Consider the following 67,832-nt stretch of genomic DNA (forward strand, 5'->3'; position numbering starts at 1 on the left):
AGGGACCCATAACTATATGGTCAGGTAATCTTTGACAAAGCAGGAAAGAATATCCAATGGAAAAAAGAGAGTTTCTTCAACAAGTGGTGTTGGAAAAACCGGACAGCAACACGTATAAGAAAGAAAATAGGCCATTTTCTTACACCATACACAAAATTAATTCAAAGTGGTTGAAAGACCTAAATGTGCGGCAGGAAACCATCAAAATCCTAGAGGAAAACATAGGCAGCAACCTCTTTGACCTTGGCTGAAGCAACATCTTACTAGACATGTCTCCTGAAGCAAGGGAAACAAAAGTGAAAATGAACTATTGGGACTTCATCAAGATAAAAAGCTTCTGCACAATGAAGAAACAATCAACATAACTAAAAGGCAGCCTATGGAATGGGAAAAGGTATTTACAAATGATATATGTGATATAGGATTAGTATTCAAAATCTATAAAAAACTTATCAAACTCAACATCCATAAAACAAATAACCCAGTTAAGAAATGGGTAGAAGACATGAACAGACACTTTCCAAAGGAGACATGCAGATGGCTAACAGACACATGAAAGGTGCTGAACATCACTCATTATCAGGAAAATACAAATCAAAACGATGAGCTACCACCTTACACCTATCAGAATGCCTAAAATTTACAACACAGCAAACCACAGGTGTTGGTGATGATGTGGAAAAGTGGGAACCCTCTTGCACTGTTGGTGGGGATACAAACTGGTGCAGCCACTCTGGAGAACCATATAGAGGTTCCTCAAAAAACGAAAAATAGAACTACCTTATGATCCAGCAATTTCATAGGTATTTACCCAAAGGATACAAAAGTACAGATTTGAAGGGGTGCACACACACCAGTGTTTATATCAGCATTATCCACAATAGCCAAATTATGGAAATAGCCAAAATGCTCATTGACTGATTAATGGATAAAGGTATGGCATATATATACAATGGAATATTACTAAACCATCAAAAAGAATGAAATCTTTACTTTTGTAATGGATAGAGCTAAAATGTATTATGCTAAGCGACATTGTCCATCAGAGAAAGATGAATACCATATGATTTCACCCATATGTGGAATTTAAGGAACAAAACAGATGAACATATGGGAAGGTGGGGGGAAGGAGAGAGGGAAACAAACCACAGGAGACTCTTAATGATAGAGAACAAACAGGGTTGATGGAGGGAGGTGGGTGGGAGATGGGCTGAATGGGTGATGGGTATTTAGGAGAGCTCTTCTGATGAGCAGTTGGTGTTGTATGTAAGTGATGAGTCACTGGATTCTACTCCTGAAACCAATGTTGCACTCTTTGTTAACTAACTAAAATTTAAATAAAAATTTAAAAAAATGTTTCTGCAGAGAAAAGGAAACAGTAAATTGAAAAGGCCACCTATAGGGGCACCTGGGTTGCTCAGTAGGTTAAGCGTCCATCTTGTGATTTCAGCTGAGGTCACGAAATTGAGCCCTGCATTGGGCTCTGTGCTGGGTGTGGATTCTCTCTCTCCCTCTTCCTTTGTCCCTCCCTACATGCTCCCCACTCACTCTCTCTCTCCAAAAAAGACAACCTACAGAATGAGAGAAAATAGTTGCCAACCATATGTCTGATCATTGATTAATATCCAAAATACATAAGGAACTCATACAGCTCAATAGCAATCATCATCATCATCATCATCCAATTAAAAATGGGCAAAGGACCTACCTTTTCCAAAGTAGACATAGAATGGCCAGTGGGTGGGTACATGAGAAGGTTCTCCATATCACTAATTATCAAGGAAATGCAAATCAAAATCATAATGTATGTAATTGTTGAATTGATATGTGTACAATTGGAACTAAGATAACATTGTATGTTAATTATATTTTAGATTACAAATAAACAAACACAAGGAGATATCACCACCATGGAAAACAGTATGGCGGTTCCTCAAAAAATTAAAAATAGACTTCCATATGATCCAGCAATCTCACTATATCAGATTAAGTAAAATCAGTATCTCAAAAAGATGTCTGCCTCTCATGTTCTTTGTAGCATTATTTACGACAGACAAGATATGGAAACAACCTAAGTGTCCATTGTCCAATGATGGATAAATTGATTTAAAAAACATATACATTCAATAGAATATTATTCAGCCATAAAACAGAAGGAAATCCTGCCATTTGTGGCAGCATGGATAAATGTGGTGGACTGCATGGATAAATGAAATTAACCAGTCTGCCAGATAAATACTATATGATATCACTTACATATGTAATCTAAAAAAAAAAGCCAATTTTATAGATATAGAATAGAATCATGGTTACCAGGAGCTGGTGAGGGGAGTCAAGGGCATATATGTAAAAGAGTACAAGTTTTGAGTTATAAGATGAATAAATTCTGAGGTTCTAATATACAGAATGGGGACTATATTTAATAATACAATATTGTATACTTAAAATTTGCTGAGAGATTTTAGGCATTATCACCACCCACACCCACACATAGCCACATGCCCACATGAGTTAACTATGTGAGGTGATGGATGTGTTAATTATCTGGATCCTAATAGTGGTTTCATAATGTATAATATATGAAATCATCGTGTTCTACACCTTAGTTATATACAATTATAGTTGTCAATTATTCCTCAATAAAGTTGGAAAAAAGAAAAAAGCTCTCACTGATTCAAGATATCAAACTATGTACACATACAGCCATAAAACTTTCACAAGATATGGTGACTTTGAACCCTGGTGTCAAAGTTAACTGGAGACTGGGGCATTAATTACTGGGATCTTGAGAAATCACTTTTAAATTATTATTAATTTTTTTCTATTTTATTTTTTTATTAAGTTAAATTAGCCAACATATAGTACATCATTAGTTTTTGATGTAGTGTTCAATGATTCATTAGTTGTGTATAACACCAAGCGCTCATTTTTACAGTATTAGTCATCAAGAGTGAGAACTACATTTCTCGTATATGTATTGCTCATTTGAACTATTCCATAATTTCTACACAAGGAGCTCTATTCTTACTCTAAAAATGCCACCATACTTAGATTGAAGACTCAAACATGGATATAACAAATCAGACAGAATTTGACAATTCTCTGGATATATCTTCAAGGATGAAATATCAAGAACAATAATGATTAATCAAAATGTGTACTATCCTTCATAAAGAAAGAAGTGAACTAATGTAAATATCAGATTTAAATTGAAACAGATATCAGACTGTATGTAATTTATTCAAGATCACATATCATAGGCAAAGCATATATCAGAATCTCAAACTTGAGGAACAAATGCCTGGGTCTTTTAGTTGTAAGTAGTTTATTAATGATCAAAACATATCACAACACTATAACCATCCTGAGATATAACAGAAATGAATTTGCCTACACATGATTTTAAGCTATAATAATATGTCACAAGACAATCACAAAACTTCTCAAGTTTCAATTTTAAGCAAATTCAGAAAAAAAGTGAAAATTTTCTCATAAGGATTTTGTGATGTAGACCACATTAAAGAGAAGAAAACCCATTATGATATTCATGTTTCTTGATGGAATAAAACTATCTTCAAGCCCTGTTTTCATTAGTCCAGTGGTCTATTTAGAAATTTATAGCCACCACAAGCAGTCACCCACATAAAATCATAGACTAGGATATCTCCTACAAACCAGGCACCCAGAAATGCATAATGAAAAAAAATAATAAAGCCACCAAAACATTAGTTCCAATAATGGCAGAGAATTCAGAAATCAGGCCTAAATATTTGGAAAATGTCTGCCACTTAAGATCAGATGTTAAGAATCTACTGAAGACAAGATTAGGTTTTATCATTACCCAAGATATGGATTCCCACAAATATACATCTCCTTGTTCCTGAAAACTCTTACCAGGAATGGAAATCTTCAATCGTAGTGCAGAAGTGGACCATAGGCAGGCACATTGAGTTCAGGATGCCCGAATTGAAAAAGTGAGCCAAGGACAACAGGCCAAAAGGTCCTCTTCTTTAGTACTCTTTACCTAAGGTGATAGGAGTAGGACAGTACTTAAAGATTAGAAAAATACCTCTCATGTGTATGTAGTGTATGCATGACATTCTTTTATTTCTACAAGAGAGATATAGCTAATACAAGAAGCACCATTAATTAGGCTGTAGATAACTTACTCAACAAACACAATAAGGGTAAAATATACCAGTTTCTTCTCCTTGAAGAACCTGTTGAGTTGTTTTATACAGAAATGAAAACCTCATTGATAATCCCTTGGTTATATATTCAGCAAGCCATATCAGAAAGCACTGGCTTCTTCCAGGGCATACCCATTACTTTGCAATGAGCATAATTTAAATACATAAATTCTTGAACTGGGAATCAGATATAAGACTGCACATTCACTTATTTAAATTTCGTGTATCATGGGTAAAACATATACATAAATCTCAAACCCGTGGCCACAATTGTTTCTGTCATTTGGTTATGAGTAGGTCTTCAATAATACATAATATCATAACTTTGCAATAACATAATAAGCATGAATTTTTTCACTACTGCATTTAGACTTCAATAAATATCATACCATCAGGGTGATACCAATGAATCACAAAACATAATATCAAATCAAAGAAAGTTCTGGTAGAGTGAAGAGACTGCTATAAGGATCCCATTAGGTAGGCCAATCAGTAATTGAGGAGAACACTAATGATATTTATGTGCCAGAATGAATGAAAACAATTATCTTTTAAAAATATTTATTTGAGAGAGAGAGAGTGAGTGAGCAGGAGTGGGGGGAGGGGAAGAGGGAGAGGGAGAGCAACAGACTACCTGCTTACCCTGAGCCTGATGCTGGGGCTCAATCTCACAACCCTGAGATCATGACCTGAGCTGAAGTCAAGAGTCAAATGCTCAACCAAATGAGACATCTTTTTTCTTCTTTTTTTTTTCATTTTTCCCCCAAAACCAGTTATTTTAAAGGCCAAGTTCACTGGTCATGTACTTGGCATACTTGGAATTTCTCAGTCACCAAAGGCAGATACTCACATCTATTTCATGGGGTGATGCATCTCATGATATTCAGCATTCCAAAATGCAACTTGAAGAATAATAACTAAAGTATCAGCCTCAAAATAACAGGAGAATTAAGATTTATAGAACTCTAAAATCAGATCAACTGTTCTAAAAGTAAATTATCTTAAATGAGAATAAATATAGATTACCAAAATAAACTTCTCACCGGGATTTGACAATCTCAAACCCAAAATAAAATTGTCTCAGAACAAACCTAAAGAAAGCACAATCTTAGCAAAAACCGTTGTTACCTATCATGGTCCATGGCTTTTAATAAACATGGTTTATAGTCTATTATGTCTTCTCAAAGTAATATGAAATCATATAATTGACCAAACTCATAGCATTCCCCATGCATATACTCCTTGGAATTGAAAAGGCTCATCAAGGATCACAACCTTAAACTTTCATATTAGAGCAGATTAAAGTTTAGGCATATTCATTGTGAGAAACTTGGGTGATGTCAAGTTTCTCTAGAGGCAGTAGGCTAGAAGAGTATTTATTCAGTAGTTCTTATCTAAGAGAACAGAGATAGGACTGTAGTTCAAATTAGAATTAAATTTCTCATTTTATATGATCCATGCATATTGTAACTTAATGGAGAGACACGAGTTGTCAAAAAATGACCCATTACATGAGCTCTAGACCATTGATTCATCAAACACCACAAAGGCAAACATGTAGGTTTTATATTTTGGAGAACCTCTCAGGTGGTTCCATGCAGAAACAAGGTCTTACCATTAGTTACCTCTTCTCTACATATCCAGGAAGCCATATCAATAACAACTGGTATCAACCTTAAGTGTGTACACTTGATGAACCATATGAAATTCAGGATATGGATATCGGATATCAGACAATTCATAATAAATTAAAGGCAGTGCATATACCTGAATTTCAAGGTGGTGACTACAATCCTATTTTCTTTATGTTATAAATGTCCTAAGTAACCCCAAATATCACAAAATCATAGCAACTCGAACATAATATAATAAGGATAAATATGCTTATTCCTGTATTTGGACAAAGAGAATATCACACTGTAAAGATGATATGAATGAATCACAAAACTTCTCAACATTTTATCAATCTAGTTTTGTAAAAAGAAATTTAAGCTTTTATCGTAAGAATCTCATCAAATAGGTCTATCAGGCACACCATTACAAAGAACCTATAATGCAATTCATGTTGATTTTGTTCATAAACCAAGTCTACTTGAAGGCCTTATTAGTAATAACTGGCATTATTCACAGCCTTTTCTTTCATTATTTTGATAAAAATGGAAAAACATGCACTCAGTAAATGAAAAGCAAGTATCAGGTTGCTCATCACTTTATTCCATTTCAAGTTTCATGGGATAGGCATATTACTGAATCTTACATTCTCACCCTAATTGTTGGCCTCTTTCTGTTATAACAAGTTCATCAATGGCTAAACATATCCTTACACCATTACAATTTCTTAATGAGATTATAGGGGAAAATGGTCTTCTTACGTATTCAGAACCAAATGGATTTGCACACTGATTAGGGAACCAATGAATCACAAAATTTATCAGGTTTCAATCAAATCAAATTCAGATTAAAAATATAAATTTTCTTGTGAGGATCACAGCAAGCAGGTAAACCACTTACTGAGAAAAAAAACATAATGATGCTCACCTTGTTTAAATGAGTAAACCTATTTGTCTTAAAAGTGATTTTTCAATCTTCCAATTATTTATTTGGAATTTGTCTTTCAGCAAAGGCAGCCAGTTATCTATAAATAATGGGTTGGTGTATCTCTTGCCAGCAGGACTTACAAAAAGGCCCAATGTGAAAATCAAGTACAAGGTTATTCATTATTTTATCCAATTTCAACCTGGGCACATATATTACTGAAAGTTACATTCTTACCCTAATTATGAGGATCCTTAAGTTATGAGAAGTTAATCAGAGATAAAAGGATAATCCAGTGCTCTTAAATACTGTACTAATATTATAGAAAAAAATTGTTGGTCTATTTGTGTATTTAAACCCTACTGAATATAGTGGATTGAACATAATTCCAATGTATCGTAACATTTTCAGCATTCAATTAACAATTTCAGATAAAAAGTAAAGATTTTTTAAATGAGGATAGCATCAGATATGTTAATTTATCATTGAGAAAAATGATCTATAATGCTGTTCATGTTTCCGGAATGAGTAAGTCTAATTGTTATAGAAGTGAGTCTTCACTAGTCTAATAGTCTCTTTGGATTTTTCAGTTAGCAAAGGCAGCCACTGACTTGTAATAAATAGGATAGAGCTAGTAAGATTTACTGAAAAACTCAATGAAAGAAGAACCAAGGTCTCAATACCAAATGTCAAAAAAGAGGAATTATAGATATTTAACACCTAAAGAATCAGAATTTATGGTTCACTTAGTAATGCAGAGATAGAAATGTGCAAAGAAGCTTCACACAGAGATTTCAATGAGGCCCCAAATTACAATCCTAACAAAGGGAACTAAGGAATCCAAACTTCTTGTCACATGATTGTCAGTTATGCTGGGCTTCAGCATAATCTAACTGAGCTTGATTTTTGTGTTTTCACTTCTGTTAAAGACATTAACTCATTATTGACCCAAGCCATCACATTTGTATGCATACATACAGTTAGACTTAATATGATTACCAGAGATAGCTTCCTTAAACACTAGTGCTAAAGTGGATTAAATGCAGGACACTTGGGTGGTATAAACTGCCCCATGGACAACAGGGCAAAGAGTGTTCCTTGTTGATAGTATTTCTCTAAGAGGACAAGAGTGGAACTATAGTTAAAAAGAAGAATTACATCTTTTATGTGTGTATGGCTTCTGCTTGGTCTTTCTTTTTTTTTAAAGATTTTATTTATTTATTTGAGAGAGTGAATGCATGAGAGAGAGAGTGAGAGAAAGCATGTGCAGGGGGCGGGGTGGGGGGAGGCTCAGTGGGAGAGGGAGAAGCAGGCTCCCTGCTGAGTGAGGAACCTGATATGGGGCTTGATCCTAGGACCCTGAGATCCTGACCTGAACTGAAAGCAGATGCTTAACTGACTGAGCCACCCAGGCACTCCCTGCTTGGTCTTTAATTTTTATATGATTGATATGTTTGCCACACAAAATATGACCCATAACTTAAGCTGTGGACCAATAATTAGCCACATATGTTAAGAACCAAGAATATAGGTTTATGTTGAAAATCTGAGAAGAAATTATTACATTATTAAATTATTATTATTAAATTAAATAATTATTACATTATTACATTATTACTGGCAGAAACAAAAGCTTCTCATTACCATCTCTTCACTAAATATACAGGGATCCATATCAGTAACAACTGGCATCATACATAGCATATACATTCTTTTATAATAAATGTAATAAAACCACATGAAACTCAGAATATGGAAATAAGATTTTAGACCACCTGTAATTGTGTTCAATTTCACAAATCAAAGGCAAACTGCACATGAATCTCAAGCTATTTCCCATAATTGCCAAAAATCTTTCAGCTGTGATTAGTATCTGAATGATCCACAAACATCATAATACCATAGCAACCAAAAAATAGAATAGTATAAATACATCATTTATTTTTGCATTTATAGCAAATGAATATTTTACTAAAGAGATGACTGTAATAAATTACAAAACTATTCATCTCTAAAACACAGTTAGGATTTAAAAGTAAGTCTTTAATGAGGATCCCATTAAGCAAGTCAGTCACTCATTGGGAAGAATAGGTATTATTTACTCATTTTGCATGAATGAGTGGATTTAATTATTTTAAAGGACAGACCACTAGTCAAATGACCTATCTGCAATTTTTTAATCACCAAGGGTAGAACTTACATCTTTTCCATGGAATGGCCCATCTCTTGCTGGTTGGATATTCTGAAGCCCATGTTGAGGAAAAAATAAGCCAAGATATCAACTCTAACAATGTATAAATATTAAGAATAAAGACACTAAAATCAAAAATTGTTTTAAAAACTTCTCTTAGAAACAGATAAAGATGGATAAAACAAGATTCCCCAAAAGGGTTTCTTTCTACAAATTCCTGAATAGAATACCCCAGAAAAATTTAATGACTGCTTACACCTTGTTGCAAGGATTGTCACTTCTTTTGGGCCTTAGCATAATACTACTGAGCATAATTTTTACAACATTACATCTCCTCAAGACACTCTTCACATATACATCCACTTTGCCTTGTAAATACCATAATGGCATCCTTAAACTGTAATTTAAAAGGGACAGGAGACCACTTAGATTCACTATACTATACTTGGATGGTAGCACTTGTCTCAGTGTAACACGCCAAAGAGTGCTCTTCCTCAATAGTTCCTATCTAGGAAGAGAGAAGTAAGATAGTAGTTCAAAATCAGAAATATGTGTGTGTATGGCTTATAGATACAATTTATTAGTGGAGAGATGGTTTATACCACCACAAAGACACATTACTAAGGCTCTAAATAATTGATTCATCAACATTAAGACAAAGCATACAGTTTTCTTGACATTGGATACCCTGTAATATCACGTCATGCCATAGAGTAAACATGAGTAAAAATGTTCCATTATTTAAATGAAATTTCAGCAAACAATAAACATTTCTGAAGAAGATGTCATCAAGTAGGTCATTCAGTCACTGAGAAGAACCCATTATAGAGCTCATGATGACTGAATTGGTGAACTTAGTCATTTCAAAGTCCATATCAGGAACAACTGTCATCATTTATAGCATATATTTTTATTTTTCTGAAAAAAAATGGGGTCACATGATACCCATAAGATAAAGTTTAGTCATCAAATTATCCAATTTAAGTTTTATAGGTATCAATTTGGTCATCAAATTATTCAATTTAAGTTTAATAGGCAAAGCACATTACTGAATCTCACAATCTCCTCTATTAGCACAGTACTGCAGTTATGGGAAAATTTATGAGCAACCAAAAGCAACATTAGAATCCCATAATAATAGAGCAAATTTTTTTCTAGACATTTATTTACACCTAAATGAATATTGCATTTTGGACTAGGTAACAGAAAATCAAACAATTGTTCAACATTCAATTATCTGAAGTTCATACAAAAATTACATATTTTGTCAAGAGGATCATATCAAGAAGAAAAAAGAACATATTGATATTCAGTTTTCCTGAGGGAGTAAAACTGCCTTAGGTGTAAATCTTCACTAGTTCAATGTTTATATGAAATATGTATGTCAAAAGAAGCCACTGATCTCTTATAATGGAATGTTATATTTCTTGGAATCAAGTCTTACTGAAACAAAAAATGAGATAAAAAGAGCTAAAAAATGAGATCTGAATATGCCATAGTTTTAGAAAATGCAAATATCTGAAACAAAGCTTAAGGAATAAGAGATGTTTGTTTATTTATAGGTACATAGATACTGTTGGGCAAACAAGTTATTCATGAAATTTTATTATCTCAAGTTTAAGATAAAAATTCTCCTGGAAGGGAAATAAAGAGTTATTATTATCTGTCCCAGAATTGTCATTTAATTCTAGCCTGTTTAATTCTATTGAGCATAACTTTTAAGTTATTTCTCTTCAAGACAATTTAAGGTCCCATCATTGTCAAAAGCCATGACACTTCCCATGCATACACAAACTTGGACCTGATTACCTTACCAGCAAGTCTTTAGCGTGTACTTATTACATGATCCTTGGGTGATTTCAATTGCTCCAGTCACAGCATGCCACAGAATGTTTTTCCATATCATTATCTAAGAGGAAAAAACCAGAACTGTTTTTAAAGGGAGAACTACCTCTCTCTGGTGCCTATGGGTCATGCATGTTTTTCATTAAATGAGAAAAAATGTTAGTACTCAAAAAAACCCCTCCTCATTTCAGAGTTTAGTTCATTGATTAACAAAAATTAATGAGGATGAAACTTACAGGTCACTTGACTTTGGAGAAGCAATCCAGTGTCTTCATGTAGAGTCAAGAGAATTTCATTGATCATCCTTTGTCTATATAGTCAAGAAAGTCATAACACTAACATCTGACATGGTTTATTGTATATGAATACTCATAAAGCACTGACACTCTTAAAACCACATAAATCTCAGGATTTGGATATCAGGTATTAGGGCACATGGAATTGAATGTATTGTATTCATTAGCTCGGGAAACCCATATACAGGTTTCTTTATCAATGGATTCCATCTTAACATATATGGGCAAAGCAAATTACCACATCTTACATTATCTTTTCCATTGTCAGAGACCTTTAGTGATGATATTTATATCAGAAACCCCAAAGCAGCCTAACATCATTAGAAACTTATAGCATCAATACATGAAAATCAGCCTATTTGTTTATATATTCAAATATATATCTCATACTGGACTGAATACCAAAGAATGAAAAAATCCCTCATTGTTAAAAACACTAAGTTCAGGTAAAAATTAAAAATATTTTCTTGGGATCAAATCAAGTAGTTCAGTCATACATTGAGTAGGAAAACATATGGATATTCAAGTTACTCAAATGAGTAAATCTAATTGCCTTAGAGTGAAACTTTATAAGCTTGAAAGTCTACTTGGAAGGTATTTATGACCAAGACTAACACATCTCATCAATTTAATGATGGTTATCTTGTGAAACATCTTACTAAAAGAAACAATAACAGAAAAAGAGTTAAGGCGAGCTCCAAATGTGTCAAATTATTAGAACTTATCGACCATTGAAAGAAATGAAATAATAGGGTTGCCTAGGTGGCTCAGCTGGTTAAGGGTCTGCCTTCAGCTCAGTTCATGATCCCAGTGTCCTGGGATTGAGTCCCTCATTGGGCTCCTTGCTCAGTCAGGAGCCTGCTTCTCCCTCTGCCTGCTGCTCCCCCCTCCCCAGCTTGTTCTCTCTCTCTCTCTCTGACAAATAAATAAATAAAATCTTTAAAAAAATGAAAAAATAAATCCATATGAAACTTATTTTTAGAAAACAAGATAACAATAACCACAATTGTTTTTTTCTTCAATCTTTCAACCGATTTATGGGAATTTTCAGGCTGTGGCTGATAAACCATTGTTTTTATGTTAACAGTCCTCATCCATGTCCCACCATCAGCAGAAAAACATAATAATTGGGATGAATATGTCTACTTCTATACTCGTGTATAAGATTATAAATGTTGGAGATAAAACCAACACTCAGAAAATTTATTAAACCCATGACTAGCAAAGAAATTAAATCAGTAGTAAAAAATCTCCCAAGAAACAAGAGTACAGGCCTGGATGGCTTCCCAGAGGAATTCTACCAAACTTTAAAGAATTAATATCTATTCTTCTGACATAGAAATGGAAGGAAAACTTACAAACTTATTCGATGAGGCCAGAATTACCTTGATTCCAAAATTAAGACCCCACTAAAAAAGAGAATTATAGAACAATATCTCTGATGAACATGTATGCAAAAAATCTCAACATGATATTAGCAAATCAAACCCAACAGTACATTAAACAAATTATTCACCATCGCACCTGGGGGGCTTAGTTGGTTAAGCATCTGATTCTTGGTTTTGGTTCAGGTCATGATCTCAGAGTCATGAGATCAAGCCCCACGCTGGGCTCTGCACTCACCATGGAGTCTGCTTGGGATTCTTTCCCCTTTCCTTTTCCTCTCCCTCCCCTCTCCTCGTCCCCCTGCTCTCTCTCTCTCTCTCAAAATAAATAAATGAATAAAATCTTTAAAAAAATTATTCACCACGATTAAAAGGGATTTATTCCCGGGTTCCAGGGTGGTTCAATATTTGCAAATCAATCAATGTGAAACACATTAAAAAAGAAAGGAAAAGAGCCCTATGATCCTCTCAATAAATGCAGAAAGTGCCAACCTTAATACCCATTTAACCCATCCCCCACTCACCTCCCTCCATCAACCCTCAGTTTGTTCTCTATCATTAAGATTCTTTTATAGCATGCTTCCTTCTCTCTTTTTTTCTCCTTTGCAAATGGTTATCTGTTTTGTTTCTTAAATACCACATATGAGTGAAATCATATGATATTTGTCTTTCTCTAAGACAGTGCAATTGCTGTGTCATATGGTACTTCTATTTTGAACATTTTGAGGAACCTCCATACTGTTTTCCAGAGTGTCTGCACCAGTTTGCACTCCCACCAACAGTGTAAGAGGGTTCCCCTTTCCCTGCATCCTTGTTGACATCTACTATTTCCTGTGTTATTAATTTTAGCCATTCTGACAGATGTGAGGTGCTATCTCATTGTGGTTTTGATTTGTATTTCCCTGATGATGAGTGATGATGAACATCTTTCATTTGTCTGTTAGTCACCTGCATGTCTTTTTTTGAAAAATGGCTATTCATGATTTCTGCCTGTTTCTTAACTGGATTATTTTTTGTGTGTGTTGAGTTTGATAAGTTCCTTGTAGATTTTGAATATAAACCCCTTATCAGATAGGTCATTTGCAAATATCTTCTCCCATTCTGTAGGTTGCCTTTAGTTTTGTTGATTGTTTCCTATGCTGTGTAGAAGCCTTTTATCTTGATGACGTCCCAATAGTTTATTTTTGCTTTTGTTTCCCCTTCTCCAGAGGCATATCTAGTCAGAAGTTGCTACGGCCAATGTCAAAGAGGTTTCTGCCTGTGTTCTTCTCTAGGAATTTGGATTCCTGTCTCACATTGAGGTCTTTCATCTATTTTGAATCTATTTTTGTGGGTGTAAAGAAATGGTCAAGTTTAATTCTTCTGCATGTGGCTATCCAATTTTCCCAACACCATTTGTGGAAGAGACTCTCTTTTTTCCATTGCACATTCTTTCCTGCTTTGTTGAAGATTAGTTGACCATAGAGTTGAGGGTCCATTTCTGGGCTCTTGATTCTGTTCCATTGATCTATGTGTCTGTTTTTGTGCCAGAACCATACTGTCTTGATCACTACAGCTTTGTCATATAACTTGAAGTCCAGAATTGTGATGCCACCAGCTTTGCTTTTCCTTTTCAAGTTTGCTTTGGCTAGTCAAGGTCTTTTGTAGTTCCATACAAATTTTAGGATTCTTTTTCTTTTTTTAAATTTAAAAAATCAATTTAATTAACATATAGTATATTATTAGTTTCTGACATAGAATTTGGTGATTCATCAATTGCATATAACACCCAGTGCTCATTATAATCAGTGTGGATTGCTGGAGGGGAGGTGTGGGGGAGGGGGTAACTGGGTGTTAGGATTCTTTTTCTAACACTGTGAAAACTACCATTCATATTTTGATGGCAATTGCATTAAATGTGCAAACTCCTTTGGGTAATATAGACAATTTAACAATATTTATTCTTCTAATCCATGAGCATGGAATGTTTTTCCATTTCTTCGTGTCGTTGTCAATTTCTTTCATCAGTGGTTTATAGTTTTCAGAGTACAGATATTTTACCTTTTTGGTTGGGTTTATTTTTATGACTTTTGGTACAGTTGTAGGTGGGATGGATTCATTGATTTCTCTTTCTGCTGTTTATTATTCATGTATAGTAAGGCAACAGATTTCTGTACATTGATTTTGTATCCTGTGACTTTATTGAATTTGTGTATCAATAATAGCAATTTTTTTGGTGGAGTTTTGGAATTTCTATATAGAGGATCATGTCATCTGCAAATATTGAAAGTTTTACTTCTGCCTTGGTGACTTGGATGCCTTTTATTTCTTTTTGTTTTCTGATTGCTTCCGGGATTATGTTTTATAACAGTGGTGAGACTGGACATCCCTGCCTTGTTCCTGATCATAGATAAAAGCTCTCAATTTTTCCCCATTGAGGATCTTACCTGCGGGTTTTTCATTTATGGCCTTTATTATGTTGAGGTATGTTCCCTCTAACTCTACTTTGTTGAGGTTGTTTTTTTTTTTTTTTATCCAGAATGGATGTTGTACTTTGCCAAAAGCTTTTTCTGCATCTACTGAGATTATATGGTTGTTATCCTTTCTTTTATTAATGTGGTGTATCATGTTGATTGATTTGTGAATAGTGATCCACTTTTGCAGCCCAGGCATAAATCATACTTGTTCATCTCAAACGATTCTTTTAATGTATTGTTGGATTCAATTTGCTAATATTTTACTTAGAATTCTTGCTTCCAGGTTTACCAATGATATTGGCCTGTAGTTCTGGTTTTTAGTGTAGTCTTTACCTGGTTTTGTTATCAGTGTAATGTTGGCCTCATTGAATGAATTTTGAAGTTTTCCTTCCATTTCTATTTTTTTAATAGTTTGAGAAGAATACATATTAAATCTTCCTTAAATGTTTCATAGAATTCAACTGTGAAGCCACATGGCTGTGAACTTTGTTTATTGGGAGAGTATTGATTACTGATCCAATTTTTTTGCTGGTTATCCATCTGTTAAAGTTTTCTATTTCTTCTTGTTTCAGTTTTGGTAGTTTATATGTTTCTAGGAATTTATCCATTTCTTCCAGTTTGTCCAATTTATTGCCATGTAGTTTTATATGCTATCCTTTTATAATTGTTTGTATATCTGTGGTGTTGGTTATTTCTCCTCTCTCATTTGTGATTTTACTTTTTGTGTCCATTTGCTTTTGTCTTTGATAAGTCTAAGAGTTTATCAATTTTATTATTTTTTTTTCAAAGAACCTTCTCTGAGTTTCACTGATCTTTTGTTTCTGAGTTTCTATATCATTTATTTCTGCTCTGGTCTTTATTATTTCCCTTCTTCTGCTGGTTTTAGGCTTTTAAAAAAATTCTTTTTGAGCTCCTAACCTCATGGTTAGGTTGTTTATTTGATATTTTTCTTGCTTCTTAATGTAGGCCTGAATTGCTATATATGTCTTTTTAAGACCACTTTTGCTGCATCACAAAGATTTTGGACCATTGTCATTTCATTTTCATTTGTTTCCATGTATTTTTTCTTCTCCGATTTCCTTGTTGACCAATTCATTTTTTAGTACCATGTTGCTTAACCTTCATGTATTTGTGGTCTTCTACAATTTTTTTCTTGTGGTTCAGTTCATGTTTCATAGCATCATATGAAACATATGAAAATATTCATGGTATGATCTCAGTCATTTTATTCTTGTTGAGACCTGATTTGTGAACTAGCATGTAACCTATCCTGGAGAATGTCCCATGTGTGTCTGAAAAGAATATGTATTCTGCCGCTTTGGGGTGGAATGTTCTGAATATATATGGTAAGTCTATTTGGTCCACATTCAAAACCATTGTTTCCTTGATGATTTTCTACTTAGATATCTGTTCATTGATGTAAGTGGGGTGTTTAAATCCCTTACTATTATTGTATTATTATCAATGAGTCCCTTATGTTTGTTATTAATTGTTTTATATATTTGGGTCCTCCCATTTGGGAGCATAAATATTTACAAATGTTAGATCTTCTTGTTGGATAGACCCCTTTATTATGATATAGTACCTTTCTTCATTTCTTGTTACAGTTTTTGGATTAAAATCTAGTCTGTTGAATATAAGTATTGCTACTCTTTTTTTTTTTTTGATGCGCTATTGCATGGTAAATATTTCTCAATCCCCTCACTTTCAACCTTTAGGTCTAAAATGAGTCTCGTGCATAGAATATAGATGGGTCTTGGATTTTTATCCGTTCTTACATTCCAGATCTTTCGATTGTGGTGTTTAGTCCGTTTACATTCAGTAATTATTGGCAGATATGTATTTAATGCCATTTTATTACTTGTTTTGTCATTGTTTCTGGAGATTCTCTCTTTGCCTTTCTAGTCTTTGTCACTTTTGAGCTTTCCTTTCTATTCAAAGAGTCTCCTTTAATATGTTTTTTGCAGGGCTGAGTTAGTGGTCGAAAACTTCTTTAGTTTCGTCTGGGAAACTCTTTTTCTCTCCTTCTACTCTGACGGATAGCTTTTGTGGATAGGGTATTCTTTGCAGCAGATATTTCCCATTCAGCATGTTGAATATATCACGTCACATTCTTCTGGCTTGCCATGTTTCTGTGGACAGATATACAGCTAGCTTTATGGGTCTTTCCTTATAAGTTAGGTACTTCTTTTGTCATGCTGCTTTAACATCTTTTCTTTGTCACAATAATTTGCAAGTTTAAATATGATAGATCATGGTGTTGGCCTGCTTTTGTTGATTTTAACAGGAGGTCTCTGTTCCTCTTGGATTTGGATGTCTGTTTCCTTCCCCAGATTGCAGAAGTTTCCAGCTAATATTTCCTCAATTAAATTTTCTGTCAGCTTTTGCCTCTGTTCTTAATCTGGACACCTATAATACAAATGTTATTACATTTACAGAGTCACTAAATAGCCTATATCTACTTTTGTGTTCCATTATTCTTCTTTCTATCTTTTTTTTTCAGCTTTATGTTTTCCCATTATTTTGTCTTCCATATCACTTATTTGTTCCTATGGTTCTTCCATCCTCATGGTCATTACATATAGTCAGTTTGGAATCTCAGTTATTGAATTTTTAATTTCTGACCTTTTTTTTTTAAATTTTTTTATTGTTATGTTAATCACCATATATTACATCATTAGTTTTTGATGCAGTGTTCCATGATTCATTGTTCGTTCATAACACCCAGTTCTCCATGCAGAAGGTGCCCTCCTCAATACCCATCACCAGGCTAACCCATCCCCCCACCCCCCTACCCTCTAGAACCCTCAGTTTGTTTTTCAGAGTCCATCATCTCTCATGGTTCGTCTCCCCCTCTGACATACTCCCCTTTTCTTCCTCTCCTGTTATCTTCTTCTTTTCCTTTTTTCTTAAAATATGTTGCGTTATTTGTTTCAGAAGTACAGATCTGTGATTCAACAGTCTTGCACAATTCACAGCGCTCACCGTAGCACATACCCTCCCCAATGTCTATCACCCAGCCACCCCATCCCTCCCACCCCCAACCACTCCAGTAACACTCAGTTTGTTTCCTGAGATTAAGAATTCCTCATATCAGTGAGGTCATGTGATACATGTCTTTCTCTGATTGACTTATTTCACTCAGCATAACACCCTCCAGTTCCATCCACGTCGTTGCAAATGGCAAGATCTCATTCCTTTTGATGGCTGCATAATATTCCATTGTGTATATATACCACATCTTCTTTATCCATTCATCTGTCGATGGGCATCTTGGCTCTTTCCACAGTTTGGCTATTGTGGACATTGCTGCTATAAACATTGGGGTACACGTACCCCTTTGGGTCCCTACATTTGTATCTTTGTGGTAAATACCCAGTAGTGCAATTGCTGGATCGAATGGTAGCTCTAATTTCAACTGTTTGAGGGACCTCCATACTGTTTTCCAGAGGGGTTGCACCAGCTTGCATTCCCACCAACAGTGTAGGAGGGTTCCCCTTTCTCCACATCCCCGCCAACATCTGTCGTTCCCTGACTTGTTAATTTTAGCCATTCTGACTGGTGTGAGGTGGTATCTCATTGAGGTTTTGATTTGGATTTCCCTGATGCCGAGTGATGTTGAGCACTTTTTCATGTGCCTGTTGGCCATTTGGATGTCTTCTTTGGAGAAATGTCTGTTCATGTCTTCTGCCCATTTCTTGATTGGATTATTTGTTCTTTGGGTGTTGAGTTTGATAAGTTCTTTATAGATTTTGGATACTAGCCCTTTATCTGATATGTCGTTTGCAAATATTTTCTCCCATTCTGTCGGTTGTCTTTTGGTTTTGTGGACTGTTTCTTTTGCTGTGCAAAAGCTTTTTATCTTGATGAAATCCCAATAGTTCATTTTTGCCCTGGCTTCCCGTGCCTTTGGCGATGTTTCTAGGAAGAAGTTGCTGCGGCTAAGGTCGAAAAGGTTGCTACCTGTGTTCTCCTTTAGGATTTGGATGGACTCCTGTCTCACATTTAGGTCTTTCAACCATTTGGAGTCTATTTTTGTGTGAGGTGTAAGGAAATGGTCCAGTTTCATTCTTCTGCATGTGGCTGTCCAATTTTCCCAACACCATTTGTTGAAGAGACTGTCTGACCTTTTTTTTTAAACTCTTTTATCTCTGTGGTAAGGGCCTCTCTGTTGTCTTCTATGCTTTTCTCAAGCTCAGTGAGTATCTTGGTGATTATTGCTTTAAATTCTCTGTAAGGTGTATTACTTATATCTGTTTTGATTAGATCTCTGGCCATGACCTTATCTTGTTCTTTTTCGGGGATGAATTACACTGTCTTGGGATTTTGTCTAAGCCTCTGTCTTCTTCTCTGAGTTAGAAAAGCCTCTTATATTCCCTGCTCCTGAGAGTAATGGCTTTGTTAAGAAGAAATTCATATAATATCCAGGGCCTGGTGCTTCAGAGAGTGTCTCTGTTGTGTGCTGCATGCACTCTGCTGCTGTGTTTTGGCTACTCTATCTTGCAGGCCAGTCATCTGCAGAGGCTCTTCAGTGAGTAGTGTTTGGAACTTGGTCAGAGTGGGTGAGTTTTAACTAGGTGTGCTCTGGTTTCCATGTTAAATGAGATCTGATGCTACTTCTGATAACACTGAGGCTTTGCAGAACTCTATGGTCAGAAGATGTGGTGTGATTAGGGATGTCAGGGATGAGCGGCACTTGGCAGGTGACTCTGCATTTATGCTGAAAGGTGTAGAAGGGAAATGGAAATCACTGGATCCTTTGTATCCTACTAGGCCACTCTGTGAAAGTGACCTACCACAAATATGGTCCAAGAGGAGCAAATAATCACCCATAACTGTGCCCAGGTGATACTCAGGGCCCATTTGGCCAGGGTAGATTGCTTGCCTTCTCTCCAGGAGAAGGACAGTGCCCTCAAATATCAATCACTAAAAAAGCCCACCAAATATAAAACTACAGTCCTCAAAAGCTTCTGGTTACAAAAAGAACAAAAATGAACCTCTAAGCTTTTACCAGGCGATGTAGGGGATGTATTTCTCTAAGTGTTGCCACGTGAGCTCCACTCTCTCTTGCCTTTTCCATGATGAGAGGCCCAAAGTGGCCAAGATCTCAGGGATCCAATTCTACCAAAAATCATTTCTCAATGCATCCTAATTTTGGCCACATGGCCTTCTCTGTTTAAGCTGCTCTGGAGAAGGATAAGAATTCCTGCTATTTCAGTTTGATTTGATGATTATCTAGCTGTGTTTCAGTCAGAGATTACAATTGGATTGTAATCTGCCAGAAATCTGCAAGAAATTTTCCAGAAAAAAACAGTGTTGTTCATAAGAAAACAGGAAGCACACCTCAGGGGATGGCTTCCCCTCTTCTGAAGGCTGGCTAGGGGGATCCAGCTGGGAACCTCCAGCTGGAAGTCTCAGTATAGGCAATTTCCTGAAACACCCAAAGTGGACAGAAAGGGCAAAGGCCTGATTCACCACAACTCACTAGACAAATTCTCTTCAAAATAAAATGGCATTTCCTGAAAGAGACCGGCATCAAACAGGCTGCTCAAGCTGAGAACTCAATGAAAGGGGATGAGAAATGTAGCAGGAGATTGGTGGCAGAGTGGAGATCTCCCTGGATATTCAAGACCATGTCAGGAGGATGGCCAAATGTACTCATCAAGTGGATTTGCCAAAGGACAAGGGAGGATATTCAAGGAGAAGTCAACCCTCACTGGCCATGAAGGTGTCCCACCAAGAGAGAAGTGCCAGAGCTGCATCATGTGGAATTTCCCACCGACTGTTTACATTTGAGACGTTCAAATAGCTCCAGAGGCATCGAATCAAATCTCATTGTTGAGGCCGTGCCAAGACGATGGCCACCAAGGTACACTGAAAGACAAAAGGAGATGAGGGTTGCTAAGCAATGGCTCATGAGAAGGTGTCCCAAGAGGGGGAATGGGTCGGGAGGCAACGCTGAAGACTGGAGTAGCTCTTGGGCACCTGGAGGCCCACAGACAGGCCAGAGCAACAGCAGGGAGACCCGAAGGATCTGTTGCCTCAAACCCCAAATTGCAGCGCTCCTCCAGGGCCCCAAGCATCCTCAGGATGCTGACTCCAGGATGGTCCCCTCCATTGGGCCTCAGCGTAATCCTATTGAGCATGATTTTTAGGTCATCATCTCTCTTCGAGACAATAAGAGTTCTCATCATTGACCCAAGCAAGGAAGTGGTGACACAGGCAGGTGCTCTTCTGTCCCCTGAACCTGCTTACCGGGGTGCTTATTGTAGAGTGGGATGCCCGGCGGGGAGCACGAACTTTGGGCTTCTTGCAGGGGCTGGGCCTAGCAAGACATGGCCCTCAGGGCAGGATCCTTGGACATGGGATCTGGGGAGAGAGGGGTAAGCCAGCTGTCAAAACTCCCTACTCCGGGGCACCTGCCCCTGTGGCCAAGAGCTGCCAGGTCTGAAAGCCTGGCAGCAAGTGGCAAGGCCTGAGGCTGACTCTCCCATTCCCTGAACCAGCTTACCCAGGATGCTTACTGTAGAGCGGGATGCCCTGGGAGGGAGGCAATGGCACGAGATGTTGGGCCTCTTGCCGGAGATTGGCCTAACAAGACTTGGACCTCAGGGTAGGATCTTCATCTGGGGACAGCCTCTGGGAAAAAATGGGCAGGCCAGCTGTCAAAACGTCCTGTACCGGGCCAAGAGTTTCAGTCCCAAAAGCCTGGTGCCATGTGGCAAGGCATAAAGCTGGCTGTCTCATGGCGAGGGACCGCAAGGAAGTGGCAGGCTACAAGAGCAGAGATACCCATACCTGGACCCTGAAACAATAGAGAGCATGGCCCCTGAGGGAGCTGAGCCTTGCTGATACTGTCCCCCAGAAGGCCCAGCACAAAGGTTTCCCTAGCGGTAGCATGCTGTGGGTAGGGGGCATGGCGTGAAGGGTGCATTCCCTGGTAGGTAGGACCAGGCTCTCACCCTCCCATGGATTGGCTATCTGTGACACACCGAGCTGGTAAAATGTCCTCGAGGACATGGGGAGCCACAGCCCCCAGGGCCCCAAGGGCAGAGGAATGGGTGCCGGGGTAACCGTGTCCATGCAACCAAGGCATGCTGCCCACTGCCCGTCATGCAGGGGTCCCTCTGCCTGCACCTGTTGGGCCTCTTACTGGGATCAGCCCCTCAGGTCTAGAGTGCTGCGACCATAGGCCCAGGGCCATCACCCATTGCACCTAGGGATTTGAGATTCCCCTCCTAGGCCTGGTGTGCCCTTCCTGTCTCCGCAGCTCAAGGGATCAGGAGGGGAGCTCCGCAGCTGCCCTGAGTGGGCCCAAGCTCCTTGGGAGTTGAGTGCATGCGACAGAAGCTCTGAGCTCTCCCTCCCAGGGCAACTTGCCAAGGACCAGCACTTCAGGAACAGCTCAGGGCTGAGGTGGACAGACGCCAGTGGCCCAAGGGGCCCACATCCACCATCTGGATGAGCCAATGGGGTACAGCATGAAGCAGCAAGAGCCCTCAGCTGAACGTGGGCTGATGGTGATGTCCCTGCACTTTCCGGTCTTTGTCAGGGACCCACACGCACTTCTGCTTCCCCAGCACATGAGATGGTCCAGGGGCGGACTTTCAAGGATGAAGTCCACCCTCTACAGACATCCAGGGCTCCCAGTCTGATGTCCATGCAGCCAGAACCCAGACACAGGCCTTCCGAATCTACCACAATAGCATCTGTGGCTTCCCTCCAAGCCCAGTTGCTTCTACTCACCTGCCATGGTTGAGGCCCTGTCAAGACGCTGGCCACCATGGCCCACTGAAAGACAAAAGGAGACTAGTGTTGTTAAGCAATGGCTCCGTGGGAAGAGTCCTGGGAGGATGAATCCTCTTTCTTTGAGAAACTATAAGTTATCATTGACCCAAGCAAAGCAGTGGTGATGTGGTTTGGCGCTCTCCTGTCCCCCAAACCTGCTTACTGGGGTGCTTACTGTATAGCAAGATGCCTGGGGGCTGGGGTGGGGTGGGGGCATGAGATTTTGGGCCTGTTGCAGGGGCTGGACATAGCAAGACATGGTCCTCAGGGCTGGATCTGTGTCTAGGGACGGGATCTGGGGAGGAAATGGTAAACCTGGTGTCAAAATGCCTTGGTCTGGGGCAACTGCACCTGTGGCCAAGAGCTGCAAGTCCTAAAAGCCTGGCACCACTCTCAAGGCGTTAGGTTTGCTGGCACACAGCAGGGGACCACAAGGAAGTGGTAAGCTACAGTAGCAGAGATGCCCATACCTGGATCCTGAAACAACAAAGAGCGTGGACCCTGAGGGTGCCAAGCCTTGCTGAAGCTGCCCCCCAGGAGAGGGCCCAGCACATAAGCTTCCCAAGAGGTAGCATGGTGTGGGAATGGGGCCCGGCTTGCAGGGTGTGTGTCCTGGTATGTAGGGCCAATGCCACGCCCTCCCACTTATTGGCCATCTGTGGCAATAAGAGCTGGTCAGATGCCCTCGAGGACATGGGGAACCATGGCCCCCAGGGTCCCCAGGGCAAAGGAATGGATGCTGGGCCAAACATGTGTATCCAACCAAGGCATGCTGCACACAGCCTGCTCGGGGAGGGGGACCTCTCCCTGCACCCGCTAAGCCTCTTCCCCTGAATCACTCCCTCAGGTCTAGAGTGTCAGGGCGAGAGGCCCAGGACCATCACCCATTGTGCCCAGGGACTTGAGATAACCCTCCTAAACCCAGTGGGCCCTTCCTGTCTCGGCAGCCCAAGGGATTGGGGAGGGGAGCTCCCAGCTGCCCCGAGAGGGCCCAAGCTCCTTGGGAGTCAGGTGCATGTGACAGGGGCTCTGGGCTCTTCCGCCCAGGGCAACTTGCCAAGTGCCGGGGCTTCAGGAACAGCCAAGGGCTGAGGCAGACAGCCGCCAGTGGTCCCAAGGGGCCCATGTACACCATCTGGATGGGCGCACACCGTGAAGCAGTAAGATCCCTCAGCTGACCTGGGCGATGGCGGTGTCTCTGCACTTTCTAGTCCTTGTCAGGGAACCAGCCCATCTTTCAGTTCCCCTGCATGTGGGATGACCCAAAGGTGGACCTTCACGGGAGAAGTCCACCCTCTCCAGAAATCCAGGGCTCCCGGCCTGATTCCCATGCAGCCACCACGCAGACATGGGCCTCACGAACCCACCCCAACATCTGTGACCTCCCTCCAAGCTCAGTGGCTTCCACCCACCAACCATTGTTGAGGCTGCACCAAGACCCTATACACCATGGACTGCTGAAAGACACAAGGAGACGAGGGTTGCTAAGCAATGGCTCCCCAGAAGGTGTCCTGGGAGGGGGGATGGGTTGGCAGGCAAGGCTGAAGACCTGCGCCCCTCTTGGGCAACTGAAGGCCCACAGTCAAGGCACAGCCAAAGCTGGGAGCCTTGAGGAATCGGTTGCTTCAAGCCCCAAACTATGGCGCTCCCCCAGGGCCCCGAGCATCCTTGGTATGTTGACTCTGGGATGGTCCCCTCCATTGGACCTACGCATAATCCTATTGAGCATGATTTTTTTAAGTCATCATCTCTCTTCGAGACAATATGAGATCTCATCATTGACCCAAGCAAGGCAATGGTGATACAGGTGGGTGCTCTCCCATCCCCTGAACCAGCTTACCCGGGGTGCTTACTGTAGAGCAGGATGCCCTGGGAGGAAGGCAGGGGCACGAGACTTTGGGTCTCTTGCTGGAGCTTGGCCTAGCAAGACTTGGACCTCAGGGTGAGATCGTCATCTGGGGATGGCATCTGGGGAGAGAGGGGTAGGCCAGCTGTCAAAATGTCCTGCACTGGGGCACCTATCCCTGTGGCCAAAAGCTGCCAGTCCCAAAATCCTGGCTCCACATGGCAAGGCATGAGGCCAGCCAGCACATGGAAGGAACTGAAAGAAAGGGGCAGGTTACAGGAGGCAAGATGCCCATACCTGGATCCCGAAACAAGGGAGAGTGTGGCCCCCAAGGGAGCTGAGGCTTGCTGAGGCTGTCTCCCAGGAGAAGGCCGGCACACAGGCTCCCTGAGAGGTAGCATGTTGTAGGAGCAGGGCACTGCATGCAGGGAGCTTGTCCTGGTATGTAGGGCCAAAGCATCACCCTCCCATGGATTCGCCACCTGTGACACCGACAGGTGGGCAGATGCCCTCGAGGACATGGGGATCCACGGCCCCCAGAGTCCCCAGAGCAGAGGAATGGATGGGGGCCCAAACATGTGCATGCAACCAAGGCATGCTGCACACTGCTTGCCAGGCAGGGGTGTCCTCTCCCTGCACCTGCTGAGCCTCTTCCAATAAATCAATCCCTCAGGTCTAGAATGTCAGGGTGAGAGCCCCAGGGCCTTGAGATTCCCCTCCTAGACCCGGTGGGGCTTTCCTGTCTCGGCAGCCCAAGGGATGGGGAAGGGGAGCTCCCAGATGCCCTGAGGGGGCCCAAGCTGCTTGGGAGTCAGGTGCATGTGACAGGAGCTCTGGGTTCTTCCGCCCAGGGCAGCTTGCCAAAACCAGGGGATTCAGGAACAGCAGAGGGCTGAGGGGGACAGCCGCCAGTCATCCCAAGGTGCCCACGTCCACCATCTGGAACAGCCCATGTGGCCTACCATGAAGCAGCAAGATCCCTCAGCTAAACTGGACAACGGCGGTGTCCCTGCACTTTCCAGTCTTTGTCAGGGACCCGGCCCATCTTTCACTTCCCCTGCATGAGGGATGGCCCAAAGGCGGACCTTCAAGGGGAACTCCACCCTCTCCCAACATCAAGGGTTCCCAGCCCGATCCCCATGCGGCCACCACCCAGACACGGGCCTCACGAACCTCCCCCAATGACATCTGTGGCCTCCCTCCAAGCACAGTGGCTTCCACTCACCTGCCATGGTTGTGGCTGCACTGAGACACTGGCCACCATGGCCCGTGAAAGACACAAGGCAATCAGGGTTGCAAAGCAATGGCTCTACGGGAGCTGTCCCTGGAAGAAGAATGGGTCGACAGGCAAGGCTGAAGGCTTGATCCACTCGTGGGCACCTGGAAGCCCATAGTCAGTTCATAGCCACAGTGGAGAGTCTTAAGGGAATGGTTGCCTCTAGCCCCAATCTGCAGTGCTTGCTTAGGGCACAGAGCATCCTCGGGATGCTGAATCTGGGATGGTCCCCTCCACTGGGCCTCAGCGTAATCTTATTGAGCATAATTTTTAGGTCATCATCTCTCTTCAAGACAATATGAATTCTCATCATTGACCCAAGGAAGGCAGTGGTGATGTGGGGTGCTGTCCCGTCCCCCAAACCTGCTTACCAAAGGTGCTTAATGTAGAGCAGGATGGCTGGTTGGGGGGGTGGGGACACAAAAAGTTGGGCATTTTGCAGTGGCTGGTCCTAGCACACTTGGCCCTCAGGGCAGGATATTCGTCTGGGGTCAGGATCTGGGGAGAGAGAGGTAGGCGAGGTGTCAAAATGCACTGCTCCACGGCACCTGCCATTGTAGCTAAGAGCTGCCAGTCCAGAAAGCTGGCGCCACGTGGCAAAGTGTGAAGCCGGCTGGCATACGGCAAGGGACCACATGGAAGGGGCAAGCTATAGGAGCAGAAATGCCTATACCTAGACCACGAAACAACAGAGAGTGTGGCCCTTGTGAGAGCCTAGCCTTGCTGATGCTGCCTCCCAGAAGGCCCAGCACACAGGTTTCCTGAGAGGTAGCATGCTGTGGACTCTGGGCCAGGCATGAAGGGTGAGTGCCCGGGTATGTACAGTTAGGCCCTCACCGTCCCATGGATTGGCCATCTCTGACACCTGGAGTTGGGCTGGTGCCCTCAAGGACATGGGGACCCATGTCCTGAAGGCAGAGGAATGGATGCCAGGCCAACAGCGTGACCGCAACTAGGCATGCTGCCCATTCCCACCATGCACAGGGGCCCTCTTCCTGCACCTGCTGGACCTCATTGCCAGGATCACTCCTTCAGATCTAGAGTGCCACTACGATAGGCCCAAGGACATCGCCTGTTGTGCCCAGAGACTTAAGATTACCCTCCGAGGCCAGGTTGGCCTTTCCTGTCTCAGTGGCCCAAGGGATTGTAGAAGGGAACTCCCCAGTTGCTCCGAGGGGGCCTAGCTGCTTGGGAGTCGGGTGCATAGGACAGGAGCTCTGGGCTCTCTGGCCCAGGGCAATTTGCCAAAGTCTAGGGCTTCATGAACACCCCAAGTCCAAGGGGGACAGCCACCAGTGGCCCCAAGGGACCTATAACCACCATCTGGATGGGCACATGGGGCACACCATGACGCAGCGATCATCCCTCAGATGATCATTGGGGGACAGAGTCACGAGACTTTGGACCTCTTGCAGGGGCTGGGCCTAGCAAGACGTGGCCTTCAGGGTGGAATCTTCATCTGGGGACACGATCTGGGGAGAGAGGGGTAGGCCAGGTGTCAGAATACCCTGCTGCATGGCACCTGCCCCTGCAGCCAAGAAGTGCCAGTCCCAAAAGCCTGGTGCCCTGTGGCAAGGCTTTAGGCCGGCCAGCACACAGTGGGTAACCACAAGGAAGGGGCAGGCTATAAGAGCAGAGATGCCCATACCTGGACCCCCTAAAAATGGAGAGCTTGGCCCCTGAAGCAGCCGAGCCTCACTGAAGATGCCCCCTAGAAGAAGGCACGGCACACATGCTTCCCAAGAGGTAGCACGCTATGGGCATGGGGCTGGTCGTGAAGGGTGCATGTCCTGGTAGGTAGATCCAGGCCCTCGCCCTCCCATGGATTGGCTATCTGTTGCACCCCAAGCCTGGCATGTGCCCTTGAGGACATGTGGAGCCACAGCACCCAGGGTCCCTGGGGCAGAGGAATGGATACTAGGCCAAAAGCATACATAAAACCAAGTCATGCCACCCACTGCCCCCTTGCAGGGGGGCCCTTTCCCTGCATGTGCTGGGCCTCTTCATGGGATCACTACCTCAGGTCTAGAGTGCCACTGCGAGAAGCCCAGGGCCATCGCCTGTTGCACCCAGGAACTCAAGATTCCCCTCCTTGGCCTGGTGGGCCCTTTCTGTCTTGACAGCCCAAGGGATCAGGGAGGAGAACTCCCCAGCTGGTCCGAGGAGGTCCAAGCTCCTTGGGAGTGAGATGCGTGTGACAGAAGCTCTGGGCTGTCCCACGGGGTCACCTTAGCAATGGCTAGGGCTTCCAGAACAGCCCAGGGCCAAGGGGGACAGCCGCCAGTGGCCCCAAGGGGCCAGGTCCACCATCTGGACAGGCCAATTAGTCACAACGTGAATCAGCACGAGCCCTTAGCTGAACATGGGCTGACGGTGGTGTCCCTGCACTTTAAGGTCCTTGTCAGGGACACGGCCAAACTTTCCCTTCCTTTGCAGGTGGGATGGCCCAAGGGCGAACCTTCAAGAGGTAAGTCAACCTTCTCCTGATATCCAGGGCTCCCGGCCCAATTCCCATGCAGCTGCCTCCCAGACACAAGACTCCTGAACCCACCCCTATGGCATCTCGGCCTCCCTCCAAGCCGAGTGGCTCCACTCACCTGACATCGTTGAGGCCGCACCAAGACCTTGGCCACCACAGCCCACTGAAAGACAGAAGGAGTCCAGGATTGCTAAGCAATGGCTCCCTGGGAGGCATCCTGGTAGGAGGAATGAGTCGGCAGGCAAGGCCGAAAGCCTGAGCACCTTTGGGCACCTGGAAGCCCACTGTCAGACCACAGCCACAGTGGGGAACCTCGAGGGAACAGTTGCTATAAGCCCCAAACAGCAGTTCTCCCCCAGGGCCGCGAGCATCTTCTGGATGCTGACCCAGGCATGGTCCCCTTCATTGGGCCTCAGTGTAATCCTATTGAGCATGATTTTTAGGTCATCATCTCTCTTTGAGACAATATGAGTTCTCATCATTGACCCAAGGAAGGCAGTAGCAATGCGGGTGGGCACTCTCCTTCCCTGAATCCGCTTACCAGGGGAACTTACTGTACAGAGGATTACCCAGGAGGGTGCCAGGGCAGGAGATGTTGGGCCTGTTGCCTGGGCTGGGCCTAGGAAGATTTGGTCCTCAGGGCAGGATCTTCGTCTGGGCACATGATCTGGGGAGAGAGGTGTAGGCTTGGTGTCAAAACACCATTCTCCGGGGCACCTACCCCTGCAGCCAAGAGCTGCCAGTCCCTAAATCCTGGTGCCACATTGCAAGGTGTGAGGCCAGCCGGCATGTGGAGGGAACCAAAAGAAATGGGAGGATACAGGAGCCGAGATGCCCATGCCTGGAACCCGAAACAACAGAGAGCATACCCTCAAGGGAGCCGAGGCTTGTTGAGGCTGCCCCCCAGGAAAAGGCCAGCATACAGGTTACCTGAGAGGTAGCACGGTGTGGGAGCAAGGCATGGCATGCAGGGAGCTTGTCCTGGTAGGGAAGGCCAAGGTCTCACCCTCCCACGGATTGGCCATCTGTGACACCTGGAGCTGGGCAGGTGCCCTCCAAGACATGGGAGGCCATGGCCCCCAGGGTCCCCAGGGTAGAGGAATGGGTGCTGCGCCAAATGCATGCATGCAACCAAGGCATGCAGTGCACTGCCCGCCACGCAAGGAGGGGCTTCTCCCTGCACCTGCTGAGCTTCTTCCCCTGGATAACTCCATCAGGTCTAGAGTGTCAGGGTGAGAGCCCCAGGGCCATCGCCTGTTGTGCCCAGGGACTTGAGATTCCCCTACCAAATCCAGTGGGCCCTTCCTGTCTTGGTAGCCCAAAGGATCAGGGAGGGGAGCTCCCAGCTGCCCTGAGGGGGCCCAAGCTCCTTGGGAGTCGGGTGTATGCGACAGGAGCTCTGGGCTCTCTCTGGCCCTGGGCAACATGCCAAGGTCTGGGGCTTCATGAACACTTCAGGTCTAAGGGGGACAGCTGCCAGTGACCCCAAGGGGCCTATATCCACCATCTGGATGGGCACATGGGGCACACCATGAAGCAACGAGGTCCCTCAGTTGATCGTTGGCTGACAACAGTGTCCCTGCACTTTCCAGTCTTTGTCAGGGACCCAGCCCATCTTTCACTTCCCCTGCATGAAGGATGGCCCATCCATGTTTCCCAGCCCGACCCTCATGGGACCTCCACCCAGACACAGGCTTCCCGAACCCACTCTGGACAGCATCTATGGCCTCCCTCGAAGCCCAGTGGTTCCACTCACGTGCCATGTTTGTGGCCACACCAAGACCCTGACCACCAAGGCCCGTTGAAAGATGCAAAGAGACCAAGGCTGCTAAGCAATGGCTCCCCGGAAGGTGTCCTGGGAGGGGGGATGGGTTGGCAGGCAAGGCCGAAGGTCTGAGCACCTCTTGGGCACCTGGAGGGCCACAGTCAGACCACAGCCAAAACGGGGAGGCTTGAGGGATCTGTCGCATCAAGCCCCAAACTGCAGCACTCCCCCAGGGCCCTGAGCATCCTCAGGATGCTGACCCCAAGATGGTCCCTTCCACTGGGCCTCAGCGTAATCCTATTGAGCATGATTTTTAGGTCATCATCTCTCTTCGAGACAACATGAGTTCTCATCATTGACCCAAGCAAGGCAATGGCAATACCGGTGAGCCCTCTCCCGCCCCGTGAACCTGCTTACCTGGCATGCTTACTGTAGAGTGGGATGCTCCGGTGGGGGGTGGGGATCCAAGACGTTGGGATTCCTGCTGGGGCGTGACCTAACAAGACTTGAATCTCAGGGTGGGTACTTGGTCTGGGGACAGAATCTGTGGAGAGAGTGGTAGTCTAGGTGTCAAAATGTCCTGCTCTTGGGCACCTGCCCCAGCTGCCAAAAACTGACAGTTCCAAAAGCCTGGTGCTGCTGGCAAGGCATTAGGCAGGCTGGCACATGGCAGAGGACTGCAAGGACGCACAGGCTACAGGAGAAGAGATGCCCATACCTGGACCCCTAATCAATGGAGAGGGTGGCCCCCAAGAGAGCCGAGTGTTGCTGATACTGCCCCAGGAGAAGACCTGGCACACAGGCTTCCTGCCAAGACGTGGCATGATGTGGGCAAAGGGCCTGGCATGATTTGTGCATGGTGTGGTAGCTAGGGCCAGGCCCTCACCATCCCATGGATTGGCCATCTGTGGCACCCGGAGCTGGGCAGGTGCCCTCGATGACACAGGGAGCCATGGCTCTCAAGGGCTCCCAAGGCAGAGGAATGGATGCCGGGCCAACTGTGTGCACACAAACAAGGCATGCAGCCCACTCCCCGCCATGCAGGGGCCTCTTTCTCTGCACCTGCTGGGCCTTTTCACTGGCATCAATCCCTTAGGTCTAGAGTGCCTCGTTGATATGCCCAGGGACATCGCTTCTTGCGCCTAGGACTACAGATTCCCCTGTTAGGCCTGGTGGGCCCTTCCTCTCCGTGGCCAAAGGGATTGGGGAGGGGAATCCCCAGCTGCTCCAAGGGGTCCCGAGCTCCTTGGGGGTCAGGTTTGTGCGACCAGAAGTCAGGGCTCTCCCGCCTGGGGCACCTTGCCAAGGGCTGGAGCTTCAGAAACAACCCAGGGCCAAGGTGGACAGCTGCCAGTGGCCCCAAAGGGCCTAGGTCCACCATCTGGATGGGCCCATATGGCATCCTGTGAAGCAGCAAGATCCCTCAGCTGAACATGGGCTGAGGACAGCATCACTGAACTTTGCAGTCCTTGTCAGGGACCCTGCTAACCTTTTGCTTCCCCTGCACATGGGATAATCCAACAGTGGACCTTCAAGGGGGAAGTCCACCCTCTCCAGCATCCAGGGCTCCTGGCCTGATGCCCATGCAGCTCCCTCCCAGACAAAGGCATCCTGAACCGACCCCAATGGCATCTGTGTCCTCTTTCCAAGCCCAGTCGGTTCCACTCACTGTTGTTGAGACCGTTGGTGTTGCCATTGTTGAGACCGTTCTGAGATCCTGGCCACCAAGGCCCACTGAAAGACACAAGGAGACCAAGGTTGCTAAACAATGGCTTCCCTGGAGGTGTCCTGGGAGGGGTAATGGGTCTGCAGGCAAGGGTGAAGCCCCGAGAACCTTTGCGCAACTGGAGGCCCACAGTCAGGCCACAGCCACAGTGGGGAGCCTCAAGGGATTGTTCGCCTCAAGCCCCAAGCTGCAGCCCTCCCACAGGGCCCTGAGCCTTGTGAGGATGCTGACCCTGGGATGGTGCCCTCAATAGGGCCTCGACATAATCCTACTGAGCATGATTTCATCTCTCTTCGAGACAATATGAATTCTCATCACTGACCCAAGCAGGACAGTGGTGAAGTGGGCGGGCACTTTCTCGTCCCCCGAACCTGCTTCCTGGGGGTGCTTACTGTAGACCGGGATGCCCAGGGGGAGGCAGGGGCATGAGACGTTGGGCCTCTTGCTGGGGCTGTGCCTAGCAAGACATGGTCCTCAGAGCAGGATCAACATCTGGGAGAGGCATCTGGGAAGAGAGGTGTAGACCAGGTGTCAAAACGCCCGGCTCTGTGGCAACTGACCCTGAGCCAAGAGCTGCCGGTCCCAAAAGCCTGGCATGGCGTGGCAAGGCGTTAGGCCAGCCTGCACACAGCGGGGGACTGCAAAGAAGGGGCAGGCTACAGGAGGAGAGATGCCCATACCTGGACCCTGAAACAACATAGAGCATGGCCCCCGTGAAGCTTAGTCTTACTGATGGTGCCCCTCAAGAAGGCCTGGCACACAGGCTTCCCGAGAGGTAGTATACTGTGGACAGGGGGCCGGGCGTAAAAGGCGTGTGCCCTGGTAGGTAGGGCCAGGCCCTTGACCTCCCATGGATTGGCCATCTGTGGCACCCAGAGCTGGGCATGTGCCTTCAAGGACACGGGGAACCATGGCCCCCAGGAAAGAGGAAAGAATGCCGGGTGAAATGCATGCATGCCATCAAGGCATGCAGCCCAATGTCTGCCATGCAGGGGAGGCCTCTCCCTGCACCTGCTGGACCTCTTCCCCAGGATCACTCCTTCAGGACTAGAGTGCCCTGGAAAGAGGCCCAGGGCCATCACCTGTTGTGCCCAGGGACTCTTGATTCCTCTCCAAGTCCCGGCAGGACCTATCCAGTCTCAGTGGCCCAAGGGATTGGGGAGGGGAGGTCTCCTACTGCCACAGGGGGGACCAAGTTCCTTGGGAGTCAGGTACATGCAATAGGAGCCCTGGGCTCTCACGCTCAGGGCATCTTGCCAACAGCTGTGGTTTCAGGAACAACCCAGGGCCGAGAGGGACAGCCGCCAATGGCCCCAAGGGGCCCACATCCACCATTTAGATGGACCCATGGGGCACACCATGAAGCAGCAAGAGCCCTCAGCAGATAGTGGGCTGACAGTGGGGTCCCTGCACTTTCTGGTCCTTGTCAGGGACCTGGCCAACCTTTCACACCCCTGCACATAGAATGGTCCAAGGGCGGACCTTCAAGGGGTAAGTCCTCCCTCTCTGGACATCCAGGGCTCTCAGACCAATGCCCATGTGGCTGCCACACAGATCCGGCCTCCCGAACCTACCCCGATGGTGTCTGAGTCCTCCCTCCAAGCTCAGTGGCTTCCAATCACCTGCCATGGTTGAGGCCGCACCTAGACCCTGGCCACCATGGGCCCAGTGGAAGACACAAGGAGACCAGGGTTGCTAAGCAATGACTCCCTGGGAGGCATCTTGGCAGATAGAATGGGTTGGCAGGCAAGACCGAAGGCTTGAACCCCTCATGGGCACCTTGAGGTCCACAGTCAGGTCACAGCCAAAGTGGGGAACTTCAAAGGATCAGTCACTTCAAGCCGCAAACTGCAGCACTCCCCCATGGCCTCCAACATCCTTGGGATGCTGATCCCGGGTTGTTCCCTCCATTGGGTCTCAGTGTAATCCTGTTGAGCATAATTTTTAGGTCATCATCTCTCTTTGAGGTAATATGAGTTTTCATCATTGACCCAAAGAAGGCAGTGGCAACCTGAGCAGGTGCTCTCCATCCCCCGAAACTGCTCATCAGGGGTGTCTACTGCAGAGCAGGATGCCCCAGGGGCATGCGGGGGCATGAGACATTGGTCCTCTTGCCAGTGTTGGGCATAGAAAGACTTGGCTCAGGGTGGGATCTTCAACTGGGGGCACAATCTGGGGACCAGGTCTCAAAATGCCTTGCTCCAGGGTCCCTGCCCCTGCGGCCAAGAGCTACCACTCCCGGAATCCTGGCAATGCATGGCAAGGCATGAGATTGCCCAACACATGGCAGAGGAATGCAAGGAAGGGGTAGGCTACAGGAGCAGAGATGCCCATACCTGGACCCTGAAACAACGGAGAGAGTGGCCCCAAGGGAGCCAAGCCTTGCTGATGATGGCCCCCAGGAGAAGGCCAGACACACAGGCTTCCTGAAAGGTAGCATGTGGTAGGCACACAGCCTAGCATACAGTGTGCATGCCCTGGTAGTAGGGCTTGGCCCTTTCCCTCCCACCATTGGCCAACTGTGGCACCTGGAGCTGGGCAGGTACTCTTGAAGACAAGGGGAGCCATAGCCCCCAGGACCCCCAGGGCAGAGGAATCGATGCTGGGCCATCTGCGTGCATGCAACCAAGGCATAATACCCAGTGCCCATTGTGCAAGAGAGCCCTCTCCCTGCACCTGCTGGGCCTCTTCTGGATCACTCCCTCAGGTCTAGAGTGCCATGACGATAGGTGCAGGGCCATCGCCTGTTGTGCCCAGGGACTCGAGATTCCCCTCCAAGGCCCAGTAAGCCCTTCCTGCTTCAGCGGGCTAAGGGATCAGGGATGGTGCTCCTCAGCTGCCTTGAGGGGGCCCAGGCTCCTTGAGAGTCAGTTGCATGTGACAGGAGCTCTGGGATCTCCTGCCCAGGGCACCTTGCCAAGGGCCGGGGCTTCAGGAACACCCCAGCGCTGAGGGAGAGAGCCGCCAGTGGCCCCAAGGGGCCAAAGTCCACCATTTGTACAGGCCCATGGGGCACAAAATAAAGTAGCAGGAGCCCTCAGATGAATGTGTGCTGATGGTTGAATCCCTGCACTTTCCAGCCCTTGTCAGGGACCCCTCCAACCTTTCACATCCCCTACACATGCGATGGCCCAAGGGGGGAGCTTCAATTGGGAAATCCACCCTATCTGGACATCTAGGGATCCCAGCACAACACTCATGCGGCTGCCTCCCAGACACGGATCTCCCAAACCCACACTAATGGCATCTGTGGCCTTGCTCCAAAGCCAGTGGCTTCCACACATCTGCCATGTTTGAATCCACATGGAGACCCTGGCCACCACGGCCCACTGAAAGACACAGGGGACCAGGGTTGTTAAGCAATGGCTCCCTGGGAGACGTCCTGGGAGAGGGAATGAGTTGGCAGGCAAGGCAGAAGGCCTGAGCACCTCTTTGGCACCTGGAGGCCCACAGTCACACCACAGCCACAGCAGGGAGCCTCAAGGGAATGGTCGCTTCAAGCCCCAAACAGCAGCTCTCCAACAGGGCCCCAAGCATCTTCTGCATGCTGACCCAGGGATGGTTCCCTCCATTGGGCCTCAGTGTAATCCTATTGAGCATGATTTTTAGGTCATCATCTCTCTTTGAGACAATATGAGTTCTCATCATTGACCCAACAAGGCAATGGTGATGCAGGGGGGCATTCTCCCATCCCCCGAACTGGCTTACCCGGGGTGCTTCCTGTAGAGCGGGATGCCCCGGGAAGGGGGCGATGGCACGAGATGTTGGGCCTCTTGTCGGGGTTTGGCCTAGTAAGACTTGGACCTCAGGGCAGGATCATCATCTGGGGATAGCATCTGGGGAGAGAGGGTTAGGTCAGCTGTCAAAATGTCCTGACTGGGGCGCCTGTCCCTGCGGCCAAGAACTGCCAGTCCGGAAAGACTAGTGCTGCATGGCAAGTCGTGAGGATTGCCAGCACACATCGGGGGACCACAAGGTAGGGGCAGGCTACAGGAGCAGAGATTCCCATACCTGGACCCTGAATCAACGGAGAGTATGGTCCCCGATGGAACCGAGACTTGCTGATGCTGCCCCCCAGGAGAGCGCCTGGCACACAGGCTTCTGGAGAGGTAGCAACACTGTGGGTGGGGGGCTGGGGGTGAAAGGTGCATTTCCTTGCAGTTAGGACCAGGTCCTCGCCCTCCCAGGGATTGGCCATCTGTGACACCCGGAGTTGGGCAAGTGACCTCGAGGCCATGGGGCTCCATGGACCCCAGGGCCCCAAGGGCAGAGGACTGGATGCCAGGGTAATCACGTGCATGCAACCAAGACATGCCAGCCTCTGTCCGCCATGCAGGGGGACCCTGTTTCTGCACCTATTTGGCCTCTTCCTCGGATCATTCCCTCAGGTCTAGAGTGCTGCGACCATAGGCCCAGGGATATTGCCTCTTGTGCCTAGGGATTCGAGATTCCCCTCCTAGGCCCAGTGGGCTCTTCCTGTCTATGCACTCAAAGGGATCAGGAGGGGAGCTCCCCAGCTGCCCCTAATGGGCCCAAGCTCCTTGTGAGTCCAGTACATGCATCAGGAGCTCTGGGCTCTCCCGCCCGGGGCAACTTGCCAAGGGCCTGCACTTCAGGAACACCTCAAGGCCAAGGTGGACAGACACCAGTGGCCCAGGGGCCCACGTCCACCATCTGGATGGGCCAATGAGGCACACCATGAAGCAGCAAGAGCCCTCAGCTGAATGTGGTCTGACATTGGCACCCATACACTTTCTGGTCCTTGTCAGGGACCCATGCAAAATTTGCTTCCCCTGCACATGAGATGGTCTAAGGGCCGACTTTCAAGTTGGAAGTCCCCCCTTTACAGACATCCAGGGCTCCCAGTCTGATGTCCATGCAACTGCCACCCAGACACAGGCCACCCGAACCCACCCCAATGGCACCTGCCACTTCCCTCTAAACCCAGTGGCTTCCACTCACCTGCCATGTTTGAAGCCGTGCAGAGACCCTGGCCACCATGGCCTACTGAAAGACACAAGGAGAACCAGGTGCTAAGCAATGGCTCCACAGGAGATGTCCTGGGAGGAGGATAGGGTCAACAGAGAAATTCGAAGTTTTGAGGCCCTTTGGGCACTTGGAGGCCCATCAAAAGGTCACAGCCACAGTGGGGAACTTTGAGGGAACCGTCACCTCAAGCCCCAAACTACAGCGCTCCTCCAGGACCCCAAACAACCTTGGAATGTTGACCCCAGCATTGTCCCCTCCATTGGGCCTCAGCGTAATCCTATTGAGCATGATTTTTAGGTCATCATCTCTCTTTGAGACAATATGAGTTCTCATCATTGACCCAAACAAGGCAGTGATGACGCAGGCGGGTGTTATGCTGTCCCCTGAACCTGATATCTGGGGTGCTTACTGTAGAGCAGGATACCCTGGCTGGGGGGTGGGGGAGACTGAGTCACGAGACTTTGAGCCTCTTGCAGGGGCTGGGCCTAGCAAGACTTGGCCCTCAGGGCAGAATCTTTGTCTGGGGACACAATCTTGGTAGAGAGGGTTAGGCCAGGTGTCAGAATGCCCTGCTGCATGGAACCTGCTCCTGCAGCCAAGAAGTGCCAGTCCCAAAAGCCTAGCACCCCATGGCAAGGCTTTAGACCAGACGGCACATAGCAGATGACTGCAAGGAAGGGGCAGGCTATAGAAGCAGAGATGCCCATACCTGGATCCTGAAAAAATGGAGGGCTTGGCCCCTGAAGCAGCCAAGTCTTGCTGAAGCCTCCCCCCAGAAGAAGGCATGGCACACATGCTTCCCGAGCGGTAGCACGCTGTAGGCATGGGGCCAGTCGTGAAGTGTGCATGCCCTTATAGGTAGGTTCAGGCCCTCGCCCTCCCATGGATTGGCCATCTGTCGCACCCCGAGCCTGGCTGGTGCCCTCGAAGACATGGGGAGCCATGGCCCCCAGGGTTGCCAGGGCAGAGGAATGGATATCGGGCCAACGGCATGCATACAACCAAGTCATGCTGCCCACTGCCCCCTTTGCAGGGGGGCCCTCTCCCTGCACCTGCTGGGTCTCTTCCTGGAATCACTACCTCAGGTCTAGAGTGTCACTGCGAGAGGCCCATGGCCATCACCTATTGCACCCAAGAACTCAAGATTCCCCTCCTTGGACTGGTGGCCCTTTCGGTCTTGACAACCCAAGGGATCAGGGAGGAGAGCTCCCCAGCTGGTCTGAGGAGGCCCAAGCTCCTTGGGAGTTGGGTGTGTGCAACAGAAGCTCTGGGCTGTCCCACCCGGGGCAACTTGCCAAGGGCCAGCGCTTCAGGAACACCTCAAGGCTGAGGTGGACAGATGCCAGTGGCCCAAGGGGCCCACGTCCACCATCTGGATGGGCCCATGAGGCATGCCATAAAGCAGCAAGAGCCCTCAGCTGAATGTGGGTTGACGTTGGCGCCCATACACTTTCCGGTCCTTGTCAGGGACCCATGCAAAATTTGTTTCCCATGCACATGAGATGGTCCAAGGGCGGACTTTCAAGGGGGATCTCCACCCTTTACAGACATTCAGGGCTCCTGAGCCGATGTCCATGAGCCACCACCCAGACACGGGCCAACAGGACCCACCCCAATGGCATCTGCCGCTTCCCTCCAAGCCCAGTTGTTTACACTCACCTGTTATTTTTGTGGCTGCATGGAGACCCTGGTCACCACGGCCTACTGAAAGACACTAGGAGAACTAGGTTCTGAGCAATGGCTCCCCAGGAAGTGTCCTGGGAAGGGGAATGGGTCAGCTGGGAAGGTTGAAGGCCTGAGGCCCTTTGGGCACTTGGAGACCCACAGAAATGCCACAGCAACAGCGGGGAATTTTGAGGGAAACGTTGCCTCAAGCCCCAAACTACAGCGCTCCCCCAGGACCCCAGGCAACCCTGGGATGTTGACCCCAGCATGGTCCCCTCCATTGGGCCTCAGTGTAATCCTATTGAGCATGATTTTTATGTCATCATCTCTCTTTGAGACAATATGAGTTCTCATCATTGATCCAAGCAAGGCAGTAATGATGCAGGTGGGTGTTATACCATCCCTAGAATCCACTTACCAGGGGAGCTCACTGTAGGGCAGGATTCCCCAGGGGATGGGTGGATGGATTCATAAGACTTTGGGCCTCTTGCAGGGGCTGGGTCTAGCCAGACTTGGTCCTCAGGGTGGAATCTTTGTCTGGGGTCACGATCTGGGGAGAGAAGGGTAGGCCAGGTGTCAGAACACCCTACTGTGTGGCACCTGCCCCTGCAGCCATGAAGTGCCAGTCCCGAAGCCCTGGTGCCCTGTGGCAAGGCTTTAGGCCGACTGGCACATTGTGGGTGACTCCAAGGAAGGGGCAGGCTATAGGAGCAGAGGTGCCCATACCTGGACCCCCAAAAAATGGAGAGCATGGCCCCTGAAGGAGCTGAGCCTTGTTGATGCTGCCCCCCAGAAGAGGTCACAGCACACATGCTTCCTGAGAAGTAGCACACTGTGGATGTGGGGCCAGTTGTGAAGAGTGTGTGCCCTGGTAGTTAGGTCCAGGCCATCGCCCTGCCACGGATTGGCCCTCTGTCACACCCTGAGCCTGGCAGGTGCCCTCAAAGACATGGGGAGCCATGGCCCCCAGGGTCCCCAGGGCAAAGGAATAGATACCAGGCAATCCGCATGCATGCACCCAGGTCATGCTGCCCACTGCCCCCCTTGCAGGGGGGGCCCTCTCCCTGCACCTGCTGGGCCTCTTCCCGGAATCACTACCTCAGGTCTAGAGTGCCACTGTGAGAGACCCAGGGCCATCGCCTGTTGCACCCAGGAACTTGATTCCCCTCCTTGGCCTGGTGGGTCCTTTCTGTCTTGACAGCCCAAGGGATCTGGGAGGAGAGCTCCCCAGCTGTTCTGAAGAGGCTCAAGCTCCTTGGAGTAGGTGCATGTGACAAGCTCTGGGCTGTCCCATCTGGGACACCTTGGCAATGGCCGGGGTTTCAGGAACAGCCTAGGTCCAAGGGTGACAGCTGCCAGTGGCACAACAGGCCCAGGTCCACCATCTGGACAGGCCAATGTGTCATAATGTGAAGCAGCACGAGCCCTCAGCTGAATGTGGGCTGACGGTGGTGTCCATGCACTTTCTGGTCCTTGTCAGGGACATGGCCAAACTTTCTCTTCCCTTTAGGTGGGATGGCCCAAAGGCGGACCTTCAAGAGGAAAGTCTACCCTCTCCTTATATCCAGGGCTACCAGACCAAAGACCATGAGGCCGCCGCCCAGATACCAGCCTCCCAAAACCACCCCTATGGCATCTCAGCCCCCTCCAGGCCCAATGGCTTCCAAACACCTGCCATGGTTGAGGCCAAACTGAGACCCTGGCCAACACGGCCCACGGAAAGACACAAGGAGTCCAAAATTGCTAAGCAATGACTCCCTGGGAGGCAACCTAGTAGGGGGAATGAGTCGGCAGGCAAGGCCGAAGGTCTGAGCACCTCTGGGCGCCTGGAGGCCCACAGTCAGACCATAGCCACATCAGGGAACCCCGAGGGATCGGTCACCTCAAGCCCCAAATTGCAGCACTCCCGCAGGGCCCTGAGCATCCTTGGGATGCTGACCTCGGGATGGACCCTGCCATTGGGCCTCAGTGTAATCCTATTGAGCATGATTTTTAGGTCATCATCTCTCTTTGAGACAATATGAGTTCTCATCATGACCCAAGGAAGGCAGTAACAACACAGGCGGGCACTCTCTTGTCCCCCGAATCTGCGTTCCGTGGGAGCTTACTAGAGAGTGGATTACCATGGAGGGTGCCAGGGCAGGAGACGTTGGGCCAGTTGCTAAGGCTGGGCCTAGGAAGATTTGGCTCTCAGGGCAGGATCTTCATCTGGGTACATGATCTGGAGAGAGAGGGTAGACCTGGTGTCAAAACGTTATTCTCCGGGGCACCTACCCCTGCGGCCAAGAGCTGCCAGTTCCAATTTCCTGGTGCCTCATGGCAAGGCATGAGGCTGTCTGGCATACAGTGGGAACTGCAAGAAAGGGGCAGGCTACAGGAGCCGAGATGCCCATACCTGGACCCTGAAACAATGGAGAGTGTGGCCCCCATGAGAGCCAAGCCTTGTTGATGCTGCCTCCCAGATGGGCCAGCACACAGTCTTCCTGAGAGGTAGCATGCTGTGGACTCTGGGCCAGGTGTGAAGGGTGGGTGCCCTGGTATGTAAAGTCAGGCCCTCACCCTCCCACAGATTGGCCATCTCTGACACCAGGGGTTGGGCTGGGACCCTCGAGAACATGGGGACCCACGGCCCTCCAGGTCCCTAGGGCAGAGGAATGGATGCTGTGCTAACAGCATGCTCACAACCAGGCATGCCACCCATTCCTGCCATGCATGGGGTCCCTCTCCCTGCACCTGCTGGGCCTCATCGCCAGGATCACTCCCTTAGATCTAGAGTGCTGTGATGATAGGCCCAAGGACATCACCTGTTGTGCCCAGGGACTCAAGATTACCCTCCCAGGCCAGGTTGGCCCTTCCTGTCTCAGCGGCCCAAGGGATTGGAGAGGGGAACTCCTCAGTTGCCCCGAGGGGGCCCAAGCTCATTGGGAGTCAGGTGCATGCAACAGGAGCTCTGAGCTCTCTGGCCCAGGGCAACTTGCCAAGGTCCAGGGCTTCATGAACACTCCAGGTCTGAGGAGACAGCTGCCAGGGGCCCCAAGGGTCTTTTATCCACCATCTGGATGGGCACATGGGTGAGATCCCTCAACTGATTGTTGGCTGATAGCAGCATGCCTGTACTTTCTGGTCCATGTCAGGGACCTGGCCAAACTTTCAATTCCCCTGCACATGGGATGGCCCAAGGGTGGACCTTCGATGGGGAAATCCACCCTCTCCGGCCATCCAGGTTTCCCAACCTGACCCCCATGTGGTTGCCACCCAGATACAGGCCACTGGAACCCACTCCAGTTGGCGTCTATGGCCTCCCTCGAAGCCCAGTGGCTCCACTCACCTGCGATGTGTGTGGCCACACTGAGACCCTGGGCACCAAGGCACACTGAAAGACACAAAGAGACCAGGGTTGCTAAGCAATCACCCCGGAAGGTGTTCTGGGAGGGGGGATGGGTCAGCAGGCAAGGCCGAAGGTCTGAGCACCTCTTGGGCACCTGGAGACCCACAGTCAGGCCACAGCCAAAGCAGGAAGGCTTGAGGGATCGGTTGCTTCAAGCCCCAAACTGCAGCACTCCCCCAGGGCCCTGAGCATCCTCAGGATGCTGACTCCGAGATGGTCCCTCCATTGGGCCTCAGCGTAATCCTATTGAGCATGATTTTTAGGTCATCATCTCTCTTCGAGACAATATGAGTTCTCATCATTGACCCAAGCAAGGCAATGGTGATGCCGGCAAGCCCTCTCCTGCCCCCCGAACCTGCTTACCCGGGGTGCTTACTGTAGAGTGGGATGCCCGGTGGGGGTTGGGGACCCAAGACGTTGGGATTCCTGCTGGGGCTCGGCCTAGGAAGACTTGAATCTCAGGGCGGGAACTTGGTCTGGGGCAGAATCTGTGGAGAGAGTGTTAGTCTAGGTGTCAAAATGTCCTGCTGTGGGGCACCTGCCCCAGCGGCCAAAAGCTGCCAGTTCCGAAAGCCTGGTGCTGTGTAACCCGAGGAAGGCAGTGGCGACCCAAGCAGGCAATTTCCGTCCCCCAAACTGCTCAGCAGGGGTGCCTACTGTAGAGCAGGATGCCCTGCAGGAGTGCGGGGGCATGAAACATTGGGCCTCTTGCCAGTGCTGGGCCTAGCAAGACTTGGCCCTCAGGGTGGGATCTTCAACTGGGGATGCAATCTTGGGAGAGAGGAGTAGGCCAGCTCTCAAAATGTCCTGCTTCAGGGTACCTGCCCCTGCATCCAAGAGGGGCCACACCTGGAATCCCAGTGACATGTGGCAAGACATGAGACCGCCTGGCACACGGCGGAGGAACACAAGGAAAGGGTAGCTGCAGGAGCAGAGATGCCCATACCTGGACCTGGAAACTATGGAGAACATGGTCCCCAAGGAAGCCAAGCCTTGGTGATGCTGGCCCCCAGGAGAAGGCTCGGCAAATAGGCTTCCTGAGAGGTAGCACATGGTGGGCATGCAGCCCAGTGTGCAGTGTGCATGCCCTGATAGGTAGGGCCAGGCCCTTGCCCTCCCACCATTAGCCATATGTGGCACCTGGAGTTGGGCAGGTGTTTCTTGAGGACACGGGGAGCCACTGCCCCCAGGCCCCGCAAGGCAGAGAAATGGATGCTGGGCAAACAAGATGTGCCTGCAAACAAGGCATGCCACCCTCTGCTTGCTGTACAAGGGGGGCATCTCCCTGCACCTGTTGGGCCTCTTCCCTCAGATCAATCCCTTAGGTCTAAAGTGCCACCATGATAGGCCCAGGGCTATTGCCTGTTGCACCCAGGGACTTGAGATTCCCCTCCTAGGCCTGTTGGGCCCTTCCAGTCTGAGCGGCCAAAGGGATCGGGGATGGGAACTCCACAGCTGCCCCAAGGGGGTCCAAGCCCCTTGGGAGTCGATGTATGCAAAAGGAGCTCTAAGTTCTCCAGCCCGGGACAACTTATCAAGGGTGAGGACTTCAAGAACAGCCCAGGGCCATTGGGGACAGCCACCAGTGGCCCAAAAGGGGCCACGTCCACCATCTGGATGGTCCCATGGGGCACACCTTGAAGCAGCGAGGTCCCTCAGCTGAATGTGGACTGACGGCGATGTCCCTGCACTTCCCAGTTGTCAGGGACCCTGACAACATTTAACTTCCCCTGCACGTGGGAGGGCCCAAGGGCGGACCTTCGAAGGAGAGGTCCACCCTCTCCGGACATCCAGGGCTCCTGGCCTGATTCCAATGCAGCTGCCTCCCAAAAATGGGCTTCCATAACCCACCATGAAAGCATCTGCAACCTCCCTCCACACACAGGGGCTTCCACTCACCTGTTATAGTTGAGGACATGCTGAGACGCTGGACAGCATGACCCACTGAGAGACACAAAGAGACCAGGGTTGACAAGTAATGGCTCTCCGGGAGGTGTCCTGGGAGGGTGAATGAGTTGTCAGGCAAAGCTGAAGGCCTTAACACCTTTGGGCCCCTAGAGGCCCACAGTCACAGCGGGGAGGCTCGAGGGATTGGTTAGTTCAAGCCCCAAGCTTCAGCGCTCCTCTGGGCCCTGAGCATCCTGGGGATGCTGATCTGGGAATGATCCCCTCCTCTAGGACTCAGCATAATCCTATTAAGCATGATTTTTAGGTCATCATCTCTCTTCGGGACAGTATGAGTTCTCGTCATTGACCCAAGCAAGGCAGTGGTGACGCGGGCAGGTGCTCTCCCATCCCCTGAACCTGCTTACCGGGAAAACCTGGATGAATGGGGATGGGGGCAAGAGATGTTGGGCTCCTTGCAGGAGTAAGGCCTAGCAAGACTTGACCCTCAGACCAGGATCTTCATCTGGGACGGGATCTGGGGAGAGAGGGGTAGGCCAGGTGTCAAAACGTACTGCACCGGGCGCTGTCCCTGTGGCTAAGGGCTGACAGTCTGAAACCATGGCAGTGCATTGCAAGGCTTGAGGCTGGCCGGCACATGGTGTGGGACCACAAGGAAAGGGCAAGCTACAGTAGCAGAGATGCCTATACATGGACCCTGAAACAATGGAGAGTGTGGCCCCTGAGGGAACAGATTCTTGCTGATGTTGACCCCAAGAAGGCTCAGCACACAGGCTTCCTGAGAGAAGACCCTCCCACAGCACGCTGTAGGGGCTGGAACCAGCGTGAAGGGTGAGTACCCTGGTAGGTAGGACCAGGACCCCGCTCTCCCACGGATTGGCCATCTGTTGCACCTGGAGCTGGGCAGGTGCCCTCAAGGACATGGAAGCCATGGCCCCCAGGGTCCTTAAGGCAGAGGAATGGATGCTGGACCACCCACATGCACGCAACCAAGGCATGCTGCCCACTGCCCGCTGTGCAAGAGACCCCTCTCCCTGTACCTGCTGGGCCTCTTCTGGATCACTCCCTCAGGTCTAGGGTGCCATGACAATAGGCATGGGGCCATTGCCTATTGTGCTCAGGGACTCAAGATTTCCCTCCATACTCGGTAAGTCCTTCCTGCTTCAGCAGCCTAAGGGACCAAGGACAATGCTCCCTAGCTGCCCTGAAGGAGACCAAGCTCCTTGAGAGTCAGTTGCATGTGACAGGAGCTCTGGGCTCTCCTGACCGGGGCACTTTCCCAGGGCCGAGGCTTCAGGAACACCCGAGGGCCATTGGGGACAGACACCAGTAGCCCCAAGGGGCCAATGTCCACCATCTGGATGGGAAATGGGGCACACCATGAAGCAGCAAGAGCCCTCAGCTGAACATGTGCTGATGGTGGTGTCCCTGCACTTTCTGGTCATTGTCAGGGACCCAGCCAAATTTTCACTTCCCCTGCACATGGGATGGCTGAAGGGGGGACATTTAAGGGATAAGTTCACCCTCTCCGGACATCCAGGGCTCCCGGCCCGATGGCCATAGGGCTGCCTCCTAGACACAGGCCTCCCAAACCAAACCTGATGGCATCTGCGGCCTCCCTGCAAGCCCAGTGGCTTCCACTCATCTGCCGTGGTGAGGCCACATGGAGACCCTGGCCACCATGGCCCACTGAAAGACACAAGGGGACCAGGGTTGTTAAGCAATGGCTCCCTGGGAGGCGTCCTGGGAAGGGGAATGAGTCGGCAGGCTCATTGGCAGAAGGCCTGAGCACCTCTTTGGCACCTGGAGGCCAACAGTCACACCACAGCCACAGCAGGGAGCCTTGAGGGAAGGTTCACTATAAGCCCCAAACAGCAGCTCTCCGCCAGGGCCACGAGCATCTTCTGGATACTGACCCACGGATGGTCCTCACCATTGGGCCTCAGTGTAATCCTAGTGAGCATGATTTTTAGGTCATCATCTCTCTTCAAGATAATCTGAGTTCTCATCATTGACCCAAGCAAGGCAATGGCAAAGCAAGCGGGTGCTCTCCTGTCCCCCGAACTGACTTACCTGGGGTGTTTCCTGTAGAATGGGATGCCCTGGGAAGGGGGCGATGACACGAGATGTTGGGCCTCTTGCCAGGGCTTGGCCTAGCAAGACTTGGATCTCAGGGTGGGATATTCATCTGGGGACGGCATCTGGGGAGAGGGGTAGGCCAGCTGTCAAAATGTCCTGCACGGGCACACCAGTCCCTGTGGCCAAGAGCTGCCAGTCTGGAAAGCCTGGTGCTGCATGGCAAGTTGTGAGGTTTGTCAGCACACATTGGGGGACCACAAGAAAGGGGCAGGCTACAGGAGCAGAGATGCCCATACCTGGGACACAGAACAATGGAGAGTGTGGCCCCCAAGGGAGCTGTGCCTTGCTCATGCTGCTGCCCAGAAGGCCCAGCACACAGGCTTCCTGAGAGGTAGCACACTGGGCAGGGGGCTGGGCGTGAAGGGTGTGAGCCCTAGTAAGTAGGACCAGGCCTTCGCCCTCCCACAGATTGGCCATCTGTGGCACCTGGAGTTGGGCAGATGCCCTCAAGGACATGGGGATCCACGGCCCCCAGGGCACAAGGCCAGAGGAACGGATGTCAGGGTAATCACATCCACACAACCAAGCACTTTCAGTCATGCAGGGGGACCCTGTCCCTGCAACTGCTTGGCCTCCATCTGGGATCACTCCCTCAGGTCTAGAGTGCTGTGACCATAGGCCCAGGGCCATCGCCTGTTGCACCTAGGGATTCGAGATTCCCCTCCTCGGCCCGGTGGGCTCTTTCTGACTCCACAGCCCAAGGAATCAGGAGAGGAGCTACCCAGCGGCCCCAAGTGGGCCCAAGCTCCTTGGGAGTCGAGTGCATGTGACAGGAGCTCTTGGCTCTCCTTCCTAGGGCAAATTGTCAAGGGCCAGCCCTTCAGGAACAGCTCAGGGCCAAGGTGGACAGATGCCAGTGGCTCAAGGGGCCCACGTCCACCATCTGGATGGGCCCATGGGGCACATCATTAAGCAGCAGGAGCCCTCAGTTGAACGTGGGCTGACACTGGCACCCTAACACTTTCCAGTTTGTCAGGGACCCATGCAAACTTTTCCTTCCCCTGCACATGAGATGGTCCAAGGGTCGACTTTCAAGGGGGAAGTCCACCCTTTCCAGATATCCAGGGCTCCCAGTTCGATGTCCATGCAGCCCCCACCCAGACATGGGCCAAGAGTACCCACCCCAATGGCGTCTGCCACTTCCTTCCAAGCCTGGTGGCTTCCGCTCACCTGCCATGTTTGAGGCCATGGGGAGACCCTGGACACCATGCCCCACTGAATGACACAAGGAGAACTAGGTGCTAAACAATGGCTCCACGGGAGGTGTCCTGGGAGGGGGAATGAGTCAGCAGGGAAGGTCGAAGGCCTGAGGCCCTTTGGGCACATGGAGGTCCACAGTAAGGCCACCACAGTGGGTAACTTCAAGGGATCCGTTGCCTCAAGCCCCAAAATACAGCGTTCCTCAAAACCCAGGGAACCTTGATTTGTTTACCCTGGCATGGTCCCCTCTACTGGGTCTCAGTGTAATCCTAGTGAGCATGATTTTAAAGTCATCATCTCTCTTCAAGACAATATGAGTTCTCATCATTGACCCAAGCAAGGCAGTGATGACTCAGGCAGACACTATGATGTCCCCCGAACCTGCTTTCTGGGATGCTTATTGTAGAGCGGGATGCCCCGGTGAGTGACCGAGTCATAAGACTTTGAGCCTTTTGCAGGGGCTGGGCCTAGCAAGACTTGGCCCTCAGGGCAGAATCTTCCTCTGGGGCCGCAATCTAGGAAGAGAGGGGTAGGCCAAGTGTCAGAATGCCCTGTTGTGTGGCACCTACCCCTGCAGCCACGAAGTGCCAGTCCCAAAAGCCTGGTGCCATGTGGCAAGGCTTTAGGCCATCCAGCACACAGCAAGTGACCACAAGGAAGGGGTAGGCTATAGGAGCAGAGATGCCCATACCTGGACCCCCAAAAAACGGAGAGCTTGGCTCCTGAAGGAGCCGAGCCTTGTTGATGCTGCCCCCCAGAAGAAGGCATGGCACACACACTTCCCGAAAGGTAGTACACTGTGGGCATGGGGCCAGTGGTGAAGGACGCGTGCCCTGGTAGGTAGGTCCAGACCCTCGTCCTCCCACGTTTTGGCCATCTGTCGCACCCTGAGCCTGGCAGGTGCCCTCAAAGACATGGGGAGCCATGGCCCCCAGGGTCCCCAAGGCAGAGGAATGGATACTGGGCAAACCACATGCATGTAACAAGGTCATGCCGCCCACTTCCCCCATTGCAGTGGGGCCCTCTCCCTGCACCTGCTGGGTCTCTTCCCAGAATCACTACCTCAGGTCTAGAGTGCCGCTGTGAGAGGCCCAGGGCCATCGCCTGTTGCACCCAGGAACTCGATTCCCCTCCTTGGCCTGGTGGGCCCTTCGTATCTTGACAGCCCAAGGGATCAAGGAGGAGAGCTCCCCAGCTGGTCCAAGGAGGTCCAAGCTCCTTGGAGTAGGTGCGTGTGACAGAAGCTCTGGGCTGTCCCACCCGGGGCACCTAGGCGATGGCCAGGGCTTCAGGAACAGCCCATGGCCGAGCAGGACAGCCACCAGTGGCCCAAGGGGCCCAGTTCCACCATCTGGACATGCCAGTGTGTCACAATGTGAATCAGCACGAGCCCTCACCTGAATGTGGGCTGACAGCGGTTTCCCTGCACTTTCTGGTCCTTGTCAGGGACACAGCCAAACTTTCCCTTCCCTTGCAGGTGGGATGGCCAAAGGGCGGACCTTCAAGAGGTAAGTCCACCCTCTCCTTATATCCAGGGCGACCAGCCCGAAGCCCATGTGGCTGCCGCCCAGATACCAGCCTCCCAAACCCACCCCTACGGCGTCTCGGCCTCCCTCCAAGCCCAATGGATTCCAGTCACCTGCCATGGTTGAGGCTGAACTGAGACCCTGGTCACCACAGCCTCACCACCATGGAAAGACACAAGGAGTCTAGAATTGCTAAGCAATGGCTCCCTGGGAGGCGTCCTGGTAAGGGGAGTGAGTCAGCAAGCAAGGCCGAAAGTTTGAGAACCTTTGGGCACCTGGAGGCCCACAGTCAGTCCATAGCCACAGCGGGGAACCCTGAGGGATCAGTCACCTCAAGCCCCAAACTGCAGCACTCCCCTAGGGCCCTGAGCATCCTTGGGATGCTGACCTCAGAATGGACCTTGCCAATCGGCCTCGGTGTAATCCTTTTGAGCATGATTTTTAGGTCATCATCTCTCTTCGAGACAATATGAGCTCTCCTCATTGACCCAAGCAAGTCAGTAGCATTGCAGGTGGGCACTCTCCTGTCCCCCGAATCTGCTTACTGGGGGAGCTTACAGTAGAACAGGTTACCCTGGAGGGCACCAGGGCAAGAGACGTTGGGCCTGTTGCCAGGGCTGGGCCTAGGAAGACTTGGCCCTCAGGGCAGGATCCTCATCTGGGTACATGACCTGGGGAGAGAGTGTAGGCCTGGTGTCAAAACACCATTCTCCGGGGCACCTAACCCTGCGGCCAGGAGCTGCCAGTCCCTAAATCCTGGTGCCACATGTCAAGGCGTGAGGCTGTCCAGCATCCGGTGGGAACCGCAAGAAAGGGGCAGGCGACAGGAGCTGAGGTGCCCATACAAGGACCCCAGAACAATGGAGAGCATGCCCCCCCCAGGGAGCCGAGCCTTGCTGAGGCTGCCTCCCAGGAGAAGGCCAGCACACAAGCTACCTGAGAGGTTGCAGGGTGTGGGAGTGAGGCATGGCATGCAGGGAGCTTGTCCTGGTAGGTAGGGCCAAGAACTCACCCTACCACAGATTGGCCACCTGTGACACTCTCGAGGGCAGGTGCCCTTGAAGACACAGGAAGCCATGGCCCCATGGTTTTCAGGGTAGCAGAATGGATGCTAGGCAAAACACATGCACACAACCAAGGCATGTAGTGCACTGCCCACCATGCAAGTGGGGGGCCTCTCCTTGCACCTGCTGAGCCTCTTTCCCTGGATAACTCCATCATGTCTAAAGTGTCAGGGCGAGAGCCCCAGAGCCATCGCCTATTGTGCCCAGGACTTGAGATTCCCTTCCTAGGCCCAGTGGGCCCTTGCTGTCTCAGCAGCCCAAGGGATCAGGGAGGGGAGCTCCCAGCTGCCCCGAGGGGACCCAAGCTCCTTGGGAGTCAGGTGCATGCAACAGGAACTGTGGGCTGTTCCGCCCAGGGCACCTTGCCAAGTGCCAAGCTTCAGCAAAAGCCAAGGGCTTTGGGGGACAGCCACCAGTGGTCAAAGGGGCCCATGTCCACCATCTGGATGGGCCTATGGGGAACACCATGAAGCAGTAAGGTCCCTCAGCTGAAGTGGGTGACGGCAGCATCCCTGCACTTTCTAGTCCTTGTAAGGGACCAGGCCCATCTTTCGTTTCCCCGGTATGTGGGATTCCCCAAGGGCAGACCATCAAGGGGGAAGTCCACCCTCTATGGACATCCAGGGATCCCAGCCATATTCCCTCATGACCCACCCCAATGACATGTGCGGCCTCCCTCCAAGTGCAGTGTCTTCCACTCACCTGCCATGGTTGTGGCCGTGCTGAGACACTGGCCACCACGGCCCAAGAAAGACACAAGGAAATCGGGGTTGCAAAGCAATGGCTTTTCTGGAGGGGTCCTTGGAGGACGAATGGGTCAGCAGGCAAGGCCGAAGGCTTGATCCACTCATGGGCACCTGGAGGCCCACAGTCAGTTCATACCTACAGTGGGGAGACTTGAGGGAATGGTCGCCTCAAGCCCCAATCTGCAGCTCTCACCCAAGGCCCCAAGCATCCTTGGGATGCTGACCCCGTCATGATCCCCTCCATTGGGCCTCAGCATAATCCTATTGAGCATGATTTTTAGGTCCTCATCTATCTTCGACACATTATGAGTTCTCATCATTGACCCAAGAAGGGCAGTGGCAACACAGGCGGGCACTCTCCCAATCCCGAACCTGCTTAGCAGGGGTGCTTACTGTAGAGCAGGATGTCTGGGGGGGAGGGGTGGGGGCACAAGAATTTGGGCATTTTGCAGTGCCTGGGCATAGCAACACTTGGGCTTCAGGGCAGTATCTTCATCTGGGGACAAGATCTGGGGAGAGAAGGGCAGGCGAGGTGTCAAAATGCACTGCTCCGCGGCACCTGCCATTGTAGCCAAGAGCTGCCTGTCCAGAAAGCCTGGCATTGAGTGGCAAGGTGTGAGGCTGGCTGGCATATGGTGGGGGACCGCATGGAAGGGGCAAGCTACAGGAGCAGAAATACCCATAACTTGACCACGAAACAACAGAGAGCATGGCCCTCGTAAGAGCCAAGCTTTGCTGATGCTGCCTCCCAGATGGCCTGGGACACAGGCTTCCTGAGAGGTAGCATGCTATGGACTCTGGGCCAGGCATGAAGGGTGGGTGCCCTGGTATGTACAGTCAGGCCCTCACCGTCCCACGGATTGGCCATCTCTGACACCCGGAGTTGGGCTGGTGCCCTCGAGGACATGGGGACCCACGGCCCTCTGGGTCCCGAAGGCAGAGGAATGGATGCTGTGCTAACAGCATGCTCACAACCAGGCATGCCACCCATTCCCGCCATGCACAGGGGCCTTCTCACTGCACCTTCTGGGCCTCATCGCCAGGATCACTCCCTCAGATCTAGAGTGCTGTGATGATAGGCCCAAGGACATCACCTTTTGTGCCCAGGGACTCAAGATTACCCTCCTAGGCCAGGTTGGCCCTTCTGGTCTCAAAGGCCTAAGGGATTAGAGAGGGGAACTCCCCAATTGCCCCGAGGGGGCCCAAACTCCTTGGGAGTCGAGTGCATGGGAAAGGAGCTCTGGGCTTTCTGGTCCAGGACAACTTGCCAAGGTCCAGGGCTTCATGAACACCCCAGGTCTGAGGGGAACAACCACCAGTGGCTCCAAGGGGCCTATATCCACCATCTGGATAGACACATGGGGCACACCATGAAGCAGCGAGCTCCCTCAGCTGATCGTTGGCTGACAGTGGCGTCCCTGCACATTCTGGTCCATGTCTTTCGATTTCCCTGCAACTGGGATGGCCCAAGGGTGGACCTTCAATGGGGAAATCCACCCTCTCTGGCCATCAAGGTTTCCACCCTCTCAGCCTGATACTCGTGTGGCCACCCCCAGACACAGGCCTCCCGCACCCACTCTGGACAGTGTATATGGCCTCCCTCAAAGTCCAGTGGCTCCACTCACCTGTGATGTTTGTGGCCACACCGAGACCCTGGCCACCAAGGCCTGCTGAAAGACACAAAGAAACCAGGGTTGCTATGCAATGGCTCCCCGGAAGGCGTCCTCAGAGGGGGGATGATTTGTCAAGCAAGACCGAATGCCTGAGCACCTCTTGGACATCTGGAGGCCCACAGTCAGGCCACAGCCAAAGCAGGGAGGCTTGAGGGATCAGTCGCTTCAAGCCCCAAACTGCAGCACTTGCCTGGGGCCCTGAGCATCCTCAGGATGCTGACTCCGAGATGGTCCCTCCATTGGTCCTCAGTGTAATCTTATTGAGCATGATTTTTAGGTCATCTTCTCTCTTCGAGACAATATGAGTTCTCATCATTGACCCAAGGAAGGCAATGACAATGATGGCGAGCCCTCTCCTGCCCCGGACTATACTTACCCCAGGTGCTTACTGTAGAGTGGGATGCCCCAGTGGGAGGTGAGGACCCAAGGTGTTGGGATTCCTGCCAGGACTTGACCTACCAAGACTTGAATCTCAGGGCTGGAACTTCGTCTGGAGACAGGATCTGTGGAGAGAGTGGTAGTCTAGGTGTCAAAATGTCCTGCTCTTGGGCAACTGACCCAGCGGCCAAAAGCTGCCAGTTCCAAAAGCCTGGTTCCGCGTGTTAAGGTGTTAGGCAGGCCGGCACACGGCAGAGGACCTCAAGGAGGGGAAGGCTACAGGAGCAGAGATGCCCATACCTGGACCTCTAAACAACAGAGAGGGTAGCCCCTGAGGGAGCCGAATGTTGCGGATGCTGCCACCAGGAGACGGTCCGGAACACAGGCTTCCTGAGAGGTAGCATGCTGTGGGCATCAGTCCAGGCGTGAAGTGTGCATGCTGTGGTATCTAGGGCCAAGCCCTCACCATTCCATGGATTGGCCATCTGTGGCACCAGGATTGGGCAAGTGTTTCCCCAGGGCCTCCAGGGAAGAGGAATGAATGCCGGGCCAAACGCTTGCTCCCAATCAAGGAGGAGCACCCACTGTCCGCCTTGCAGGGGAGGCCTCTTCCTGCACCTGCTGGGCCTCTTCCCTAGGATCACCCCTTCAGGACTAGAGTGCCCTGGAGAGAGGCCAGGGCCATCACCTGTTGCGTCCAGGGACTCTTGATTCCCGTCCAAGGACAGGCGGGCCCTATAGAGTCTCAGTGGACCAAGGGATCAGGGAGGGGAGCTCTCCTGATGCCACGAGAGGGACCAAGTTCCTTGGGAGTCAGGTACATGCAATAGGAGCTCTGGGCTCTCACGCTCGGGGCATCTTGCCAATGGCTATGGCCTCAGGACCAACCCAGGGCCGAGAGGGACAGCCATTAGTGGCCCCAAGGGTCCCACGTCCACCATCTGGACAGACCCATGGGGCACACCATGAAGCAGCAAGAGCCCTGACCTGTTAGTGGGCTGACGGCGTTGTCCCTGCACTTTCCAGTCCTTGTCAGGGACCCGGCCAACCTTTCATTTCCCCTGCACGTGGAATGATCCAAGGGCAGACCTTCGAGTGGGAAGTCCTCCCTCTCCTGAGATCCAAGGCTCCCAGCCCAAAGCCCATGCGGCCACCACCCAGACCCGGCCTCCCGAAACCACCCCAATGGTGTTTGAGACCTCTCGCCAAGCCAGTGGCTTCCAATCACCTGCCATGTTTGAGGACATGCTGAGACCCTGGCCACCATGGCCCAGTGAAAGACACAAGGAGTCCAGGGTTGCTAAGCCTAGCCCAAGTCCTAGGAGGGGGAATGGGTCGGCAGGCTAGGCCGAAGGCTTGATCCCCTCGTGGGCACCTTGAGGTCTACAGTAAGGCACAACAAATGCGGGGAGCTTCAAGGGATTGGTTGCTTCAAACCCCAAACTGCAGCAGTCCCCCTGGGCCCCTAGCATCATCGGAATGCTGATCCTGGGTTAGCCCCTCCACTGGGCCTCAGCATAATCCTATTGAGCATGATTTTTTGGTCATCATCTCTCTTTGAGACAATATGAGTTCTCATCATTGACCCAAGGAAGTCAGTGGTGACCCGAGCGGGTGCTCTCCATTCCCTGAAACTGCTCATCAGGGGTACCTACTGTAGAGCAGATTATCCCGGGAGCGTGCAGAGGCATGAGACGTTGGGCCTCTTGCTGGTGCTGGGCCTAGCAATACATGGCCCTCAGGGCAAGATATTCAATTGGGGACACACTCTGGGGAGAGAGGGGTAGGCCAACTCTGAAAACACCCTGCTCCGGGGTACCTGCCCCTGTGGCCAAGAGCTGCCACTCGTGGAATGCTGGCAATGATTGGGGAGGTGTGAGGCCACCCGGACATGTTGGAGGAACGCAAGGAAGGAGTAGGCTACAGGAGTAGAGATACCCATACCTGGACCCCGAAACAAAGGAGAATGTGGCCTCCAAAGGAGCCAAACCTTGCTGATGCTGGCCCCCAGGTGAAGGCCCAGCCCATAGGCTTCCTGAGACGTAGCACATGGTGGGCACTCAGCCTGGCGTGAAGGGTGCGTGCCCTGGTAGGTAGGGCCAGGCCCTCACCCTCCCACTGTTGGCCATCTGTGTTACCCGGAGGTGGTCAGGTGCTCTTGAGGACACGGTGAACCACTGCCCCCAGGGCCCCCAGGCCAGAGGAATGGATGCTGGGCCAACAAAGTGTGCACGCAACCAAGACATGCTGTCCCTTGTCCTCTGTACAAGGAAGGCGTTTCCCTGCACCTGCTGGGCCTCTTCCCTGTGATTAATCCCTCAGGTTTAGAATACCACTGTAAGAGGCCCAGGTTCTCGCCTGTTGCACCCAGGGACTCGAGATTCCCCTCCTAGGACCGGTGGGCCCTTCATGTTTCAGTGGCCAAAGGGATCGGGGAGGGGACCTCCCCATATACCCCTTGGGAGCTGAAGTATGCAAAAGGAGCTCTAAGCTCTACAGCCCGGGGCACCTTACCAAGGGGCAGAGCTTTAGGAACAGCCCAGGGCCATGGGGGAGTGCCAACAGTGTCCGCAAGGGGCCCACCTCCACCATCTGGACAGTCTCATGTGGGACACCATGAAACAGCGAGGTCCGTCAGCTGAACGTGGGCTGACAGTGGTGTCCCTGCACTTTCCGGTCCTTGTCAGGGACCCTGACAACATTTAGCTTCCCCTGCATGTGGGATGGTCCAATGGTGGGCCTTCATTGGAGATGTTCACCATCTCCAGACATCCAGGGCTCCCGGCCTGACATCCATGTGGCCGCCTCCCAGACGTGGGCCTCCTGACCCCACCATGAAGGCATCTGCAGCCTCCCTCCACTCACAGGGGCTTCCACTCACCTGCCTGGTTGAGGTCATGATGAGACACTGGCCAGCATGGCCTGCTGAGAGGCACAAAGAGACAAAGCAATGGCTTCCAGGGAGGCGTCCTGGGAGGGTGAATGAGTTGCCAGGCAAGGCTGAAGGTGTTAACACCTTTGGGCCCCTGGAGGCCCACAGTCAGGCAACAGCCACAGGGGGAGGCTCAAGGGGTCAGTCGCCTCAAGCCCTAAGCTGCAGCACTCCCCAGGGCCCTGAGCTTCCTGGGGATGCTGATCCGGGAATGGTCCCTTCCACTGGGACTCAGCGTAATCCTATTAAGCATGATTCTTAGGTCATCATCTCTCTTCAGGACAATATGAGTTCTCATCGTTGACCCAAGCAAGGCAATGGTGACATGGGCAGGTGCTCTCCCATCCCCTGAACCTGCTTACTGGGGTGCTTACTTAGAGCAGGATGCCCCGGATGAGCTGGGATGGGGGAAGAGACGTTGGGTTCCTTGCAGGTGCGGGGCCTAGCAAGACTTGACCCTCAGACCAGGATCTTTATCTGGGACGGGATCTGGGGAGAGAGGGTTAGGCCTGGTGACAAAACACCCTGCACTGGGACACTGTTCCTTTGTCCAAGAGCTGACAGTCCAAAACCATGGCAGCGCGTGGCAAGGCTTGAGGCTGGCTGGCATAAGCCGGGGGGCCACAAGGAAGGGGCAGGCTACAGTAGCAGAGATGCCCATACCTGGACCCCGAAACAATGGAGAGTGTGCCCACTGAGGGATCAGATTCTTGTTGATGCTGCCCCCTAAGAAGGCCCAGCACAGAGGCTTCCTGAGAGGTAGCACACTGTGGGGGCTAGAACCAGCGTGAAGTGTGAATACCCAGGTAGGTAGGGCCAAGCCCCTGCCCTCCCACGGATTGGCCATCTGTGGTACCTGGAGCTGGGCAGGTGCTCTCAAGGACATGGGAGCCATGGCCCCCAGGGTCCTTAAGGCAGAGGAATGGATGCCGGGCCAACCACATGCACACTATCAAGGCATGCTGCCCACTGCCCGCGATGCAAGAGAGCCCTCTCCGTGCACCTGCTGGGCCTCTTCTGGATCATTCCCTCAGGTCTAGAGTGCCATGATGATAGGTGCAGTGTCATTGCCTTTGTGCCCAGGGACTTGAGATTCCCCTACAAGGCCCAGTAAGCTCTTCCTGCTTCAGCGGCCTAAGGGCTCATGGACAATGCTCCCCAGCTGCCCTGAGGGGGCCCAAGCTCCTTGAGAGTCAGTTGCATGCGACAGGAGCTTTGGGCTCTCCTACCCGGGGCACCTTGCGAAGGGCCGAGGCTTCAGGAACACCCCAGGGCCAAGTGGGACAGCTGCCAGTGGCCCCAAGGGGCCAAAGTTCTCCATCTGGATGGGATATGGGGCACACCATGTAGCAGCAAGAACCCTCAGCTGAACGTGGGCTGACTATGGCGTCCCTGCATTTTCTGGTCCTTGTCAGGGACCCAGCCAACCTTTCACTTCCCCTGCACCTGGGATGGCCCAAGGGGGGACCTTTAATGGAGAAATCCACCCTATCTGGACAACCAGAGCTCTCTGCCAGATGGCCATGCAGTCGCCTCCCACACACAGGCCTCCTGAACCCATCCCGATGGCATCTGCGGCCTCCCTGCAAGCCTAGTGGCCTCCACTCACCTGCTATGGTGAGGCCACATGGAGACCCTGGCCACCACAGCCCACTGAAAGACACAAGGGGACCAGGGTTGTTAAGCAATGGCTCCCTGGGAGGCGTCCTGGGAGGGAGAATGAATTGGCAGGCAAGGCAGAAGGCCTGAGCACCTCTTGGGCACCTGGAGGCCCACAGTCACCCACAGCCACAGTGGGGAGCCTCGAGGGAATGGTCATTATAAGCTCCAAACAGCAGCTCTCCCCCAGGGCCCTGAGCATCCTTGGCATGCTGACCCAGTGATGGTCCCCTCCATTGGGCCTCAGTGTAATCCTATTGAGCATGATTTTTAGGTCATCATCTCTCTTCAAGACAGTATGAGTTCTCATCATTGACCCAAGCAAAGCAGTAGCAAGGCGGGTGGGCACTCTCCTTCCCTGAATCCACTTACCGGGGGAGCTTACTGTAGAGTGGATTACCCTGGATGGTGCCAGGGAGGAGACGTTGGGCCTGTTGCCAGGACTGGGCCTAGGAAGATTTGGCCCCCAGGACAGGATCTTTGTCTGGGTACATGATCTGGGGAAAGAGGTTTAGGCCTGGTGTCAAAACGCCATTCTCTGGGGCACCTACCCCTGCAGCCAAGAGCTGCCAGTCCTGAAATCCTGGTGCCGCATGGCAAAGCGCGAGGCCAGCCGACACATGGCGGGAACCGCAAGAAAGGGGCAGGCTACCAGAGCTGAGATGCCCATACCTGGACCCTGAAACAATGGAGAGCGTGGTCCCTGAGGGAGCCGAGCCTTGCTGGGGCTGCCCCCCATGAAAGGCCTGGCACACTGGCTACCTGAGAGGTTGCAGGGTGTGGGAGTGAGGCATGGAATTGCAGGGAGCTTGTCCTGGTAGGGAGGGCCAAGGCTTCACCCTCTCATGGATTGGGTATCTGTGACACCGAAAGCTGGGCAGGTGCCCTCCAGGACATGAGAAGCCATGACCCCAGGGTCCCCAGGGTAGAGGAATGGATGCTGGGCCAAACACATGCATGCAACCAAGGCATGCAGCGCACTGCCCACCATGCAGTGGGCTGCCTCTCCCTGCACCCCTAGATAACTCCATTAAGTCTAGAGTGTCAGGGCGTGAGCCCCAGGGCCATCGCCTGTTGTTCCCAGGGACTTGAGATTCCCCTCCTAGACCGGTGGGCCCTTGCTGTCTCGGCAGCCCAAGGGATCGGGGAAGTGAGTTCCCAGCTGCCCTGAGGGGGCCCAAACTCCTTGGAGTTGGGTGCATGCAACAGGAATTCTGGGCTCTTCAGCCCAGGGCAACTTGCCAAGTGCCAGGGCTTCAGGAACAACTGAGGGCTGTGGGGGACAGCCACCAGTGGTCCCATGGGGCCCACATCCACCATCTGCATGGGCATATGGGGAACACCATGAAGCAGTAAGACCCCTCAGCTGAACTGGGTGATGGTGGCATCCCTGCACTTTACAGTCCTTGTCAGGGACCCGGCCCATCTTTCACTTTCCCTGCATGTGGTATGCCCCAAGGGCGGACCATCAAGGGGGAAGTCCACCCTCTCCTGACATCCAGGGTCCCTAGCCCGATTCTTATGTGGCCACCACCCAGACATGGGCCATGTGAACCCACCCCAACAACATCTGCGACCTCCCTCCAAGTGCATTGGCTTCCACTCACCTGCCATGGTTGTGCCCACGCCGAGACACTGGCCACCACAGCCCATGAAAGACACAAGGAGATCTGGGATGCAAAGCAATGGCTCTTAGGGATGCATCGCTGGCCCAAGAATGGGTCAGCAGGCAAGGCCAAATCCTTGAATCTCTCATGGTCACCTGGAGGCCCACAGTCAGTTCATAGCCACAGTGGCAAACCTTGAGGGATCAGTCACCTCAAACCCCAAAATGCAGCAGTCGCCCAAGTCCCCAAGCATCCTCAGGATGTTGACCCTGGCATGATCCCCTCCACTGGGCCTCAGCGTAATCCTATTGAGCATGATTTTTAGGTCATCATCTCTCTTCGAGAGAATATGAGTTCTCATCATTGACCCAAGGAAGGCACCTGCGACACAGGCGGGAGCTCTCCCATCACCCAAACCTGCTTACCGGGGGTGCTTGCTGTAGTGGGGTATGCCTGGGGGAGGGGTGGAGGCATGAGACGTTGGGCATCTTGCAGTGCCTGGGCCTAGCAAGATTTGGCCCTCAGAGTGGGATCTTCGTTTGGGGACAGGATCTGTGGAAAGAGAGGTAGGCGAGGTGTCAAAACGCACTGCCCCAGGGCACCTGCCATTGTAGTCAAGAGCTGCCAGTTTGGAAAGCCTGGCATCGCATGGCAAGGTGTGAGGCCAGCCGGCATATGGCAGGGAACTGCATGGAAGGGGCAGGCTACAGGAGCAGTAATGCCCATACCTGGACCCCTAAACAACAGAGAGCATGGCCCCCATGAGAGCTGAGCCTTTCTGATGCTACCCACCCCCCAGAAGCCCCACAGGTTTCTCAAGAGGTAGCACGCTGTGGACATGAGGCCAGGCATGAAGGGTGCGTGCCCAGGTAGGTAGGGTCAGGCCCTCGCCTTCTCATGGATTGGCCATCTGTGGACCCAGAGCTGGGCAGGTGCCCTCGGGGACATGGGGAGCCATTGTCCCATGGCTCCCAGGGCAGAGGAATGGATGTCAGGCCATCTGCGTGCACACTACCAAGGTATGCCGCCCATTGCCCGCCATGTAGGGGGCCCTCTTCTGGCACCTACTGAGGCTCTTCCCCAGGATCACTCCCTCAGATCTAAAGTGCTGTGACAATAGGCCCAGGTGCCTGTTGCATCTAGGGACTCAAGATTACCCTCGTAGGCTGGGTGGGCCCTTCCTTGTCTCAGTGGCCCAAGGGATCAGAGAGGGGAACTCCCCAGCTGCCTCAAAGGGGCCCAAGCTCCTTGGGAGTCGGGTGCGTGCAAATGGAACTCTAAGCTCTCCAGCCCAAGGCACCTTACCAAGCTCTTAGCCCCAGGGGCCTGGGGTTTCATGAACATCCCAGGTCCGAGGGGGACAGCCGGCAGTGGCCCCGAGGGGCCCAAGACCACCATCTGGATGGGCACATGGGGCACACTGTGAAACAGCGAGATCCCTCAGCTAAATGTGGGCTGAGGATGGCATCACTGCCCAGCCAACTTTTGACTTCCCCTGCACGTGGGGTGGCCCAAGGGCGGACCTTCAAGGGGGAAGTTCACCCTATCCAGACATCCAGGGCTCCCAGCCCAATGCCCATGCAGCTGCCACCCAGACCTGGCCTCCTGAACCCACGCCGATGGCATCTGCGGCCTCTCTCCAAGCCCAGCAGCTTCCACTCACCGGCCACATATGAGGCCACGCTGAGACTTTGGCCACCATGGCCGCTTTAAGACACCAGGAGACCAGGGTTGGTAAGCAATGGTTCCCCGGGAGGCATCCTGTGAGGTGGAATGGTTTGGCAGGCAAGGCCAAAGACCCCTCTTGGGCACCTGGAGACCACAGCCATAGCATGGAGCCTCGAGGGATCTGTTGCCTCAAACCCCAAACTGCAGTGCTCCCCAAGGAACCCGAGCATCCTCGGGCTGTTGACCCCGACCCCAGGATGGTCCCCTCCACTGGGCCTCAGTGTAATCTTATTGAGCATGATATTTAGGTCATCATCTCTCTTTGAGACAATATGAGTTCTCATCATTGACCCAAGCAAGGCAGTGGGCGAGCGCTATCCTATCTCCTGGACCTGCTTTCTGGGGTGCTTACTGTAGAGCAGGATTTCCCAGGGCTGGGATGGGGGCATGAGACATTGGGCCACTTGCCATGGCCATTCCATGGCTGGGCCTAGCAAGTCTTAGCCCTCAGGGCAGGATCTTCATCTGGGAATGGTATCTGGGGAGAGAGGGGTAGGCCAGGTGTCAGAACGCCCAGCTCCATGGCACCGGCCCCTGGGGCTAAGAGCTGCCAGTCCCAAAAGCCTGGCATGGCATGGCAAGGTGTGAGGCCGGCCAGCACATGGTGGGGAACTGCAAGGAAGGGGAAAACTACAGGAGCAGAGATGCCCATACCTGGACCCTGACAAAACGGAGAGTGTGGAGCTCGAGGGAGCTGAGCCTTGCTGATACTGCTTCCCAAAAGTCCCGGCACACAGGCTTCCTGAGGGGTAGCATCCTGTGGGAATGAGTGCCCTGAGAGGTATGGCCAGGCCCTCAACCTCCCATGGATTGGCCATCTGTGGACACGGAACTGGGCAGGTGCCCTCGAGGACACGGGGAGCCATTGCCCCATGGCTCCCAGGGCAGAGGAATGGATGTCAGGTCATCTGCGTGCACACTACCAAGGCATGCCACCCATTGCCCCCCATGTAGGGGGGTCCTCTCCTGGCACCTGCTGGACGTTTTCCCTGGGATCACTCCCTCAGTTCTAGAGTGCCGCACTGAGAGGCCCATGCCATCACCTGTTGTGACCAGGGACTCGATATTCCCTTCCTAGGCCCAACAGGCCCTTCCTGTCTCGGCAGTCCAATAGATTGGGGAGGGAATCTCCCCAGATGCCCACGGGGTCCCAAGCTCCCTGGGAGTTGGGTGTGTGTGACAGGAGCTATGGGTTCTCCCTCCCAGGGCAACTTGCCAAGGGACTGGGCTTCAAGAACAGCCCAGGGCCAAGGGGGACAGGGACCACTGGGGCCCATGTCCACCATCTAGATGGGCCCATGGGGCACACCATGAAGCAGCAAGAGCCCTCAGCTGAACGTGGGTTGACTATGGCGTCCCTGCACTTTCTGGTCCCTGTCAGGGACCCAGCCAAACTTTGGCTTCCCCTGCATGTGGGATGGCACAAGAGTGGAACTCCACCCTCTCTGGACATCTATCGAGTCCCTGGCCCAAAGCCCATGTGGCCACCATCCAGACAGCGGCCTCCTGAACCCACCCTGATGGCTTCTGCAGCCTCCCTCCAAGCCCAGTGTCTTCCACTCACCAGCCATGGTTAAGGCCACACTGAGTCCCTGGCCACCACCACCCGCTGAAAGAAACAAGGAGACCAGGGTTGCTAAGCAATGGCTCCCCGGGAAGTGTCCTGGCAAGTGGAATGGGTTGGCAGGCAAGGCTGAAGACCTGAGCCCCTCTTGGGCACCTGTAGGCCCACAGTCAGGCCACAGTCACAGCAGGGAGCCTCAAGGGATCGGTGGCCTCAAGCCCCAAACTGCAGTGCTCCCCCAGAACCCCAAGCATCGTCGGGATGCTGACACTGGGATGATCCCCTCCAATGGGCCTCAGCGTAATCCTAGTGAACATGATATTGAGGTCATCATCTCTCTTTGAGACAATATGAGTTCTCATCATTGACCCAAGCAAGGCAGTCGTTATGCAGGCAAGTTCTCTCCCGTCCCCCGACCTGCTTACCAGGGGTGCTTACTGTACAGCAGGATGCCCCTGGCAGAGTGGGGCAGAGGCACAAGATGTTGCACTTCTTGCCGTGTCTGGGCCTAGCAAGACTTGGCCCTCAGTGTGGGATCTTTGTCTGGGGACACGATCTGGGGAGAGAGGGTAGGCCATGTGTCAAAATGCCCTTTTCTAGGGCACCTGTCCCTGTGGCCAAGAGCTGCCAGTCCTGAAATCATGGTGCCATGTGGCAAGGTGTGAGGCCAGCGGGCACATGGCAGGGACTGAAAGGAAGGGGCAGGCTACAGGAGCAGAGATGCCCTTACTTGGACCCCAAAACAACAGAGAGCATGGCCCTTGAGGGAGCTGAGCCTTGCTGAGGCTGCCCCCCAAAAGGCCTGGCACACACGCTTCCCAAGAGGTAGCATGATGTGGGCACAAGGCCCGGCATGAAGGACGCATGCCCTGGTAGGTAGGGCCAGGCCCTTGCCCTCCCATGTATTTGCCATCTGTGGCATTCGGAGCTGGGCAGGTGCCCTTGAGGACACGGGGAGCCACAACCTCCGGGGCCCCCAGGGCAGAGCAAAGGATGCCGGGCCAACCACCTGCACACAACCAAGGCATGCTGCCCACTGCCCACCATGCAAGGGGGCCCTCTCCCTGCACCTGCTTGGCCTCTTCCTGGGATCACTCCCTCAGGTCTAGAGTGCCATGGCGAGAGGCCCAAAGCCATCTTCTGTTTGCCCAGCATCTTGAGATTCCCTTCCTAGGCCTGTTGGGCTTTTTCTGTCTTGGCGGCCCAAGGGATTGGGGTGGGAAGCTCCCAGCTGCCCGAGTGGGCTCAAGCTCCTTGGAGTTGGGTACGTGCCACAGAAGCTCTTGGCTTCCCGCCTGGGGCATCCTGCCAAGGGCCTGGGCTTCAGGAACAGTCCAGGGCTGAGGGGGAGAGCAGCAAGTATCCCCAAGGGGCCCATGTCCTCCATCTGGAGGGGTCCATGCAGCACACCATGAAGCAGCAGGAGCCCTCAGTTGAACGTGGGCTGTTGGCGGTGTCCCTGCACTTTCCGGTCCTTGTCAGGGACCCAGCCAAACATTCCTTTCCCCTGCAGGTAGGATGGCTGAAGGGCAGGATTTCAAGGGGGAAGTCCACCCTCTCTGGACATCCAGGACCCCCTACCCAATGCCCATGCAGCAGCCACCCAGACACGGGCCTCCCGAACCCACTCCAATAACATCTGTGGCCTCGCTCCAAGCCCAGTGGCTTCCACTCACCTTCTATGTTTGAGGCTGTGCCGAGACCCTGGCCACCACGGCCCACTTGACACAAGGGGACCAGGGTTGTTATGCAATGGCTCTCTGGGAGGTGTCCTGGGAGAGGGAATGAGTCAGCAGGCAAGGTCAAATGCCTGAGCCCCTCTTGGGCACCTGGAGGCCCACAGTCAGACCACAGCTATAGCAGGGAACCTCAAGAGATGGGTCACCTCAAACCCCAAACTGTGGCGCTCCCCCAGGGCCCCAAGCATCCTCAGGATGCTGACCCGAGGGTGGTACCTTCTATTGGGTCTTAGTGTAATCCTATTTTAGGTCATCATCTCTCTTCGAGACAATATGAGTTCTCATCTTTGACCCATGCAAGGCAGTGGTGACGCTGTTGGGCGCTCTCCCATCCCCTGAACCTGCTTAAAGGGGTGCTTACTGTAGAGCGGGATACTCTGGCGGGGGGGTGGTGCAGGTGTACAAGACACTGGGCCTCTTGCCGTGGCTGGGCCTAGCAAGAGTTGGCCCTCAGGGCAGGATCTTAATCTGGAGATGGGATCTGCGGAGAGAGGGGTAGCCCAGCTTTCAAAATGTCCTGCCTCGAGTCACCTGCCCTGAATCAAGAACTGCCACTCCCAAACACCTGGCACCCCGTGGCAAGGCCTGAGGCTGGCCAGCACACAACAGGGGACCACAAACAAGGGGTAGGCTACCAGAGCAGAGATTCCCATACCTGGACCCCGAAACAATGGAGACCATGGCCCTAGAGGGAGCTGAGCCTTGCTGATGCTGCCCCCCAGAAGGAGGTCCGGCACACAGGCTTCCGGAGAGGTAGCACCCTGTGGGCATGGAACCTGGCGTGAAGTGTGCTTGCCCTAGTAGGTAGGACCAGACCCTCGCCCTCCCACTGATTGGCCATCTGTGGCACCCAGAGCTGGGCTGGTTCCCTTGAACACATGGGGAGCCATGGCCCCCAGGACTCCCAGGGCAGAGGAATGGATGCTGGGCCAACTGCGTGCACGCAACCAAGGCATGCCACCCAGTGTCCACTGTGCAGGAGGGCCCTCTCCTGGTACCTGCTGGGCCTATTCCCCGGGATCACTCCCAGAGGCCTAGAGTGCCATTGTGAGAAGCCCAGGACCATTGCCTCTTGTGCCCAGGCGCTTGAGATTCCCCTCCAAGGCCTGGTGGGCCCTTCGTGTCTTGGCTGCCCAAGGGATCAGGGAGGGGAATTCCCCAGCTGCCCCAAGGGGACCCAAGCTCCTTCAGAGTCAAGTGCATGTGACAGGAGCTCTAGGCTCTCCCACCATGGGCACCTTGCCAAGAGCCTGGGTTTCAGGAACAGCCCAGGGCTGAGGGGACAGCTGCTAGTGGCCCCAAGGTGCCCATATCCACCATCTGGATGGGTTCATGGGGCACACAATGAAGCAGCAAGAGCCCTCTGCTGAACATGGGCTGATGGCGGTGTCACTGCACTTTCCGGTCCTTGTCAGGGACCCAGCCAACCTTTCCCTTCCCCTGCATGTGGGATGTCCCAAGGGCGGACCTTTAAGGGGTAAGTCCACCCTCTCTGGGCAACCAGGGCCCCTGGCCCGATGCCCATGCGGCCGCCTCCCCGACACGGGCTTCCCAAACCCACCGCGATGGCATCTGTAGCCTCCCTCCAAGCCCAGTGGCTTCCACTCACCTGCCATGGTTGAGGCCGCACCGAGACCCTAGACACCATGGCCCGCTGAAAGACACAAGGAGACTGGGGTTGTTAAGCAATGGCTCCCTGGGAGGTGTCCTGGGATGGGGAATGAGTCAGCAGGCAAGGCCAAAGCCTTGAGCACCTTTGGGTACCTGGAGGCCCACAGTCATACCATAGCCACAGCAGGGAACCCCTAGTGATCAGTCACCTAAAGCCCCAAACTGTGGCACTCCCCCAGGGCCCCGAGCATCCTCGGGATGCTGACCCAGGGATGGTTCCCTCCACTGGACCTCAGCATAATCCTATTGAGCATGATTTTTAGACCATCATCTCTCTTCAAGACAATATGAGTTCTCATCATTGACCCAAGCAAAGCATTGGTACCCAGGCAGGCACTCCCCATGCCCCAAACCTGCTTACCGGAGGTGCTTACTGTAGAGCAGGATGCCCCATTGGGGGTACATTGGCACCTGACATTGGGCCTTTTGCTAGGGCTGGGCCTAGCAAGACTTTGCTCTCAGGGCAGTATCTTCATCTGGGTACAGGATCTGGGGAAAGAGGGGTAGGCCAGCTGTCAGAATGCCCTGCTCCAGGGCACCTGCCCCTGCAACCAAGAGCTGCCAATCCTGAAATCCTGGCACCACGTGACAAGGCCTGAGGCCGGCCGGCACACAGTAAGACCCGCAAATAAGGGGAAGGCTACAGGAGCAGAGCTGCCCATTCTTGGACCCCCAAACAATGGAGAGCATGGACCCCCAGGGGAGCTGAGCCTTGCTGATGCTGCCCCCCAGGAGAATTCCCAGCACACAGGCCCCCAAGAGGTAGCATGCTGTGGTCACGGGGCCCAGCATGAAGGGTGTGTGTCCTGGTAGGTAGGGCCAGGCATTCACCCTCCCACCAATTGGCCATCTGTGGCACCCGCTGCTGGGCAGATGTCCTCGAGCGCATGAGGAGCCACAGTCTCCAGGACCTCCAAGGCAGAGGGATAGATGCTGGGCCAACCACATGCATGCAACCAAGGCATGCTGCCCACTGCCCGCCATGCAGGGGGGACCTCTCCCTGCACCTGTTGGGCCTCTTCCCTGTGATCACTCCCTCAGGTCTAGAGTGCCGCCACAAGAGGCCCAGGGCCATTGCCTCTTGTGTGCAGGGACTTGAGATTCCCCTCCTAGGCCTGGCGGGCCCTTCTTGTCTCCGTGGCCAAAGGGATCAGGGAGGGGAATTCCCCAGCTGCCCCAAGGGGCCCCAAGCTCCTTGGGAGTTGATGCATGTGACAGGAGCTCTGGGCTCTCCCACCTGGGGCAACTGGCCAAGTCCCGGGGCTTCAGGAACAGCCCAGGGCCAAGGGAGATAACTGCCTGTGACCCCAAGGGGTCCATGTCCACCATCTGGATGGGCCCATGGGGCACACCATGAAGCAGCATGAGTCCTGAGCTGAACATGCACTCACCACAGCGTCCCTGCACTTTCCCTTCCTTGTCAGGGACCCTGCCAAAATTTCGCTTCCCCTGCATGTGGGATGGCCCAAGGGCGGACCTTCAAGGGGTAAGTCCACCCTCTCCAGACATCCAGGGTTCCCGACCCGATGACAGTGCGGCCTCCACCTGGACACAGACCTCCCGAATCCACCCCAATGGCGTCTGTGGCCTCTCTCCAAGCCCAGTGGCTTCCACTCACATGCTATGATTGAGGCTGTGTCAAGATCCTGGCCACCATAGCCCACTGAAAGACACAAAGAGCCCAGGATTGCTAAGCAATGGCTCCCCGGGAGTCGTCCTGGGAGGGAATGTGTCGGCAGGCAAGGCTGAAGGCCTGAGACCCTCTTAGGCACCTGGAGACCCACAGTCAGTCCACAGCCACATTGGGGGGCCTCAAGAGATTGGTCGCCTCAAGCCCCAAACTTCAGTGCTCCCCCAGCGCCTTAAGCATCCTTGGGATGCTGACCCCGGAATGGTCCCCTCCATTGGGACTCAGCATAATCTTATTGAGAATGATTTTGAGGTGATCATCTCTCTTCTGGACAATATGAGCTCTCATCATTGACCCAAGCAAGGCAGTGGTGACATGGGCAGGTGTTATCCGTCCCCCAAACCTGCTTACTGGGGGGTGCTTACTGTAGATTGGGATGCCCTGGGGGAGGTGCGGGAGCAGAAGACATTGGGCCTCTTGCCTGGGCTGGGCCTAGCAAGACTTGTCCCTCAGGGCGGGATCTTTGTCTGGGGATGGCATTTGGGGAGAGAGGGGTAGGCCAGCTGTCAAAACGCCCTGCTCCTTGGCACCTGCCCCTGCCCCCACGAGGTTCCCATCTTCAGATCTGTGCTCTTAACCTTGGATTTCTGATTGAAGCATAGCATTCCTGAAAATCTGTGCCTTTTCTTTGATCCCATATGAATGGAACATTTGGTCTCCAAGAGATTCTGAGTATTGTTAATGTTCACCACCCCCCGCCCCCGGTGGAAAGCCAGGCACACAGGGTTCTGAAGTTTATGATTTTTGGCCATGATTTACTGGGTTTTTGATCAGGAGCCCCAGTTGGTGTG

The 67,832-nt window shown here is 51.3% G+C and overlaps 25 non-coding genes and 5 pseudogenes across 25 annotated transcripts; all 30 read right to left on the bottom strand.

The window, feature by feature from the left end:
- Nucleotides 1–7,599: 7,599 nt before the first annotated feature.
- On the bottom strand, nucleotides 7,600–7,675 carry LOC112808856 (small nucleolar RNA SNORD115; annotated as a pseudogene).
- A 1,526-nt stretch (nucleotides 7,676–9,201) lies between these two features.
- LOC112808863 (small nucleolar RNA SNORD115) lies at nucleotides 9,202–9,277 on the bottom strand (annotated as a pseudogene).
- A 1,327-nt stretch (nucleotides 9,278–10,604) lies between these two features.
- On the bottom strand, nucleotides 10,605–10,680 carry LOC112808862 (small nucleolar RNA SNORD115; annotated as a pseudogene).
- A 10,337-nt stretch (nucleotides 10,681–21,017) lies between these two features.
- Nucleotides 21,018–21,098, bottom strand: LOC112808832 (small nucleolar RNA SNORD115). The gene has a single exon (XR_003204439.1). It is a non-coding gene; the product is annotated as a small nucleolar RNA SNORD115 (small nucleolar RNA).
- A 3,290-nt stretch (nucleotides 21,099–24,388) lies between these two features.
- Nucleotides 24,389–24,471, bottom strand: LOC112808855 (small nucleolar RNA SNORD115). Its single transcript, XR_003204460.1, has one exon. It is a non-coding gene; the product is annotated as a small nucleolar RNA SNORD115 (small nucleolar RNA).
- Nucleotides 24,472–26,046: 1,575 nt separating this feature from the next.
- LOC112808834 (small nucleolar RNA SNORD115) lies at nucleotides 26,047–26,127 on the bottom strand. Its single transcript, XR_003204441.1, has one exon. It is a non-coding gene; the product is annotated as a small nucleolar RNA SNORD115 (small nucleolar RNA).
- Nucleotides 26,128–28,694: 2,567 nt separating this feature from the next.
- On the bottom strand, nucleotides 28,695–28,775 carry LOC112808835 (small nucleolar RNA SNORD115). Its single transcript, XR_003204442.1, has one exon. It is a non-coding gene; the product is annotated as a small nucleolar RNA SNORD115 (small nucleolar RNA).
- Nucleotides 28,776–30,333: 1,558 nt separating this feature from the next.
- LOC112808830 (small nucleolar RNA SNORD115) lies at nucleotides 30,334–30,414 on the bottom strand. Its single transcript, XR_003204437.1, has one exon. It is a non-coding gene; the product is annotated as a small nucleolar RNA SNORD115 (small nucleolar RNA).
- A 1,616-nt stretch (nucleotides 30,415–32,030) lies between these two features.
- Nucleotides 32,031–32,102, bottom strand: LOC112808857 (small nucleolar RNA SNORD115; annotated as a pseudogene).
- Nucleotides 32,103–33,690: 1,588 nt separating this feature from the next.
- LOC112808848 (small nucleolar RNA SNORD115) lies at nucleotides 33,691–33,771 on the bottom strand. The gene has a single exon (XR_003204453.1). It is a non-coding gene; the product is annotated as a small nucleolar RNA SNORD115 (small nucleolar RNA).
- Nucleotides 33,772–35,351: 1,580 nt separating this feature from the next.
- LOC112808836 (small nucleolar RNA SNORD115) lies at nucleotides 35,352–35,432 on the bottom strand. Its single transcript, XR_003204443.1, has one exon. It is a non-coding gene; the product is annotated as a small nucleolar RNA SNORD115 (small nucleolar RNA).
- A 1,596-nt stretch (nucleotides 35,433–37,028) lies between these two features.
- LOC112808831 (small nucleolar RNA SNORD115) lies at nucleotides 37,029–37,109 on the bottom strand. The gene has a single exon (XR_003204438.1). It is a non-coding gene; the product is annotated as a small nucleolar RNA SNORD115 (small nucleolar RNA).
- A 1,605-nt stretch (nucleotides 37,110–38,714) lies between these two features.
- On the bottom strand, nucleotides 38,715–38,795 carry LOC112808842 (small nucleolar RNA SNORD115). The gene has a single exon (XR_003204448.1). It is a non-coding gene; the product is annotated as a small nucleolar RNA SNORD115 (small nucleolar RNA).
- Nucleotides 38,796–40,392: 1,597 nt separating this feature from the next.
- LOC112808845 (small nucleolar RNA SNORD115) lies at nucleotides 40,393–40,472 on the bottom strand. The gene has a single exon (XR_003204450.1). It is a non-coding gene; the product is annotated as a small nucleolar RNA SNORD115 (small nucleolar RNA).
- Nucleotides 40,473–42,047: 1,575 nt separating this feature from the next.
- LOC112808828 (small nucleolar RNA SNORD115) lies at nucleotides 42,048–42,128 on the bottom strand. Its single transcript, XR_003204435.1, has one exon. It is a non-coding gene; the product is annotated as a small nucleolar RNA SNORD115 (small nucleolar RNA).
- Nucleotides 42,129–43,996: 1,868 nt separating this feature from the next.
- LOC112808852 (small nucleolar RNA SNORD115) lies at nucleotides 43,997–44,077 on the bottom strand. Its single transcript, XR_003204457.1, has one exon. It is a non-coding gene; the product is annotated as a small nucleolar RNA SNORD115 (small nucleolar RNA).
- Nucleotides 44,078–45,662: 1,585 nt separating this feature from the next.
- Nucleotides 45,663–45,743, bottom strand: LOC112808839 (small nucleolar RNA SNORD115). The gene has a single exon (XR_003204445.1). It is a non-coding gene; the product is annotated as a small nucleolar RNA SNORD115 (small nucleolar RNA).
- A 1,574-nt stretch (nucleotides 45,744–47,317) lies between these two features.
- On the bottom strand, nucleotides 47,318–47,398 carry LOC112808837 (small nucleolar RNA SNORD115). Its single transcript, XR_003204444.1, has one exon. It is a non-coding gene; the product is annotated as a small nucleolar RNA SNORD115 (small nucleolar RNA).
- Nucleotides 47,399–48,999: 1,601 nt separating this feature from the next.
- Nucleotides 49,000–49,080, bottom strand: LOC112808853 (small nucleolar RNA SNORD115). The gene has a single exon (XR_003204458.1). It is a non-coding gene; the product is annotated as a small nucleolar RNA SNORD115 (small nucleolar RNA).
- A 1,565-nt stretch (nucleotides 49,081–50,645) lies between these two features.
- Nucleotides 50,646–50,726, bottom strand: LOC112808846 (small nucleolar RNA SNORD115). Its single transcript, XR_003204451.1, has one exon. It is a non-coding gene; the product is annotated as a small nucleolar RNA SNORD115 (small nucleolar RNA).
- Nucleotides 50,727–52,314: 1,588 nt separating this feature from the next.
- On the bottom strand, nucleotides 52,315–52,395 carry LOC112808849 (small nucleolar RNA SNORD115). Its single transcript, XR_003204454.1, has one exon. It is a non-coding gene; the product is annotated as a small nucleolar RNA SNORD115 (small nucleolar RNA).
- Nucleotides 52,396–53,958: 1,563 nt separating this feature from the next.
- Nucleotides 53,959–54,039, bottom strand: LOC112808840 (small nucleolar RNA SNORD115). The gene has a single exon (XR_003204446.1). It is a non-coding gene; the product is annotated as a small nucleolar RNA SNORD115 (small nucleolar RNA).
- Nucleotides 54,040–55,609: 1,570 nt separating this feature from the next.
- On the bottom strand, nucleotides 55,610–55,690 carry LOC112808841 (small nucleolar RNA SNORD115). Its single transcript, XR_003204447.1, has one exon. It is a non-coding gene; the product is annotated as a small nucleolar RNA SNORD115 (small nucleolar RNA).
- A 1,590-nt stretch (nucleotides 55,691–57,280) lies between these two features.
- On the bottom strand, nucleotides 57,281–57,361 carry LOC112808829 (small nucleolar RNA SNORD115). Its single transcript, XR_003204436.1, has one exon. It is a non-coding gene; the product is annotated as a small nucleolar RNA SNORD115 (small nucleolar RNA).
- Nucleotides 57,362–58,938: 1,577 nt separating this feature from the next.
- Nucleotides 58,939–59,019, bottom strand: LOC112808833 (small nucleolar RNA SNORD115). The gene has a single exon (XR_003204440.1). It is a non-coding gene; the product is annotated as a small nucleolar RNA SNORD115 (small nucleolar RNA).
- A 1,570-nt stretch (nucleotides 59,020–60,589) lies between these two features.
- LOC112808843 (small nucleolar RNA SNORD115) lies at nucleotides 60,590–60,670 on the bottom strand. Its single transcript, XR_003204449.1, has one exon. It is a non-coding gene; the product is annotated as a small nucleolar RNA SNORD115 (small nucleolar RNA).
- A 1,561-nt stretch (nucleotides 60,671–62,231) lies between these two features.
- Nucleotides 62,232–62,312, bottom strand: LOC112808851 (small nucleolar RNA SNORD115). Its single transcript, XR_003204456.1, has one exon. It is a non-coding gene; the product is annotated as a small nucleolar RNA SNORD115 (small nucleolar RNA).
- Nucleotides 62,313–63,904: 1,592 nt separating this feature from the next.
- Nucleotides 63,905–63,974, bottom strand: LOC112808858 (small nucleolar RNA SNORD115; annotated as a pseudogene).
- Nucleotides 63,975–65,578: 1,604 nt separating this feature from the next.
- On the bottom strand, nucleotides 65,579–65,659 carry LOC112808847 (small nucleolar RNA SNORD115). The gene has a single exon (XR_003204452.1). It is a non-coding gene; the product is annotated as a small nucleolar RNA SNORD115 (small nucleolar RNA).
- A 1,598-nt stretch (nucleotides 65,660–67,257) lies between these two features.
- Nucleotides 67,258–67,338, bottom strand: LOC112808854 (small nucleolar RNA SNORD115). The gene has a single exon (XR_003204459.2). It is a non-coding gene; the product is annotated as a small nucleolar RNA SNORD115 (small nucleolar RNA).
- Between the last annotated feature and the right edge of the window lie 494 nt (nucleotides 67,339–67,832).

The sequence above is a fragment of the Callorhinus ursinus genome, unplaced genomic scaffold, assembly GCF_003265705.2.
Source record: "Callorhinus ursinus isolate GAN/ISIS: 27379988/994484 unplaced genomic scaffold, GSC_fseal_2.0 scaffold78, whole genome shotgun sequence".
In the NCBI taxonomy this organism is placed as follows: Eukaryota; Metazoa; Chordata; class Mammalia; order Carnivora; family Otariidae; genus Callorhinus; species Callorhinus ursinus.